Raw genomic sequence first — 72,089 nt, forward strand, 5'->3', positions numbered from 1 at the left:
AAATAAATATAGGTGTTGCATGGAGTGCGTCTCCTCTTATTGAACCAGTTATCTAACACGCCTCTTCCATCCCTACTCCCACTCACATGCATTTTCAAACTCTCTACCCGCCTCCTGTATCTTTGTGCAACTTTAAAATAAAGACTAGAATGTACAAGATTCAAAATGTACCTGCTTGGATGTAAGAGAAACAATTTTGAGAGGTGTGTACTCTGCATATTTAAAAAGAAACTGGGGTTTGGAAAGCAGAGGGGAGATGGAAGAAGTTTTTAAAAAATGTTTATTTGTCACAAGTAGGCTCACATTAACACTGCAATGAAGTTACTGTGAAAATCCCCTCGTCACCACAATCCGACGCCTGTTAGGGTACACTGAGGGAGAATTTAGCATGGCCAATGCACCTAACCAGCACGTCTTTCGGATTGTGTGAGGAAACCCATGCAGTCATGGTGAGAACGTGCAGACTTCGCACAGACAATGACTCAAGCCGGGATTGAACCCAAGTCCCTGGTGCTGTGAGGCAGCAGTGCTAACCAATGTCCCACCGTGCCGCCCCACAGGAAGGAGCGGTGTGGTGTCAGAATCAAGCCTTGGAGAAACTTTTACTTATTCACCAACAGTGGATTTGGTACTGGCTCACACATGAATGATAGAAGTCAAAGTCTTCATTAGAAATCAGGGTCCTGGTTAGCAAGCCATGGAGACTGAACAGCACCGAAGTCGGGCAGGAATAGGCAGAGGCTCAAACCTGGAGATGAACAAATTGGTGAATCTGTGTTTTAGCACATTCTTCCCCCGGAGTCAAACAGTCTGTTTACACTCACTGTTAACGTGTACATCAAAAGCCACTTGGGAGAGAGAGGTAGCTGAAGGTACCCTTCAAAATGAGCAATGAGTAATTTTGAAGCAGAATGTTAGCAATAATTCTTTTACTCCCAGATTCTAGTGTACCAGGAGACAAAAAGCTGGCTGAACATTTCTAAAATGGGAATTTGATAAATTTGACAAAGGTGAGAATTATAGTTGATACTTTCAATTTTGTTGGATAAAAGGCAATTACACAACTGGCTGTAGAAAATCAAATCATCTTTTAGCATGTGAATCGAGAAGATCTGACTTGCAATAATACCTGTCCAATGCTGTTCAGCCACCAGCTGTACAAGGAGGAAATTGCAGCCTTAAGAGGATTTAGCATGTTCTTCACATTCACTAAAGCAGTGGGTCTGATGGGAACGGAGTCATGCTGGGAGGAGGTGCTAACAGACACTGGTGTTTCCTTCTTCCTGGATGTCAGACAAAAAGAAATGTAAGCAAATTTGAATCCTCCAAATGATCTATGAAGCAGGAACAAACATTTAATGTTAAATAATTTTTTTGTATTTAATAGCAGGCTAGTCTTGTGAAATGCTGCATACTGTCAGACAAAATTCAGTGACATTAGGACAGAATGAACCCAAAACAAATGATGTACATTGTCACTGTTGTAATATAGGAAATGCAGTAGCCAATTGGCGCACAGAAGGAGGCAAGAAAGAGTAACAAGGTGAATGATCAGAATTTATTTTTAGTGATGTTCATCGAGGGACAGATGATAGCCAGAATACTGGGAGAATTTCCCTGCTGTTCTTTAAATTGTGCCATGGGATCATCTTTAACATCCAATCGAGGGTCAAATGGGAATTGGATTGGTGCCTCATCCAACAGTGCAGTCATTGACAAAAAGGAATGAAACCAGATGGATCACCCGGCATCTACCTAGGCACTGGAAACGGCAACAGCAAACCCAACCCTGTCAACCCTGCAAAGTCCTTCTTACTAACGTCTGGGGGCTTGTGCCAAAATTGGAAGAGTTGTCCCACTGGCGAAGCAACAGCCTGACAGTCATACTCAGGGAATCATACCTTACAATGTTTCGGATACCACCATTACTGGATATGTCCTGCCCCACCAACAGGTCAGACACACCAGAGGTGGTGGCACGGTGGTATACAGTTGGGAGAGAGGTGGCCTGGGAGCCCTCAAAATTGACGCTGGACCCCATAAAGTCTTAGGGCACCAGGTCAAATATGGGCAAGGAAACCTCCTGCTGGTTACCATCTACCAGGCATACTTATAAATAAGGTATCAACCTGGTGAAGCTACAATACAGGATTACTTGCATGCTTAAGAGCAAAAGCAGCAAGCCAAAGGTGGAGTTAAGCAATCCCACAATCAATGGATCTCATCCAAGGTCATGTCCTGCTACAACCATTCATGACAATTAAACAACAGACATCTCCATCCTCAACGACAGGGGAGCCCAGTACATCACTGCAAACAAAAGGCTGAAGCATTTGCAACCATTTACAGCCTGAACTGCCGGGTGGAAGATCCATCTCGGCCTCCTCCAGAGGTTCCCAGCATCACAGATATCAGTCAGCAGCCAATTCGATTCACTCCACATGATAGCAAGAAACTGAAGGCACTGGATACTGCAAAGGCTATGGGCCCTGACAACATTCCAGCAATAATACTGAAGACTTGTGGTCCACAACCAGCTGCAGTACATCTCTGAAGAGCCAAGCTGTTTCAGTGTAGCCACAACACCAGCATCTACCCAGCATGGTGGAGAACTGCCCAGATATGTTTCATTCACAGAAAGCAGGACAAATCCAACCTGGTCAATTGCTGCTCCATCAGTCTACTCTCAATCATCAGCAAAATGATTGAATGCGTCATTGACAATACTATCAGGCAGCATTTGCTTAGCAATAATCTGCTCAGTGACACTCAGTGGTTTTTCAAACCAATTCAATTCTTCACATTTCTTTTGGGGTAGGGGAGTGGGCAGGAAAAAGATTAATCTCCTTTACTTATAGTATGATGTTTAAATTATCCACACCACCTTCACAATCAAGACTTGCTCATTAAGACCAGTCACAGAACTGCTCACCCTGCTGTTTCAGCAATAATTGGCTTTGCCTTGCACACATTCCTTTTGCTTTTTGCCAGCGTGCGTCGCTTCCTATTGTTCCACTCCCTTTCCATTGCTTGCCGTTTTTTCATGATCTTCCATTTCCTGCGACGTTGACTCAACATGGGCATAGCTGCTGGAGAGAAGTTATAGGATGCTTTGATTTATTGTCGCGTGTATTGGGATAGTGAAAAGTATTGTTTCTTGTGCGCTGTGCAGACAAAGCATACTGTTCATAGAGAACAAAGGGGAGAAGGAAAGGAGAGGGTGCAGAATGCAGTGTTATCGTCATTTTTAAAAATTCATTCGTGGGACATGGGTGTCACTGGCTAGCCAGTATTTATTGCCCATCCCTAGTTGCTCTTGAAGGGCAGTTGAGCGTCAACCACATCCCTGTAGCTCTGGAGTCACATGTAGGCCAGACCAGGTAAGGATGGCAGATTTCCTTCCCTAAAGGACATTAGTGAACCAGATGGGTTTTCCCCAACAATCAACAATGGTTTCATGGTCATCAGGAGATTCTTAATTCCAGATTTTTAAAATTGAATTCAAGTCCCACCTTCTGTGGTGGCGGGATTCAAACTCAGGTCCCCAGAACATTTAGATCAGTGGGGTTCTGGATTAGTGGTCTAGCGATAATACCACAAGGCCATTGCCTTCCCTAGCTAAGGTGTAGAGAAAGATCAGCTTAATATAGAGTAGGCCTATTCAAAAGTCTGATGGCAGCAGGGAAGAAGCTGTTCTTGAGTGCTAACTGGCACTGTAAATGTTAAATGATTTACACAGAAAAAAAAGAATCAAACATCCCAAAACTGAATGTTGTTTCACAGCACTGATCAGTGCTGGTTGATGAACAATGTGGTGCTGGGATGTTCAATTTACTGGAAAGATTCTAGCAGGATTTGTAATTCTATCACAATACTGCACTACTCTATTTGGGATTGAAATATCTTTCCTCTTCACAACATCTACAACCACTGTCATGGTGTGTTGAAACAGGCCATCAGGAACTGCACAGGAGTGACAGGCCACGTCAGTGGGATTATGTTGTTCTATCCCCAAATTATTTTAAAAAGTGTCGTGACTAATACTCAACTCACACTTAAAACATGATGTGGAGATGCTGGCATTGGACTGGGGTGGACTAGAGAGAGCGAGAGGCAGAGGGATTTGGGAAGGAATTCCAGAGTTCAGGGCCGAGTGTCAGAAAGCTTTATTTTTAAAAAGGCTGCAGAGGCTTTTTAATAAAATTTGCCCAACATTAAAACCATTGGGAGATGCAAAATGAAAATGCAGCATTTATAAACCTAATACTGGTCTCTGGTAGAATGTATAATTTGCACATGCATATATTGAATTTAGGTATCAAAAGAAAAAAACAAAATAAAAGTAGACCTAACTTTGAATTGTAACATGTTTTGACTTTTTAAAACTATGAATTTGTCAATAAAATAACCTTATAAACAAGCTTAAAAGAATTAAGAATGTTATTAGCTATTGATTGTGGTGACAGAAAATTACCTACCAATAGTATATTCTAAATAATTTGTCTCAGTAAGCTCACACAACTAGCAATATGCTAATGACTAATTAATCAGATATTAATTGAAGGATGCTAGGTCAGTGGTAACATCCCTATCTCTGGGGCAGAGGCTACAGGTTCAGTGAAAGGCGTGTTCATTGCCAAGGAGATGGATTCTCAGCCCATAAACCCTCCCAATACATGAATGGCAAGTAAGTAGTAGGAATGGGAGAGTTTCCTGGTCAGCCATACTGCAGAAGGCAACAGCAAACAGGGGCGGCACAGTGCTTAACACTACTGCCTCACAGCACCAGGGACCCTGGTTGAATTCCTGGCTTAGGTCACTGTCTGTGAGGAGTCTGCATGTTCTCCCCATGTCTGCATGGGTTTCCTCCAGGTGCTCCGGTTTCCGCCAACAGTCCAGAAGACACGCTGGTGAGGTCTATCAGCTATGCTAAATTCTCACTGTGTACCCGAACAGGTGCCAGAGTGTGGTAACTTCACTGTAGTGTTAGTATAAGCCTACAAGTGACAAATTACCACAACATTTGGTCAAGCTTAAATGATGGACCAATCCAATGGATGTCCATGGCTGCCAACGCCCTCTTGGGCACGGCACCCAAAAGAGTAGTTGAGGGATAAATACTGTCCGGGGCCCTGGAGTTGAACTCCCATGTTAGTCTTCAAAATAATGCCAGGGGATGCAGCATATATACCTGAAAAGAACTTGGTTTAACTCCTTATATGGTAGGGAGCACCTCTGACCACGCTGCACACCCTCAGTGCTGTACTGGGACATCAACCTAGATTGATTATGTGTTCAATTCTCTAGACTTGAATTCGCAACCCTATAACATGAAAGGCAAGATAAAGAGAGTGCTAAGCCCCATTTAGCTGACAGACGGGTGCAGCCAAAGATGTCCTTATGGTGCAGCAGATGAAGATGGTCAGGAGCAAACTGACAGCAACTTGGGATGGTTAGCAATCTGTTGCTCAAAAGATATTGATGCTAAAGCATTTTCTTTGCAAAGAAGCGACTGGATGCTGGACATTAATGAACCTACCTCAGCTGCTGCGGCCTGACTGAGTGATGGCGCTCTAACGGCGGCGAGATTTAAATTTAAAAAGCTCGCTCGCGCTGCTCAATTGGCGCGCTGGGCTGGCACTCTCCACCAATCGTGTTGGGCCTCCTGACGTCAGGTCCGTTGGAACCAATCAGGGGCCGCACTCAACTCGCTGGCAGCCAATCACGGGCCACATTCTGCCCGCTGACAGCCAATCACTGGCCGTACTTTGCCCGCTGCGCTAACAGCCAATCACTGAGCCTGCTGCGCTAAGAGCCAATCACGGGCCGCACTCTGCCCGCTGGCAGCCAACCCCTGGCTTCATTGAGCCCGCTGTGCTGACAGCCAATCCGAGGCCGCGCCTCCGCCCTGTTTAGTCCAATGGGACGTCGCCCGTATTCCTACTGTCCAATCAAACGGCGGCCGTGCGTGCCGCTGCCGTCCAATCGGATGCTCCCTGACAAACAGCCGCGAAGGGCGGACGGTTGATCCAATCAGAGGGAGACCCGCCACCCGTTCCAATGGGAACGCCGATCCCATGCGGCGAGCGTCCAATCAGCGCCGCTGTCTCATCCTAGGGCAGGGGCCTTTATCGGTTTGCCTTCGGAATGTAAACTATTCAATATGGAGGCCGCGGTCAACAAGCTGGAAGCGATGGTAAGAGGTTTTTTAAAAAAAATAAAAAAAATTATTTGACGGCGGGGACGGGTTTGCAGGGGGAGAAACCTATCGCATTGGGTAGAGTAAAACCTGGTGGTCGCGGGAAAAAAGTTTAAAAAATGCCGCGCGCGCGCGATCGGCGGTTTTTTTCGGTTAAAACTTTAATTTGTTTGAAAGCCCCGTCCTGATTTGCATCCGGGTAACTGGCTGCGAAAATGGCGGGAGCGGGGATTTTTTCTTCTCCCTCCCCAGCACCGCCGGAGAGCGGCAGCTTCGAGCTTCCCTGTCTCCTTTATCGAGCGGAATACTCTCTCTGTCTGAGGTGGGGAGGGGGGAGTTTGATTGCGGGTTCGGGTGCGATTCTGAGGTGAATGGTGCGGGTGGGGGGAGGGGGCGGCTGGGGCGTTCCCGGCGCTGATCGATGCTCGCGCCCGTCTCTTTCGCTCGCCGCCGCCTCCGTCGCGCGGGGGCGCGCACGCACCTGGCCGTGAGGGGGAAGCAGCTGCTTGTGGGCGCCGGGAGGGTGGGGCCACGTCGCGCCGTGCGCGCCCCCGGCCCATCCCCAGCGCGCGCTCCCCCGCTAACCGCCAATCGCCTCCAGTTGACAGCTTTCGCCTCACAATCCCAGATTCTCCAGCATTTTCTGTCACAATCCCCGCCGCCTGCATTTAAAATGTCCACCACATTAATCATTTCCTCAGCTTGCCTCTTTTCCCCCCTTTTTTTGGGGGGGGGTTTGCTACACTTTTTATTTTTCATTTTTTTTTGTTCACCAAACTGATTAAAGAAAGAGTGACCAAAATAGGAAAATGCTGGAAAAAAATCTCAACAAGTCTGGCAGCGTCTTTTTAAAAAATGTTTTAAAATCAGTGTCACAAGTAGGCTTACATTCACACTGCAATGAGGTCACTGTGAAAATCCCCTAGTCGCCACACTCTGACGCCTGTTCGGGTACACTGAGAGAGAATTTAGCACGGTCAATGCACCCTAACCAGCACGTCTTTCGGACTGTGGGAGGAAACCGGAGCACCCGGAGGGAACCCACAGAGACATGGGGAGAATGTGTAAATTCCGCACAGACAGTGACCCAAGCGGGGAATTGAACCCAGGTCCCTGGCGCAGTGCTAACCGCTGCGTGGAGAAAGAACAGAGCCAATGTTTCAAGTCTTGGCTCTAGTGAAGGGTCATCCCGACTCGAAACGTTGGCTCTATTCTCTCTCCACAGATGCTGTCAGACCTGCTGAGATTTTCCAGCATTTTCTGTTTCAGATTCCAGCGTCCGCAGTATTTTGCTTTTATATTAACAAAAGAGTGTGTGTCTTATTGGTCCGACAGCAATTCTCCTCCTTCACCCCCTCCCCATAGTGTGTGTGCACCCCCCTGAGGCCAGATTGTAGTGCTTGTGTGATTTAAACGGCATTTCACTGTCTGCAACTTTTTTTTCCCCCTTCCATTGAATCAATTGTACCCATCCCTCTGAACTGCACCAACGATTCGCCATTTTCTTCACCCAGTTACCCATCCCTCCGGAACTGCCCCAATAACTGAACATTTTTTTCAGCCAGTTACCCATCCCCCTGCACTGCACCAACAATTCAGCCATTTTCTTCACCCAGTTACATGAGGCGTGAAGCATTTGAACTTCAGGAGTTTGAATGGAGCCATCAGTTTTGGACAAATGCAATGTTGGCTCGTCTTGTCCTCTTCGGCTTCACAATTCACAAAACAACACCAGCAGGAGTTTGGGGACAAGGGTTGAAGCGGGAGGGGGTATACCTGACTTGTAAGGTAAGGCAGATGCTGACATTTAGACCCACTGCCAACATTGCCCGAACTATACAGCATGTCCTATCCAGGTATCCACACCAAGTGTGATCGTGTTCCTTGTCAAACATTTTTCAGTTGTGCAGTACTCAGACCGGTGATTCCGTTTGGTTCTACACTCAAGTCTGTTGGGTCTCATATATATAAATATATGCCATGTTCAACAGCTGTCTTGGGCAGAGCTGAAACTGGGACATCTTGGACATTAATTTTGCAATTGAGGATGAAGTTATGAGGTCTGTGGTTCTTTATTCGCTTTTTTTATCAGTACTGTTGAACTCAAATTGTGCGTTCGGCGGGGGAAGAGGAAAGGGTACAAGTAAGAGCCACTGTCCGTTGTACGGGGTGGGGGGGGAGGTGCGGGTTTGGACGCATGTTGCTACCATTTAAGTTATTTGTTGAGGAAAACTTGCATGTTTTGCAAAAATTAATATTAACACAACTGTAGTTTCAAGGTTAAAAATGGCTGTACATAAATGCATGATGCTTTTGCAGGTTGACAATATCTAGCTAGGGTGATATGCTTGTTTTGAAGAAGTGCTACTTGTAGAAATGGATGAGCATGCACTTTGACTCCTCCCTTTCTAGATTATCACAACAGCTTGTGCCTTTAGTGTAATGTTCTACGATGCCTCACGGGAGCATTATAAGTCAGAATTTGACACTGAACCATGTACGGCAGTTTTAGAGTAAAGGACCAAAAGCTTGATCAACGAGGTACGTTTTAAAGAGAGTCTTAAAGGAGGGAGAGACAGGTGGAGAGGTATAGCGAAGAGATTCTGGGGCTTGGGGCCTAGGCAGCTGAAGGCATTGATACAAATTAGAAATAAAATCAGGGATGTCCAAGATTAGACGAGTGCAGTTATGCATCTTTTCGGCGAGATATTAAATCAAGGTGTGGAGGTGTTGGACTGGGATGAACAAGATCAGAGGTCACACAACACCAGGTTATAGTCCAACAGGTTTATTTGAAATCACAAGTTTTTGGAGCGCTGCTCCTTCGTCAGGTTCATTAGGTCCTTCGCTCTCCTTCACCTGACAAAGGAGCAGCGCTCCGAAAGCTTGTGATTTCAAATAAACCTGTTGGACTATAACCTGGTGTCGTGTGACACCTCATCTTGAAAAAGAGTGGGGACTTATTCCTGATTTTGTGATCAATATTTATTTCTCAATCAACGTTAGCAAAACATCTTAACTGGTCATCACCGCATTGCTGTTTGTGGGACCTTGCTGTGCAAAAATGCTATTTGGCTGTAAATATGCTTTTGAGGCATCTGGTCGGTGTGAACTATGCTATATAAGAACAAGGCGTTCTTGAGGTGATTACAGATAGGAAATGCGGAGGTCATGTAGGATTTTGAAAATAAGGATGAACATTTTAAAATTGAAATATGGCTTAAACGAGAACCAATGTGAATCAGCACACAGTGGGTTTGTTGGGTGAATGGGACTTAGTGTGATCAGGACCAGAAGTTTGCGTAACCTTGAGTTTGAGGGTAGAATGTGGTAGGCCAACCAGGAGTGTGCTGGAATAGTCCATTCTCAAGGTTAATAAAAGGCACCGAAGATGATTTCAATAGTTGGTGAGCTAAGGCGGGTTAGTCAGGAGGCTCAGGTAAAAATGGGCAGTCCGAATGCTGACACTAGAACAAAGGGTACAGTCTGGTTCGCCCTCCAAGTTGTCAGGAAGGGGTCATAGTTTGTGGCAGGGACCAAAAACAATGGCTTCAATCTTTCCGATAATTAAGTGGTGGAAATATCTAGTCATCCAATACTGGATGTTCTATAAACAATCTGATATTTGGAGACAGTGGAGAAGTCGAGAATAGTGGTGGTGATGTAGAACATCGTCAGCGTGCTTGTGAAAGCTGATGTTGGGCTTTTGGATGCCATCACTGAGGTTTGCAGCATGTAGATGAGAAATAGGGGGGGGGGACCAAGAATCAATCCTGGAACACAGGTAACCGTGCTGGAGAGGAAAATAAGCCAATGCACAGCTCCTGATATCCATTCCTTGCCTTCATGGGGCAATTACCTACAGACTTCTGTCTTTTTAATTAATACCAATAAAGCACTTGCAGAACTGGTGTGTTTTTGAAAATGCATTTGTATAAGTCTGAAATGTTGTTTCATTAAATTTTGGAAGCATGGATTTGCAATATTGTAGTGTTGTATTAAGTTTTTTTTGGAGCATGCATTTCAACAGGGAAACTCTTGATTATTTTAACTGAAACGGAATTTCTATTTTAGTTATTCATTGACAAAATATTGCAAGTGCTTTAAGTTGTTAGGACATTGTTTTATTAAAAACTGCCCTGTAAAGTGCTTTAATGAATTTAATAAATGAAAACTGTAATGAGAAATGGCTATAAAATTTAATTGTTGCTTCAGCAGCTTTGTCGAACATTTCTTGATTTTGAGGAAAATCTTATTTAAAAATACACACCCATTGCAATAGATGTCAGGACCCAGGAGCAAAATGCCCTCTAACACTGCAACCAATCATTTCCATTTGAAACTGTTCACTCTCTAGATAGGAAAAGTCCATTGCTTGATTTGTATGTAGGAAGAGCAGTAGGATCTTTGGATGCGCAGCATGGGTGAGAATGATAATTTGTAACCTGAACCTCAACTGTAGTTACGTGAGGTGAGATTAAAAGGAAAAATTAAAAAAACATGCAGATCAGTGTGAGACCAAGATTCTTGCTCTTAAAGCAACAGCCTAAGATCAATTTAAAAATAAGATGACCTTTTCCTTTTGTTAATCCTGTTGAATCTATTTGAAATGGTACAATCCTCCCCTTAATGCTAATGTCTTGAGAGACAATTGTATTTCCATTCTAATATTGCTTTGTAAAGAACAAGCTTTCCAATGACTTTTGGGTTGAAAGACAGAGTGAGACCTTTCATGTTTTCAGTGTAAACACAACTTTGGCTAAAGGCCACTGAATTCTTTAGAATTCTGAAAACAGTAAATAATGCCAAGATTTTGATTATTGATACTTTCATCAGAAATTGATACATCCAGTGTTGACTTGCTAATTGTTTGGCTGTGGCCTTGTTGCCTTGTGGCAAAAGCTCCCAGGGAACTATTCAGTGAGCGGGAGAGTTCTACCCACGTACTGGCCTATATCCCTAGATCAATGTGTTTTTTTAAACAGGCTTTTTATAAAGAAATGTATCGCTGAGTCATGATCAGTGAAGCATTAATAGACCACCTGTTTTGGATCACTGGGTCGAAGTTAATGATGAATTCTGCTGCCATTGTTAAAATATACATTGGACCGTATGCTGTGTGGAAAGGGTAAATGGTTTTCCATGGCCTTTTTTAAATCGTGTGCTATACTTGCGGTTTTCCCTCTACATTCTAATACAAGATTGTAGGTGTATTATGTAACATTACTTAATGGATTTAATTCATTGAGAGTATAATACGCACAAAAAAAGTACAAATGCTGTAAGATTTGTGATTATAACGAAGGAACAATGTAATGCCTCAATATATTTGTCAAGATGTCCAAAATATTTATCTCCATTAATGATTTGGCTAGTCTGTCCAAACAAGGAGCTGAGCCAGGCATGGAGTCTTCCTGGTGTGTTTGTGCTGAGTTACCTTGTTACAGCTGAGATAGCTATGGAGGTTGCTGCAGAAGATTCAGAGACTCTAGACCAGGACCAGGCCATGTGGGAGGGTGGAACGGTGCTCCCTCTAGTCATGTAGCCTGCTGATGGTTGCTGTCAAACAAGTAATAGGCAATATGAATGAGAGGCATGCCTATGAAACTGAGCACCTTTAAGAAGTTAAAGATAAAGTTTAAGATACAGTCAGAAGAGCATTTTATTAAATTTGCATGTGCTAACTTCATGTATAGTGTTTTTTTTGGTATGCCTAGTTTTTTTTTGGTCTTCTGTCTTGGTTTGTGTGTGTGCTTTTCAAAATTGAAAATAAGTTCTTCCAACACAAGTAGGGGATGCATATAGAGTACTGTGAAGGGGGCTGCAATTGTGGTTCTGTTCTATAGTGCTTCGCTGACACTTGAAGATAGCTCAAAAGGTTTTGCTCCCCCATCCCGGATGGCTGAAGGTTTTACCAGGTTAAAGTCGATTTATTTTCCAGCTTTGATGTTTGTGATGTCCAGTGGAAATTCTCCCCCGTCGAACCTGATGCCCTTTGTCCGTTCGTCCAGTGCCCTTTTTATGTTGTACTACTAGTGATAACAGAAAAAAAGCAGTGCAATATTAAAAGGGCATTGGCTGGCGACCAGTTCAATGTTGCAGATAGGGGGGCTACAGTTTGGTGCATCTTTCCCGCCCCACCCAAAAGGACTTGCTTGCGGAAGAGCAGGTGATTCACCACTGGAAATGTTTTTGGTGGGTAAGTTGGAACTAATGAATATTGGTACCATTTTCATGGTGAAATAGTTTTAGGAAAAAATTCTGGTGCTAGAAATCAATTATTAATCTACGTTTTTATAACTTCACCGATTTAGTTTTTATTTTTAAAAAAATGTTTGAATGTGTGATGCTATGGATTATTGAGAATGAAAACCCTTGCAAGAAATCAAGGCATTGCTCTGAGGGCGGTACGGTGGTGCAGTGGTTAGCACTGCTGTCGCTTGGTGCCAGGGACCCGGGTTCAATTTTGGCCTTGGATGTCTGTGTGGAGTTTGTACGTTCTCCCTGTGTCTGTGTGACTTTCCTCCGGGTGCTCCGGTTTCCTCCCACAGTCCAAAGATGTACAGGTTAGGTGGATTGGCCATGCTAAATTGCCCCTTAATGTGGTTAGGGGGTTAGCGAAGTTGGGTTATGGGGATAGGGTCGGATGGGATGATCTGTCGGCGGGATGGCGCAGACCTGATGGGCTGAATGGCCTGCTTCTGCACTATAGGGGTTCTGTTTTTTAATTCATACATGGGACATGGGCGTCATTGGCTGATCAGCATTTATTGCCCATCCCTAGTTGGCAGTCAACCACTTCCCAGACCTGGTAAGGATGGCAGTTTTCCTTCCTTAAAGGACATTAGTGAACCAGATAGATTTTTCCGATAATTGACAATGGTTTCATGGTCATCAGTGGATTCTTAGTTCCAGATTTTTTTATTGAATCCAAATTCCACCACCTGCCGTGGTGGGATTCGAACCCAGGTCCCCAGAACATTAGCTGAGTTTCTGGATTAATAGTCTAGTGATAATACTGGTCATCGCTTCCCCTTGTTTAGGAAGATTAACTGCAATTCAGCACAACAAAAATTACACCACAACAGTATCCTTTTTTCTAAGCGGTTTCCCAGTGTATTGAAGTTTTGTGTTATAAAACTGAACTTGGGCCCAGTCCGGCAAATGTGAATCCCCGGATTTATAGTATGTCATAATTCTAGACAGTATGTTCAATTTGGGCCACAAGTCCCTTTTTGTGGCGTACTGAAACATCAGCTATCCACTGATGGGTTGGATTTGTGTTCAGAGCATTGTCCAGCTGATTTTGCACAGGGGGTTACAAGCCGGGAGCAGGATGTTCTTGGTTTGGATCTGCCTAAAAGTCTAGTGGAAGTAGCTTCAATCAAGGCTTTCAGAAGGACATTTTACTGACAAGGAAGAATGTGCAGGATTACTGGGATAAGCTGGGCAAATGGCACTAGGTAAGTAGCTCATTCAGAGAGCCAGGTGAAGGTGTTGGGGCTGAAAGGCAGTCTCCTGGGCTGTAACAATTGTGATTCTGAAAACATCTTCACTCGTGAAAGATATTTGCAGTTTAGTTTGAAATGCAAAAGTATGGTGTAAAGTTTCATCCAGTTTAATGGAACAAAACACAAAGTAAAAAGCTGGTATGAAACATTTTCCTACTTTTAAGTAGTAAAACTTGACTGTTGGGTGTATAGCATAGAAAAGGAATTGGGATGACTCGGATCAGAACACCAGTGGGAGCTGATGTGGAAGCCCTCAGCTATACATTTTGCTACTGGAACAATATATAAGTCAGTCATTTTGTGCATTTAGCTGGCAACTGAGGTTATACTGTTCTTAATCTTGTTCAGCAGCTGAGGAGAAATTCGTTATGTGAGACAGAAGGTAATGGCCCTTAGTTACTTCATGTTGATGGTAATCTAATTCATAAATTTAAATTTCTGTTTTTGTCAAGTGGTACATGAACAGCTAAAGTATATAATTAGTCTTGGATTAATTTGCAACAGCAAAAAGCTTTCCTTTCTCGACTTGAATGTCTAATTAGATCCTTTCTAGAAATCTTAACTATCTGATGTCCACCTCCCAACACATAGGATGTTCGAGATATTCTAGCAATGAGCAGTAATTTTGAGATTTGAATTATGCTTCGCAGTGAAGATTATTTTAAAGTACACAACGCTACTTTTAAACTAGATACTTAAAACTTAACTCCAGGAAGAATGATCAGAACTGAGTGATTATCATGTTTTAAATGTCAAAGAAATCATATCTAAAAATAATACTTTTTGTCAATGAAGGTACTTGAGGTCGTTATTATATGTGAAATGATTTAGCATTTTAAGGTTGTTTGCTTTGCAGGTCAATTCATTGGGGTAGGGAAAGTTCTGCAGACATTTTCAGGCTTGCTACTGATGGATGCTCTGACTTTATTGCACTACTGTGTTTCACAGCTAGCAGTGCAATAGTATTGTCAAAGCATCTGAAGGTAGTTCAGATCACCCACTGGCCGAGGATTTGAAGTCGTCAACTGGTCATGAGCAGCACCATGGATAATTTACTAGTCGAGGTTTTGTGTTTTTATGAAAATTATGTAATCTGGGACCAAGTGTTGTCACTCATTTTGCTAAAGGTAGGAATGTGGAAAAACAACAGGAGTGCTATTTTTGATTTTGTTTCTGTCTTTCAAATACTGGGAAGAGCACTTGGAATTCTGCATGGTTAGGTGCAGAAATGGAACAGTGTGAACTTTATTAAAAATGCTATGCAAAAAGTAGATCTCTGTTAAAACTTAATGGCTATTGAGTGCCTTTTCTTCCAGAGTGCAGTGATATGAATACCATAAGGAAACATGCACCTGTGATAAGTGTGTAAAATAAGTCATTGGCCAAATTGTACTGTATGTTGCACTGGTAAATAATGGTGGGGTGGTAATCTTTTTGATTCTTTAAGTTTTTTTAAATCATTTTATAATAACATTGAGATGGGTTTCTTCTTTGTGGGGGAGAGAATCAGTTTTTAAAATTTGTACACTTTGTATGTGCTAAATGGTAAAGTTACCTACCTGGTGCTTTGACTGCAGCTGAAGTGTACAGGAAAGTTTTGGGTGCCTTTCCATCTGTAATTGTAGTGAAGCCGTAACATTTGTGTAGCAGCGAGTCTTTCTGATGTAACTAAATCTGTGATTTCCAACAATTTAATTGGATTTAATGGGTATTTGCAGTTCTGAGCAGAAATGGGTTCAATACCTTTTAAGTGATCAGTGAAAAATAATTTCATAACAGGTGGGATTCCTGACCAGAAGTTGAGCTGTTGCTTTTGCAAATGTTTTTCTACCTGTTTTAATACCCGAGATCTGGATTTCCATCTGATGTATTTCTTTGATCACAGAAACACTGGGTGGGGTTCTTTGGTCTCATCCGTGGCGTGACCCATTGTGAGAATAAATGGACAATTTGGTGTTCCAGCCAAAACTCCATTCACTCTCGGCGGCATTGGAACATTCTAGCCGCAAGGGGGGGCGGAAGATTTCGGCACTGTTTGGCTGTTCAAGACTTGCTCAAACCAGAGATATGTTCCTCAGTAATTAATTAGTGCATGAAAGGGTCGAACATACTGATTGGCTGGCTGGTGAATGAAAATTTAATTGTATCATTCAAAAAGAGAATTTTGATTTTAAAAGTGTGAAGGGGTGAAATTTACTGGGCTAAGGAAAGAACAGCAGAGTGGGATTCATTAACCAAAGGCATGATGGGCTGATTGGCCTCGTGCACTGTTCATTCTATGATTCTCTAGAATTAGTTACATGTTTGTATTTGTCACTTTGAGACTGCTATTCTCTTCACAGGATTCAGCAACTGAAGATAATCCAATGGTTAGTCTCACCTGCATCACTTTTTTAAAAAAATAAATAAAACTTGCTCATGATCTTATTGCTATTTGTGGAATTTTCTGTCCGTAAATTGACTGATGCCCTTCCTATTTACAACTGTGACTGCACTTCAAAAATTGGCTGAAAGATGTTTTGAGATGTCCTGAAATGTGCTGTAGAAATGCCTTGGCAGGTTTGAGTATAGCACAGCCAGCTACAGTTCCCTCCTCTCTGCCAACATTGTGCTCTGTCTCTTCAGAAGAACGTGCTTATAAATCTAACTTCCTATATCAGCCTTATGCTCACTTTCAGAGCAAAATTATTCTGAATTATCAGCAGTTGCTCAAACCTAGCTTTCTGCCCTTTAATGAAGAATGGGGGGTTGATAAAGAGAAATGTTGCAATCTTTTAATGTGTTTACTGAGATAGTTGCTACATAACTATAGGGTACACATGTACTGAAAAGGTCCAAATTTTATGAAATAGCATTTCCTTGCCTATAAAGGCCTGTACAAATATTTAAAGAAAGTTTAAACATTGTGGCATATAAACTCCAGGATGCTGTTTTCAACCATAGATGAAATTGCTGTTTTGTTTGTAATTGGATAGCAGTATTCTATATCCATTATTGTTTAAAGGGACACTGGAACAATATTTTCAGCAAGTTTTTTATTTATTTTTTTATTGTCCAAAAGGTTGGTTTCTAATGTCACTTTTGGTAAAACATTCCATATCCTAATAACCATTTTGTGAAAAATATTTCTATCCTTCTTAATCTGCGTGATCAGTCCTAAGTTTAATGCACCCATGACGTATTCACTAAACACAAGTATCAAACCTGTGCGTAATGTTTCTATTTGGTTCCCCCGCCTAACCTTGTTTATTGCAATAAATAAACTTATGTGTTTTTACCCTTTTCTTGGTGGTGAAATCATATCTGTTTCCACAAAAGCTTGTTCTGTGTTTCAGATTCCTTTTTTAATAGATATGTTTTGTGGCATTTTGCAGTCTGTTTATTTGAGCGAATGCTGATTGATGTAAAGGTTGCACTCTGCACCTTTTCTCTCTGAGACTAGTTAGGCTTATCAGCTGACCTATTTCATACATTTCTTTGGGTCAAAAAATATTTGTCTGTATCCATTGACCCAATCTCCTGTGTGTCCCATTTAATTTAATAAAAATTCTCTTCTCTCCGGATATCACTGTATAACTGGTTAAAATCAGAAACTCAAAAGATTTCTGACTGGATTCTTCAAATTTAACACCGTGGCTACCCATGCTATTGCAGTTATCCTGTAACACACCTATTTCCATAAGGCAGTTTGAGCTGATGCACTAAATGTCATGCATGCTTCCTGTACACAATAGCTCACTGCGCCATCATTTTGGTGTTCATTGTTGCAACCTAGATCACCAAATACAGCTACAATCTGATAGCTTTGTTCTTCATTTGGATTTTTGAGGGAATCTTTGACACTGGTTTAGTTCAGTGTTTTCCTTTTTACGAAGGGGCAGTGATTTTTATTCAGATCTGTAATGTGTACTTTAGTGAAGTGACCTGCACGTAAAGGACATGTAATGGCTAAATCTGTGTAATGTCTTTTTTTTCTGGCTCTTTTCTCTCCGGTTAGCTAGACTGTCACTCTAGAGATAAAAACATAATACTGCTGTTCTTGAAACAAAAGTGTTTAATGCTTTTGGTATCTTCTCATCAATATAGCTTGCAGCCTTTATATAATTTTAAGACTACCATACGGTAACAGATTGCTCTGCTTAAATATAAGCAACAGAGCAAGATTGAGCAATGGGTAATCTTTGCAGCGGCAAATTTGCTAGTCTGTCTGCTAGTAAGAGTGGACAATCTGTACTGGACCATGAACTATACTCTTTTGTGTCATTATAGCAACTAGTTCAGAGGATTTTGAGAATGATGTCAAAGACCTATACTTTGTGCCTCTACCGTGTTGACCAGAATAAGAACAGTCTGCTCTGCCTATGATTAAGATGGCGGTTGATCGGATTGTGGCCTTAACTCCACTTTTCTGCCTGTCCCCATTACCCTTAGCCCCTACTGATGAAAAATCGGTCTAGCTCAGCCTTGAATATATTCAATGTTCCATCCTCCACTGCTCTCTGGAATAGAGAATTTCAAAGACTCATGACACTCTGAAGAAATTCCTCCTCCACTGTTTCCATGGGGAGTTTTTTTTAAAGCAAGTTCTAGATTTCCCTTGTGAGAGGAAACATCCTCCAATCTACCCTGTCGAACCCCCTCAATTTTGTATGTTTCAATAATTCTTGTAATATAGGCCCAATCTGTTCAACCTTTCCTTATAAGAAAAGCTGTTTGTCTTGAGAATCAACCTAGTGAAGCTTCTCTGAACTGCTTCCAATGCAAGTATATCCCTCAAGGATATCAAACTGTACACAGTACTCTGGGTGTGTGGCCTCAACAATGCCCTGTACAGCTGTAGCAAGACTTCAATACTTTTATACTTCACCCCTTGCAAAGAGGCCAATATTTCATTTGCCTCCTAATTACTTGTGATGTGGAGATGCCGGCGTTGGACTGGGGTAAACACAGTAAGAAGTTTAACAACACCAGGTTAAAGTCCAACAGGTTTATTTGGTAGCAAAAGCCACACAAGCTTTCGGAGCTCTAAGCCCCTTCTTCAGGTGAGTGGGAATTCTGTTCACAAACAGAGCTTATAAAGACACAGACTCAATTTACATGAATAATGGTTGGAATGCGAATACTTACAACTAATCAAGTCTTTAAGAAACAAAACAATGTGAGTGGAGAGAGCATCAAGACAGGCTAAAAAGATGTGTATTGTCTCCAGACAAGACAGCCAGTGAAACTCTGCAGGTCCACGCAACTGTGGGAGTTACAAATAGTGTGACATGAACCCAATATCCCGGTTGAGGCCGTCCTCGTGTGTGCGGAACTTGGCTATCAGTTTCTGCTCAGCGACTCTGCGCTGTCGTGTGTCGCGAAGGCCGCCTTGGAGAACGCTTACCCGAATATCAGAGGCCGAATGCCCGTGACCGCTGAAGTGCTCCCCAACAGGAAGAGAACAGTCTTGCCTGGTGATTGTCGAGCGGTGTTCATTCATCCGTTGTCGCAGCGTCTGCATAGTTTCCCCAATGTACCATGCCTCGGGACATCCTTTCTTGCAGCGTATCAGGTAGACAACGTTGGCCGAATTGCAAGAGTATGTACCGTGTACCTGGTGGATGGTGTTCTCACGTGAGATGAGATGCCATCATCTCATCTCACAGATGCCATCATCTCACGTGAGAACACCATCCACCAGGTACACGGTACATACTCTTGCAATTCGGCCAACGTTGTCTACCTGATACGCTGCAAGAAAGGATGTCCCGAGGCATGGTACATTGGGGAAACTATGCAGACGCTGCGACAACGGATGAATGAACACCGCTCGACAATCACCAGGCAAAACTGTTCTCTTCCTGTTGGGGAGCACTTCAGCGGTCACGGGCATTCGGCCTCTGATATTCGGGTAAGCGTTCTCCAAGGTGGCCTTCGTGACACACGACAGCGCAGAGTCGCTGAGCAGAAACTGATAGCCAAGTTCCGCACACACGAGGACGGCCTCAACCGGGATATTGGGTTCATGTCACACTATTTGTAACTCCCACAGTTGCGTGGACCTGCAGAGTTTCACTGGCTGTCTTGTCTGGAGACAATACACATCTTTTTAGCCTGTCTTAATGCTCTCTCCACTCTCATTGTTTTGTTTCTTAAAGACTTGATTAGTTGTAAGTATTCGCATTCCAACCATTATTCATGTAAATTGAGTCTGTGTCTTTATAAGCTCTGTTTGTGAACAGAATTCCCACTCACCTGAAGAAGGGGCTTAGAGCTCCGAACGCTTGTGTGGCTTTTGCTACCAAATAAACCTGTTGGACTTTAACCTGGTGTTGTTAAACTTCTTCCTAATTACTTGCCATACATACATGCTAACTTGTGATTCATTTGCAAAGTCACAGAGATTCCTTTACTGCAGTGTCTTGATTTAAATAATATTCTGATTTTTTTATTCTTCCAGCCAAAGTGGACAAGTTCACATTTTCCCACATTGTACTCAATTTACAAATTTTTTTGCTCACTCACTTGTCTACATCACTTTGTAGACTCTTTGTATCCTCCTGCTACCTGTTATTGGCAAATGTTACTGCACTACAGTCTTCCCTCCATCCCAGTGATTAATATAGATCATAGTTAAGCACCAAACCCTGAGGCATCACACTGGTTACAGTTTACTCACTTGAAAATGACCCATTTATCTTTCCTCTTTGTTAGTCAATCCTTTATCCGTGCTCATATATCACCCCTTGTGCAATAATCTTGTATGTGGCACCTTATTAAATGCCTTTTGGGAACTCAAATGCACTACAGAACTGGTTCCTCGTTATGCATCCATCTTTAAACAACTCTAGTACATTTTTCAAACATTATTTCCCTTTTCACACCACCATGTTGACTCTTTCTGATTATATCATAAGTTTTAAAAATGTCCTAATACTTATCTCCTCAGTTGTGGATTCTATGATTTTCCCAATGACAGATGTTAAGCTAACTGGCCTCTTGATTCCAGCTTTGTTCCCCCGCCCTTCTTGATTATAGGTGTTATATTTGCAGTTTTCCAGTTTGTTGGGACCTTTCCAGAATCGAGGGAATTTTCGAAGATTGCAACTAATGTATCCACTATCTCTGCAGCCTCTTATTCCTTTTTACACGCTAGGATGCAGGCTGTATGGTCCAGGGGACTTGTCAGCCTTTAGTCACATGAAGTTTTTCAAGTTTATTTATTAGTGTGACAAGTAGGCTTACATTAACACTGCAATGAAGTTACTGTGAATATCCCCTAGTTGCCACACTCCAGCGCCTGTTCGGGTACACTGAGGGAGAATTTAGTATGGCCAGTGCACCTAACCAGCACGTCTTTTGGACTGTGGGAGGAAACTGGAGCACCCGGAGGAAACCCGGGCAGAACGTGCAGACTCCAGACGGACAGTGACCTGAGCTGGGAATCGACCCCGGGTCCCTGGCACAGTGAGGCAGCAGTGCTAACGACTGTGCCACCATGCCGCCCAAATTTTCCTAGTACAGTAAATCTTTGTTATTCGTGTGCTCGGGAAACTGATAGTTTTATTACTCTGGCAGCTGGGTATTTAAGGGCATCACAAAACCACCATAACTTAAGACCAAGCTTCACACTGACTTTTTTTTTCAAACCAAAAATTCAGCTGTTGGTTTTACTGACAGTTGCATCCAGTAGAATATCTTTGATCAGGTACAATAACCAAAACTGACCCAATCATTTAGAATTGCAATGTATTTTTTTTTTAAAGAATGCATTATCTGAATACACGGTGGGGACTTTTCAAAAAATAATATTCCCCAGTCTCTAATGGGACCAATGTTGACTTTAACATCTTTATATTTCTTACTCGCATTCTCTCATATTTCAGTTTCTCCCTCTTTTTTAAGTCATCCTTTGCTGGTTTCTATACATTTTCCCAATCCTCTAGGCTGTCATTAATCTCAGCATCGTACATCTTTTCTTTCAATTTGATAACATTCTGAACTTAGTCACAATGGTACATCCTTTCCATAGCATCGTTCTTTCTCAATGGAATGAGTGTTATGATATATCTCCATAAATGGCTGCCACTGCTCCTATACCACCTTGCCTTTTCACCTATTTTCTGAGCCCACTTTAGCCGAGCCTGGCTTCGTATCCTTATTGAAGTGTTTAAAACACTAGTTTCAGACCCAAATATTTCACCCTCAAACTGGATGTGAAATTCATCATGTTATGATCACTCTTGCCTAGGTGATTCTTTACAGTGAGGTAATTAATCCTGTCTCATTGCACATTTTCATATCTCAAATAACCTGTTGTCTGGTTGGTTTCAGAATATATTGTTCTTAGAAACTGCCCCAGGTGAACTTATCCTCCAGTCAGTATTGACTACAAAGTTGGATTAAAATCTCCCATGATTTTTGTGGTATCTTGCATACAAGTCTCCATTATTTCTCAATTTATACTCAGTCCTACTGTCAGGGGCCTATAAACAACTCTCAGCAGTGAATTGTTTTCCTTTTAATTTCTTCTCTCATTTGATTTATAAATTTGTCTTTTTTTGAGACAGTCAGCAGCAAAAATACTGGGAATTTTCCATTTACCACCAGGCGGCTGTAGTGTTCAGTTTGCAATGTGTGCTGAGATAACCGATTACGGTGGTGCTTGTGGGGGGAGAAAATGCATTTACAGGTCTTCAGGAAGAAGGCAGGATCACAGAGAACAGAGCACTTGTGCAGCTGTCAGATTTAAAAAAAAAGACTGCACTCCCCATCCTTGTCAGCAAGTTCTAAATTAATAATACTTGGAATAAAAGTGGAAAATTGAATGCTGCATTCCTTGGGCTCGGGTGATGCCAGGAGCCTGTGTTTGTCAAGGAGACTATACTGCACTGAGCTACCTCAAATGTTCAGTTGTAATTCTGCTATTGGAGCAGTGTTGTCGGTTTGCTCTCCAACACCTGCTCATTCCATATCAGTTCCTTGCAGTTTATCACCGTACTGAGACTCCACCTGTTCCTGTGTTGTGAAGGATGGGTCTAACCAAATTACTGTGGAACACTTTGTTCAGTTGGACCATGCTGAACCACCAGAAAGCTTATGCAGAAAAGCACAATTGATCAAAGGTCCATCAGGCAATGGTCCGTGTGTAATGTCCTTACGGCCCTGTGGGAAATGGAGATTGGATGGTTCACTAAGCAGACTCAGTCATTTGGCAGAGTGCCTCGGTTGCTTTCAAACCTGCATCAGGCTTGACTGGTGAGAAAGGGCCCTTTGATATATCTTTCCTGCACACCTGGAGTCTCCGCACCTCAACATGCTGCCCTCCAGGCAGAGGAAGGCACCATCATCCATCTCCTGTGCCTTTTCAAAGGAGGTCTGGCAAGAGATGCAGTGGTTTTGATGCAGTCATGCAGGGTTCTGCTCTAAAGTTGTTCCCAGGCATGCACACTGATTAACATCAACTGCTGCTGGTGGATTGTCAGCCCAGTGAAAGATGCTCTTTGGTCGAGTCTAAACATGCTGGTCTTCCAATGCAGAGGGTTGTCTATCAGACTGGTCCAGGGCCATGTGATGAGGGCACTAAAGTTTGGTGCAGCCTCTGCAAAGACACACAGGACATTCTGGATTGATGCCCTTCAACCATAGTACGCCCGAGGGGCATTTTCAGGATGGCAGCCTGTAACTAGTGGAGTGCCACAGGGATCAGTGCTGGGGGCCACAATTATTTATATATATATATACACACACACACATAAGTTTAAGTTTTTATTAGTGTCACAAGTAGGCTTACATTAACACTGCAATAAAGTCAGTGTGAAAATCCATATTAGTGACGAGGATGTACTATTGCCAAGTTTGCAGATGATGCAAAAATAGGTGGGAAGGCAAATGATGAGGATGACAGTCTACAGTGAAGTTACTGTGAAATTCCCCTAGTCGCCACACTCCGGCACCTGTTCGGGTACACTGAGGGAGAATTTAGCATGGCCAACGCACCCTAACCAGCACACCTTTCTGACCATGGGAGGAAACCAGAGCACCCGGAGGGAAACCCACGCAGACACAGTGAGAATGTGCAAACTCCACACAGACAGTGACCCAAGCCGGGAATTGAACCGGGGCCCTGGTGCTGTGAGGCAGCATTGCTAACCACTGTGCCATTATTTAACTTATGATTTTGTTATTGTTATTTAACTTCTGATTTTGGAAATTTGTTGCACCCCTGAAGCTGTTGAACTGTGATGTGGCAAATGTAAACTGTAACTTTACACCCCCAATCCCTTCAGTGAGGCTGAATACGGGTAGAGTTTGGTGCTGTAATTAAAAATCAGCAGTAACACATCCATTTTTTTTGGGTTGAACTTGGCAGCAGTTTTGTGTTTAATTTCTGACGCCCATCGTACACGTGCTGGTTTGGTGGGAACAGGCACCATGTTAATTTGGAGTTAGTTTTAGTGGTACGAAATGGCAGATGCTATTCCAATTCCAGCACTGGGCATTATCTTACTGTTTAGAATATTAAAGAAAAGAGACAATCCACCAAATCAAAATGTTTTGAAGTCACTTGACTTCTGACATTACTATGACTATTACTATTTCAGAATACTTAATTAATTGTAAAGTGCTTTGAACATCCCGAGTTTATGAAAGGTGCTATTTAAATACAAAACAAATTTGGGTTTTCGGAATTTTTTTCTGGCCACCAGTGGTATTGTGTAGCCTCAACTTTAGTAAATTCCAGGATAATTTCCAGATTATCTTGCTGTAACTTGATATTCTGTCATTTCTCTCCCTCCAGAAAGATGCATTCTTTTAAAAAAGTTTATTCTCCTCCTGCATGAGAACCGTAAACCCTCCCTGAGCGCTGACTGTCCTTGTGCTTTATTATTTTGTGTGTTCATCCAGGTGAGGATGATTGATGTTGGCCAGCCGTTGTCCATGTTGAGCATTTCAAAGTTCAATTATAACTTGAGGCTTAGGATAAAGCTTCACCTTGTCTAATTTCCGACAGTTTCCAATTATCCGTCAGTGCCTTTTTTTTGCCATTATCCTTTGCCCACTTGAGACTTGCCCTTTCCCGTTTTAAATAATGCACAGTCTCTAGTCTTTTAGTACTTCTACACAGCTGACCTTTGCAGCAGTTTTTAAAGCTATTAACATATTTCCAGTATTCTGTAGTGTAATAAGTATAGAAATCTGATTCGGCAGTGCATGATTTAGTTAAGGGTGGGGAGATATTCTGAGATTTACGAATGTCTGAGCTTGAATATTTCTGCCAAGGAAGATGTGTTATTGAAGCTTTTCATCTTGCATTCATCGGGACAGACACGGTGCCAAATTTCAAAGGAAGCAACAGTTTATACTGGATGAGAAAGGGGTGCTGACTAGTCGCCTCTGAGCAGGTCCAGGCATTGCCCCACTTAAACCAAAGCATAGTACATGATGCTCCCTGTTGTATTCTCGATGATAACACCTCGACCAGTCGGAGCTAATTGACCACCCAAAACTTTCCTGGTGGCTGACTACACTTTAAAAATGGTTGGATTGGATTAATAATATTCCATGTGGTATCAATAATCTATAGTTCACCAAATTTACTCCCTTTGTCATCTATGGGAACTTGCAAGAAAACTCGTCCAATTCTTCTAAATAGGAATGGGTCATTCACATTGTACAACATGTCATGTTGTCATCCTGACAGTGAAGGAACATCATCTTAAAGTACGTTTGTTTTTCCTTTTTAGACTTGTCCCTGTCTGCACTCACCTTTTTAAAAGCACATCGTGACTTTAACATTTGCTTAAGAAATGAGAGGTTATTTTTGATGCTCAGGTACTGGGACCCTATCGATATTGCCTCTGCTTTGTAGATAGCTGTGAGTAGTGCAATATTGCTTATAGGGTTTCAGTGTTTGGGAATTACAGCGGCCTGGCTTACAGCCCATCACTTGAGTGGAGAGCTTCAGTTTTCACATTAACAAAATTGTGCAAAATGCTGATGAAAATATGTACATGTTTATTTTTCTGGGGATGGAACGAGAATGAGGGAAGACGTGCAACGCTAACTAAACTGGTCATTTTTATTGTCACGTTGTTAAATTAAAGTTGCCAGTAGCTCCAACCCTACCAAAAATTTGAGTAAATATACCCTGTAGGTCGTTAGCTTTGATCCCGGATCTCTCTCTGATTTATGTAGGTGTTGCAATGGGAGGGTTTATACTCCTGTTTTAAAAAATTCTTTTGTGGAATGTGGGCATTGCTGGCAAGGCCCAACATTTATTGGCCATCCCTAATTGTCCTTGAAGGTGGTGGTGAGCTGAAACCTTAAACCGTTGCAGTCCATCTGGTGCAAGTACACCACAGTACTGTTAAGAAGGGAACTACAGGATTTTGACCCAGTGATAATGCAGGAACGGCGATTATAGTTTCAAATCAGTATGGTGTGGGCCTTGCAGGTGATGGTGTTCCCATACATCTGCTGCCCTTGTCCTTCTAGGTGGTAGAGATCATGGGTTTGGAAGATGTTGTCAAAAGCAGCCTTGGAGAGTTGCTGCAGTGCTCCCTGTATATGGTGCACAGTGGCAGCAGTGTGTATTGGTAGTAGAGGAGTGTGACTGTTGAAGGTGGATGGGGTGCCAATTAAGTGAGCTGTGTTGTCCTGGATGATGTTCCAGCTTCTTGACTGTTGGAGCTGCGCTTCGTGGAGAGTATTCCATCACACTCCTGACTTGTGCCTTGTAGATGTTGGACAAACTTTGGAGAGTCATTAGGTGAGTTACTGCAGAATTCCCAGCCTCTGACCTCTTGTAGTCTGTGCCAAGATTATGTGTGAGGAAGATTGAGTAAAGATAGGAGCTGGCTTATCTGTACAGTTCGTAAGCTGCACTTAAAGCCCTGCCAGCTATCTTCTATAACTTCACCAAATTCATTGTGTGAGCCTGGAAAGGTTTTATTTGAAGGGAACTTGTCCATGAGGAAAGTCACACCTGAGTCCAGTTCTGTTTTTTTAATCTGACAGTTGTTCAAATACTGTCGTGTGAGCCTCCCTTCCTCTTAAGGACCTGCACTGCCTTTTTACAAGAACTGCTGTAATTAGTTATCTTAGCTCACATTGCAAATTGAGCCCTGGGGCATCTCTGCAGAGAACAGAAAATTCCCAGCTTCTTTGCTGTTCCCTGTCACTAACTGGGCATAAATTTAGAAAGGTAGAGAGCCTTTCAAAAGCTCAAGATATCTCAGTGCTTTAAACCAAATGAAGTACTTTTGAAGTGTTGTTCGGGTTCTAATCTAGGAAATGTGAGCAACCAATTTGCTCATTGCAAGCTCCCACAAACAGCAATGAGATAATGATCCGATAATGTTGTAGTGACGTTGGTTGAGGTATAAATATTGGCCAGGACACGGGACAAACTCTTTCATAAAGGGCATGGGATCTGTTATGCGCATGAGAGGGTAAACAGCAGAACCTTTGGTCAACATCTTATTTGAAAAACTGCCTTTCAAACACCATAGCTCTTAGTCCTGTCCCAAAGACTGCCCCTCCAAATGATCATCTGGCTTAGTGGAGAGAGTATGCTACCATGGAGCAGAGATCTTTGGTATGAATGTTGTAAGACATTTGTCACCCTGGAGGTGGGTGTAGGCATTAAGTCCTGAATTTCTGTTTTGAATTATTCAGCAGAAGTGTAGGAGTGTCACCAAATATTGCACAACACTGTGCACGCTCTTCAACCTGGGAACGTGAGTCCTGCAATTGTGCATGTTGAGTAGACCTCCTCTAACAGGCCCAGTGAAGTGTAGAAGCACCGTGTCATGTTAGATTTCTGTAATTTATTAACCAAGAAAAGTACACAGTCCAGGAGCTGATACTAAGTTGCCCCAGTATGTGACTTGTATTAGGTCCAGTGTGTGCTTAGGTAATTAACCGCTTGTGTATATATTTGGCATAAAACTTGTTCAGTTGGTTCATTGGAGGCAGTAATATTGGAAGGAATGGGTATTTGAAACTAACATTTGCATTTTTTGGTAGTGCTCTTGGATATCTGGAAGTAAACCGCATTACAGTAATGTAAACAAAAATAATAAATTGTTTGAGAAATAGTTAAAACCTTGTCAGGACAATGGCTTCCCAATCCCATCAGTCACTCTGACCCCATGCCACCCTAATGCTATGAATATATGTGGGCAAACCAAACTCGTTTTCTATTATCTCCCCTGTATTGTTGCAAGCGATAGTTTTCAGTTACAAACTATAATTGGATCAACCCAAAGTAAGGAAGCATTTGCTTTTCTAAAAGCACTGGCTGCATTCTTTTTGAATAATTGAACGCCACTGAATAATTTATACTGTGCATTGTGCGGATCCCAAGAAGAGCTACACAAATGGCTTTGATTGAAGAATGGTGTCGTTTGCTGTTCTTGCAGGAGGTGGTATAGGGAGATGTACATTTCAGATGCTGGAACCAGAGTCTACAGAAATTTATTACTAATCAGGACCATAAGAGTCAATGCTCTAATTCCTCAAACTTCTAGGATAAGGTTTCTCTCGTCTCCTGCGATTGATTATTTTAAAATAGAGGCTTTGTGGTTTCGGATGACCAGTTCACAAGGTTGGTCAAAGTGGCTGTTCCTTTTCGATCAGGACCTGGGAACAGTAGCTTCATCCGCTAGCAGGTCGACAAACCAGCTGAAACCTTTGCAAGTGTATTCTAAGCGGTCGCTTTATTCCCTGGATCTGGGAGTGTAGTTCGGTGCCCCAGGTGTTACAGCCACGGCTCTCCTATTGCTGACCTTTGGCTAACAGTCCAATATGTTACTTTTTTCAGCCCTTTTTAGCTTTATCCATAATATAGAGCCTTTCATGTCCTTGGGATATCTGGAAACATTTCACAGCCAATTATTTTTTTTCTAAATTTACATAGAACAGTACAGCACAGAACAGGCCCTTCGGCCCACGATGTTGTGCCGAGCTTTATCTGAAACCAAGATCAAGCTATCCCACTCCCTATCATCCTGGTGTGCTCCATGTGCCTATCCAATAACCGCTTAAATGTTCCTAAAGTGTCTGACTCCACTATCACTGCCGGCAGTCCATTCCACACCCCAACCACTCTCTGCGTAAAGAACCTACCTATTTAAAGTTTCTTTAGTTAAAAGCTCTTTCTAGCATTGGTCTGCACTTCCACCCTGACTCATGCTCATATGGAAGAAATGTTCTTTGTATTAAGAAAACAGAGTTTCACCTCAGTCGGTAGAGGGCAACTAAGGATGGGCAATAAATGCTGGCCAGCCAGCGACGCCCATGTCACACGAATAAATTTTTAAAAAGCTTCCTTTCCTCAGTTAGAAGTTTGTGTTCATGACCTACTGCAGGATCCAAAAACATAATCTGGGTTAACTGTACAGTCACTGTTTGAGGGGAAACATGGGCACCAGTCTGTATACAAGGTTCCACAATGAGATAAATGGACAGATAATTTGTTTTAGGTGAATTTCCTTGAGGCATGAATTTTGACTTCTACATTGAGAGAACTCCCAACCTCCCCTGCAAATAATGCCATTGGATCTTACTGTCTACCCTCGTAGGTAGAAATATCTCCAGTTAATCTGCCATCCAAAAGATACTAAAATGTCTGAAAAGTTTGTGTCCTGAAGTAAACATGACTTGAAGCAGATGATTGAGAGAGCCAAGACACTTGTGTACTGAGTTTAAGGTATGATATTTTCTGAAATGTTGTGTAAATGTGTGGGTCTACTTGAAGAACATGCCACTTTTTGACTGTGATGATCTTTGGCAATTCTTTTCAATTGAAAGCCCAGCACCCTGGGGCATTAGAAAGGTCAATGTGCCTGGATAGATAGAGTGCACACTGCTGCCATTTTTGGGTGGAAGAGGTGAATTTAATGGGTTGCCTGCTGTTGTGTTGCTGACATCCAATCTCGCTGGAACCTGGATCAGTGATTTCCACGCACAGTCTAACATCATCAAGAGCAAAGGTTACTGCTGTGAACATCCAAAACTCTGCCTGAAATAACCTATATTACCCCATGACCCACGTGTTGCTGGTAGATGGTTTGCAAATGTATTTTCCTTTTTCTGTCTGGAAGAGGGAGAAATCTCAGCTCTTAAAGAGAGAATGGTTTTAATTTCATCCTTGATTCCTTCATTGGAATGCCCCAAGTATTTGCATAACAGGCTGGAGTTTTAATTTTGAGCTACTCTGCGTTGCCTCTTTTTCCACAGCTGGCTTTTTGTTCAGAAATTCAAATTATAGAAGAGAATTTCTGGTAATATCTGACACAGTGCAATTTCCGTTGGCGATGTGATGTGAACACTGCAATGTCTCATTGCCTTCCGAATCGAGTTCTTCCATCAAACATTTAATATTAACACAATGTCTTAAAATGGGAAATGTTCCTTTCTCAGTGAGGTCGGTCCCTTTTGAACAATTTCTTCATGTCAAGTATAAAGAGAAACTCCATATTCCTTAAAATAAATCATCTATCAGTGCAAGGTAATGGTGCAGGCAAGAAAGAAAGCAGGAGAAAATGCTAATAAAATATTATACCCCTGTGGTTTTATCAAGTAGCAAATCAATTTTGGCAAGTGGGTGTTCAAGCTCTCTTCTCTCTCCTCCCCCCCCTCCCCCCCCCCGCCCTAATGAATGTTCATAAGATAAAGGAGCAGAATTAGGCCATTCAGCCCATCAAGTCTGCTCTGCCATTCAATCGTGGCTGATAAGTTTCTGAACCCCATTCTCCCGCCTTCTCCCTGTACCCTTTGATCCCCTTACCAATCAAGAACCTAATCTATCTCTGTCTTAAATGCACTCAATGACCTGGCCTCCGCCGCCTTCTGTGGCAATGAATTCCATAGATTCACCACCCTCTGGCTGAAGAAATTCCTCCTCCTCTAAATCCAAACATAGCAGTGTGAAATTTGGAATTCCAGTTGAAATATCTGGAATTACAAAGCTAGTGTCAATAAACCTGATTGTGGCTGTTGTGCATTGTCTTAAAAACCCAACTGGTCCATTAATGTGCTTTAGAGGAGGCAATCGGCAATTCTTACATGACTGCAGTATCCTCACCAGTGATTTGATTTGATTTATTATTGTCACAACTATTAGCATACAGTGAAAAGTATTGTTTCTTGCGCACTATACAGACAAAGCATACCGTTCATAGAGAAGGAAAGGAGAGAGTGCAGAATATAGTGTTAGTCATAGCTAGGGTATAGAGAAAGATCAACTTAATGCGAGGTAGGTCCATTCAAAAGTCTGACAGCACCAGGGAAGAAGCTGTTTCTGAGTTGGTTGGTACGTGACCCCAGACTGTTATATCTTTTTGTGATTGACTCCTCTCAGTTCTAAGAAATTGCTCCTCATCTCGGATCCTAGTCTCTGCAGCTAATGATGGCAGGAGGTAGTGGAGACATTGTAACTTCCCCACCAACTTGGCTTTCAGGTAGACTAACTACAGAATTGGAGAGCACGTACGTGCACACACATATCCTTTCTCTGAAGGTGTGACATTTGCCATCTTGTCTCTTTCCCCCAGCTGATGTACAGGTTTGGCCAATGTGGGCAAGCTGTTGACCATGTGAATCTAATCCTAGTGATAGCTGTGGTCTGATTGGTTGCACTCCTGTCTTAGTCAGAAGGCTGTGGACTCAAGACATTCCAGAGCACAAATTTAGAGAGATTCCTTTACAATACCAAGGAAGTGCTACATTGTCACTGTGCTGTCTTTGAAACCTTGTCTGCCTCAGTTGGGTGATATAAAAGATCCCATGGTGTTATTTCAAAGATACGCTTGGAAGTGATCCCTGCTACTCTGCCAATAATTATCCATCAATCCGCATCACTTTGATTCTAGCCCCGGTCACATTGTTCGGTGGGTTTTGCTGTGTGCAGATTGGCTCATTCTCCCAACATTATGACAGTGGTGCACTCTGTGTAGTCCTGTGGTGAGCTGTTTTAAAAATAGAAGTAGTTTCTCTACCTGCAGCAGTGGAGGAGCAGGGCCCCTTATCCTGACTAAATAGTGCTTGAGCCCCCACCCATGAAGAGAGGGAAGGAGTGTTCCAGAATTCCAGTATGGTTCTTGTGTTGAGGCAACAAATTTTATACAGTGAAAATGGAATGTACTTGTTATTGCCATGCTCGAGAGAGTGTACAATTCACAGCTCAACTTAGAATTACACACCTGGGAATGGGGCGCTGAGCGGTTTTAAGCCCAAAACCAGGTGTTCAGCCTACAGTGAGTTTTGAGAGTTTTCCTAAGGGCTTCTCAGCCTGTCTCTTGTGTAACAGCTGGCAGATTAACCAAATATCTGCGCTTCTGCGAATCCCCTCCAGGCAATTTGGCTTTTGAGACTTTTACGCAGTAGAAATATGTGGCTGGCAGGCACCAACATGTTTTACCACTAACTCCTGATTAAACTGCGCCTTGGCTAATGATCTCAGCAGATTCTGCAACTTTTCAGTTTAACTTGTTATTAATTGAAGTTTTTTACTGCTGAAGTAATACATTTTTAACACTTTTTCATTTTGATTTGATAATGTGAATACGATAACCTCATGCCACCCAGCCCTGCCCCCACACCACTGCACCTCTACCATCCCAGCACCCACCCCACCATCTGACACAGGAATTCAACATCTGATTTCACTAATCACTCCTCCCCGGAGCAGTGGGGTCCATAGATTTCTGGGGGTCTGTAAAGATCTGCTGGTGTGCATAAGAGTCAATGAGTGGTCATCACGTGTGCAGTGCAGAGTTGTCTGGCTGCGTCACCTCGAGGGGAGCACACATGGAGGAGCGCTGAGAGCAGCAAGAAGGCCAGGTACATGGTGGTGCTCACGTGAGTTTAGCCCTGTTCAGAAAATAGTTTCTAAATTTTTAAACTGATGCCTCCATCTTGTTGCTATGAACAAATCTGTTTATTTAAAAAGGTATTAAAATGCTTTGCATGCACTTTTACATTTACAGTATATAATGTACAGTGTTAAATGAGGCGGGTGGAGCTCAGGTGATTTACTAGTTCATTTGAGAGAGGGTTATTCAAAACAGTTTGGGAACCACTGCTCTAGCGAGGACGACAATTTTTTACTGCTGCACATGGAAAGGGAGCCAGAGATGGGATAGAGATGCTGGAGGGACTGTAGGGTAGAGAGTAGAGCAAGGGTAGGTGAGTGCAGATTGGGCTACAGAACAGCAATGGCTGTTGGCTAAGCTATGTCTGAGCTGCACCGGGATGGGTCCAGTTTAAAAGACTCACTCCATCGCCACTGCTCCACAGCCTCATTCCTGTTTCAGATGTTTTGTGCTTCTTTGTAATTCCAGACATTCTAGAATTTGATGGATTTATTCTGGCCTTGTCATTCAGGTTTGCTTTATAAGCAAGCTGGACTGGATCGATTGAAGAAATAAGCAGTTGTGTGATTGAGCTGATGCCCACTCACTAAACTTGTGTATAGTCAGCTTCAGGGGCATAATGTAACATGATTTGAAAACTTGTGCTTTAACATCCCCTCTCTGTAATTCTGCTGATAATAGTCACAGGCCTGGAGTTCAAGGATTGGCACTGGTGGGTGTGAACTCTTGCTGGCCCAGTGTTAGAATTCCTGGAGGGAGTGATGGTGGAGTTAAGGAGCAGTGATGTGATCTTTTGACAGAGAAAAAATAGTCTGCTTAACCCTTTACTTCCTTCAATTTAGTTCCAGAAGGCAGAATCTGACCTGGATTATATCGAGCACAAACTAGAGTTTGAAATAGTGAAAAACCTTCCTCAGAACACACCGACACAGGTACACATGTTTTATCAGAACACTGATTGCGGGGAAATCTTTCATTTGTTTAACTCATGCCTCCATCTTGTTGCTCTGATTAACTTGTATTTCTGCAGGGTATTATCAGGACTGGCTTGTCATTGGAATGATAAATTGGTTATGTGCATGTTACCATTCCTTAAACAGGAATGTCAGTTACTTCATTTACATTTTTTAATGAATTGCAAAGTTTTACATGGAAGACTTAGTTAAAAACCTACTTTCGGAATACTAATGTACGTTGTGACAAGAAGCTAATTCTAAAATGTCCTTGAGTAGTCGCTGTAGTTATGCAATTTATACATTTTCAAAACCGATTTAACTAGCCTGTTTGTTGACTTGTCAGCAAATGACATGGGCAAATCACTTTTTTTTTTGCTGCTTTTCAACCATGTAATATCCAGTGAGAATTTTCTCGAGTGAGGAATGGCAATGATGAGACTCACAGTTGGGACAAATGTTGCTGCATAACTGACTGGGTTTTGCTGAAGCAGGAGCTACTCCAGAGCATGAATCCTTCGTGGTTACCTGATCTTATCAGTTTGCATCACCTTGGATATTTTTCTCCCTGTTGTTTTGTACACTGAATCATGCCTAACCCACCAGCAGAGGGGGTGGCACTGCTGCCTCAATTCTCGGCTTGGATCACTATCTGTGTGGAGTTTGTACATTCTCCCCGTGTCTGCGTTGATTTCCTCCGGGTGCTCTGGTTTCCTCCCAAGGTCCGAAAAATGTGCTGGTTAGGGTGCATTGGCCATGCTAAATTCTCCCTCAGTGTACTCGAACAGGCGCCGGAATGTGGCGCCTAGGGGATTTTCATTGCGGTGTCATTGTAAGCCTACTTGTGACACTAATAAATAAACTTAAACTTTAAGGTCTATGTGTGTGTGTGTATATATATATATATATTATATATATATGGGATTGGTTAATTCAACACCACTTTGGCTTGCAGTTTCTGTACATTACAGCTCTCCATTTCCTGCCTGTGCTTTAGGATAATCCAATAAAACTGCTGGAGCAGCTGAGAGTAATAAAGTCCCGTTATCGTGAGTTATCGGTGGAAGCAGATCAGATTGCCAGTGAACAAAAAGAAGCTGTGGATTTCATCCATTCACAACTTGCTACCACGTTGCAGTTGGTCCAGAAACTGCAGGAGCAGAGCGATCTCGAGGTAAATCTTTGCAATCACCATCTTGTGAGGCAAGCTTAACCCTTACAGGACAAGTTTATAAAATGGCTTTGCTCCTTTTATTAAACATTGCTATGTTGTCACTGAGAGAGGAGCATATTATTGAATGATGCCGTGGTTATTTTTTTTGTATGTGGTGTTTTTAATTGGCTTAGTGTCTATTCTATGAAGCGAATAAGGAACTGGCTTGGACCAAGTTCCAGTCTTTGCTGAGTTAGTTGCTGTAATCAGTTCAGGTGGTATCCTTTTAATTGGTATCTTTGTCCTGAGCCAGGAAGTGGAAAATTGGACTGTTCTCTTTGGCTGGCTCCCACTCCTTCCTTCCCTTACTTTCCACATAAATTTCTTCAGTTGTCCACACCACCTTTTTAGAAGGTATGCAGAGATCGGCTTGGGTTGTCTGTGAAGGAAATTCATTTTATAATTCTGCACACGATTGGATCTCTATCCAACCACGTTGCAGTTTGCTTTAGCTGTGCCAGTAAATTTCTGAGGGACATGGGTGAACTGAGCGCTTTCAAAATCTTGTCTGAAGCTCAAAACTCCAAATGTTACTGAGGGTTTAGCACTGTCTGAATTCCTGGTTAGGATTATTCCTGAGTGCAAAGTGGGGGGGAAATGTTTCATTTGCTTTTGGTGAGTTTGAGAACAATGGATGCAAAAAATTATAAATGACAGAAAGCTGCAATCTTAAAGAAATGCTGGGATAGTTTAGTTGATTGGTCAGTGTCAGAAGCCCATAATGTTTTTGAGAGGTCTCTTAACATCAGTTCTGAAAGGGCCACTTAAGATATTTCTCTTCAAAATCAAACAAAAGGGCCACTTAAGATATTTCTCTTCAAAATCTGACATACGATGAACGTCTGAGGATCGTGGGATTGTATTCATTGGAGTTTAGGAGGTTGAGGGGAGATCTAATAGAAACTTACAAGATAATGAACGGCTTAGATAGGATGGACGTAGGGAAGTTGTTTCCATTAGCAGGGGAGACTAGGACGCGGGGGCACAGCCTTAGAATAAAAGGGAGTCACTTTAGAACAGAGATGAGGAGAAATTTCTTCAGCCAGAGAGTGGTAGGTCTGTGGAATTCATTGCCACAGAGGGCTGTGGAGGCCGAGACGTTAAGCGTCTTCAAGACAGAAATTGATAAATTCTTGATTTCTCGAGGAATTAAGGGCTATGGGGAGAGAGCGGGTAAATGGAGTTGAAATCAACCATGATTGAATGGTGGAGTGGACTCGATGGGCCGAATGGCCTTACTTCCGCTCCTATGTCTTATGGTCTTATGTTGGAAATGCGCATGTTAGTCAGCACTTTGAAGTGTTAGCTTGAGGAAGACAAACTGAAAGCAAGGCCCAGGTTCGTGAGTTTTTGCTGTGAGTGCTGATGTGTTTGTCTTGCTCTGTGCTGCACGTTTGCCCTGGAGTGAAACTAGGAACAACTCTCGTGCACTGGATGATTCTACTTCATTAATCATTTTAATTGTTTTCTCCAGTCTTCTCCACTCACTGAGGATGAGCAATGGGCTATGCAGAAGATTCTGAAATCTGAAACTTTGACTGAAGCAGGACCCAGTAAGGTAAATTGTGTTTTACTGTAAGGCCATTCTTAATTGCATTCACTTCTCTCACTTAGAGTCAAGTGATGTTTTGTATCAATAGAATTGATGATGGATTTGACATAAGTATGTTTAAAATTAACCTTTAAATAAGACCATTCAAATGATACTGTTCTGGCAAGTCTTTTGATTGCTGTTCACTTCAACATATTTTTCCCAGCTTATCACCTTGTTCTCTGCTCCCAATATGGTGTGGCTGAGATTGGGCACTTGGTAATTAACACTCTACCTGTAACCGGCTCAGACTGACATTGGATATTGGTGCTCTTAACATTCAGAACCACTGATCAGTTCCTGTCATATGAGTATTCCTGAGTGAGGCTGTATGCCTCTTCTCTCATTCTTCCATTCCTTCAAAGGAGAGATGGAGAGAACCATTGACTTGCATCCAATGTTTGCTGATATCACAGTAATGCTTAACTGAGAAACAATTGAAAATGGGGCAATGGGGAAAGCAGTTAGCTAAATAAAATATTTCTCCACTAAATACCAGCACTAAAATGCAATATGCTAACTTTAAAAAGGAAAAATGAATGGCTGAGTGGGTGCAAGTTCTCTCGGGGCACTGTCACTCAACTAACTTATGGAAAGTTGCCTGTGGTATGTCCACCATTCTGAAAGCTCTGACTCCAGTAGGTGCGTTTTGATTAGTCGATTGATCCTTTCACTTTTTTGTTTTTTGATAGGAGCCTTGTGCAGAGCCTCCAATACCACAGCAGGAGGAAGGTAGGTGCACAGACAGGTTATGAAGGAAAGCTATATGCCAGTTGAACAGTTTCCGATCTGTGCATTTGTGAGAAGCTCACAACTGAGCCCGTTATTTTCCCCTAACTTCCAATAGTGGCCAGTGAGCGGCAATTAGGGAGCCAGAGTGCTGAGGTGGTTTTCTCCGCTCTGTGTCCCCGTCACCAACCTCGAGATGCTTGGACTTCTCCTGAGATCCACAAATTCAGCAGCAACTGGAGATCAAACCAGATCAGTGTGGCTCAGTCGTTCCCAGAATCCGGGGAGCCAAACCTTGATTTATCTCCTCCAGTTATGCAGTTAATGAGTACTACACAGAATGGAATGTGACTAGCCTGAGTGCCAAGGGAGAGTGTTGGCTAAGGGTATCAGACATTCTTGGCACCTCTCCATGCAAAAAATAACTTGGAGCAAAAGCCATGAATAAAAAAATCAAGATGGTGAAAGAAGAATTTTGTTGGTCATCTTTCTATTTTTATTTCCATCGCCTTAACGCTGGAATTCAGAATAAGTTGGCGCCTGATGTTCCTTAATAAATGTATCAAAATTCACAATTGCTCAGATGTGAAATAGTAAATCAAACAATTTAGTTCACCGAAGCTTGGCACTATTGGAATATCTTTGTGGATTTTGTAAAAGAAAACTTCAGTTTATGCAGTGCCCATCATACTTCATTTGAGTCATTCCAAACACTTTATGTAACCACACTTAGTGGCTGGTTTTCATATCATAGAATCCCTACAGTGCAGAAGGAGGCCATTCAGCCCATCGAGTCTATACCGACCACAATCCCACCCAGGTCCTATCCCCATAGCCCCACAGACTTACCCCGCTAATCCCTCTAATCTACACATCCCGGGACACTAAGGGGCAATTTAGCATGGCCAATCCACCTAACCCGCACATCTTTGGCTGTGGGAGGAAACCGCAGCAGTTGGAGGAAACCCATGCAGACATGGGGACAACGTGCAAACTCCACACAGATAGTTACCTAAGCTGGGAATCGAATCCAGGTCCCGTGGAGCTGTGAGGCAGCAATGTTAACCACTGTGCCACCGTGTCGCCCTATAGTAAATTCTCCCTCACAGCAACTGAATGACCTGTTATTATTGACTAAAGGGTGGATGTTGGGCAGGATAGTTGGAGAGCTCCCTGCTTCTCTTTTGAATAGTGCCATGGACAGCAGGACAGACAGGTTTGCACCCCCTCCCACCCCCCAATAAACATCTGAAAGACTTATTACACTAATGCAGCACTCTCACTGTCACACTGCAGAAACTTGTGTGCTCAAGTCAAACCTTCCGGTTCTCAGAGTGTTCCCAACCCACGTTGATGCTTCTGGATTAAGCTATTTGCATTGTGAAATGTATTCTTTGCTCCACATAGAACAAGTCTCCCTTCCTTTTCTCCAGTGTCCTCAGTTATACTTGGTTGAGTTGAAATGAAATTCTCTTCCTCAGTTACCTGCCTGGCTTGGCTGAGATCAGAGCATGGCCAGGTACAGACTTGTGGACTTTGTTTGAAATCTGAGTGGCATTATGTAACTCAGTTGCTCCATGTGACTTTGTGTTCTGACTCGCTTTGCAACCAGCCTTTTAATGCTTTACTTTCTGATTAACCTGTCACTGTAAATTTGAAGTAGAGTTAAATGCTGATTTTTGACATTCTGCCCCAGTATTCAACTCTTGCTGCTCCATATTAGAGAGGCTTTGGAATTATAAAACACTGTGTATTTCTCCCTGTCCTGTTCACATTTCTCCATTCTTGGTGACAGTTTGGGAATGTGATCTGATGTCTCTCTCCCCTCACCTGCCCCCTTGCAGGGAAACACCTGGCTTAAAATTTTCAAAAGTCTACAAATTAGTGAGTAAAAGCTTATACCTTGTGTTTGTTTGAAAGGCTGTATTATTCAACAGATCATGGAATATTCGACAATGCATCAAACATTTGTACAGTATACCACTGACAATTTGACCTCAATCTCAGTGGCTATAAATTCATCTGGTGCTTCAGGAATGTCCGATCGGCTGCTGTGTTTAATAAAATGTGAACCAGGTCACTTGTGTTTCAGCTGAGTTTGAACCAATTACTGAGAAGATGTTCCTGTCAGTACCAAAAAGCGTGAGGTTGACTGTGAAACTTGCCGACTTGAACACATTTTATCAGCAACTCTTTGACCACTTCATAAAGAACAAAAATAGGTGAGGATGCATCAAATGAACTTGGCTGAATTTTGTAATCTCTTGGTTAGAACTTTAGGAATAGTGCACTGGAAGGATTGTGCCCTTGAAGTATGTTCCTCTGAGGGATGCGGATGTTCCGAGTTGAATACACTTGCAGCTGGATTAGACAGGTGTTCAGGTGTCTCTGAATTAAGAGATATAGGAGCTGCTAAGGCAATAAAATTAGCAATCTGTAATGTTGGTATTTTTAATAGGTTGCTTCTAATTACTCTATCTCCATCTGACATTGGCTATTGCTGATTTTTATCCCAGTGGTTGAGATTGTATTTCTCCCGATGTCAGTCTCTCCCGATGTCTGTACCATAACTTATTGAGAGTTTTAGTCAGCTTATGACTGGTGCTTGGTTGGACTAGTTGCTTTCTTAAGATAAAAGTTTGTAATAGCTGCCTGTTTAAATTTTTGATTTTGCTCTAATCAAACCTGTTAAACTGACAGTAATGAATTAATTCTTGAATCTTTTTAATGAACAAGTACAGTTTACAGCGCCAATTTGATTAGTGGTCTAGGGAAAAACAAACATCTAAACTTTACTCTTAATTCAGTCACTTAATATGATTTGTCATCTTGTGTTATCCTCCAGTCAGGGTACACTAATCTGAAAGTGTCCTCAGCTATTACCCTGTTGGTGCCAGGGTGTATTTGACTAGTAGCCAGGTTTCTGCTGCGCTGCTTCATTCCTTCCAACAGAGCATTCTCAGCAGAGAGCTTGGTAACTTGGATTGGGGGCTGGGGGTTGCAGTTTTATATTCATTCGTAAAAGTACTATCAGTTTATAGGTATTTCCACTGTTAGTCTTGTGCATCTTTGATACCTCCAACCTGCCAAGTGGAGTGAGGAATGGAGTTTACCACTGAGTTCACACATTGATGCCTTTTGTTACCTTTAGTAGACTCTTGATCTGTACAAGAATTTGATAGCAAGAATAAAATCCAGAACTAGAGGTTTTTTCCAAACTTGTACTGTCACTGACTTTAATCTGATATCCTTGGGAGGAAATAGCCTATGTTGTGCAGATAAAAATTGTTATTCCTCTTTAACCAAAAGCATTTGATGGCTCAAGGATATCAATCTAGTTCATGACTTCTATATATAACATTCCTGTGGTTAAATTGGGAGTATTTACCTTCTGCCTGAGTTACAATAATCAGGTATGCATGCAGCTTCTTGTCTGTCTTTTTTGTTATTTAATGCCTTCAAACATTTAAAGGAAAAACGATGAAGTCAAAACTTTAATTGACTACTTGCCTGTGCTGTTATAAATTTCTTTTTGTTTCCTTCAGTTCTGCACTGAGTGTGATGCAGATGAACAAGCTCAACATGAAAGCAACCGAATCCAAGCTGAAAACGTTGAAAGCTCTTGAAATCCTTCAACTGGACAAAAAGGGCCGAGTTCGGCTCTCTGCAACATCCTAACTCTAGTGTGCATCTTCTAGCAGAGAAAACTCTCCCACTTGGACCCTGTGTAAATTCAAGAGGGGAGTAACTCCCTTTTCTGTAATTCTGTCTGGTTTGGAAGTCTTTCCATGCTTTAAGGTGCGACTTCAAGAATCTTTGGACCAGTAAATTAAAAATAGGGAGGAAGCGATCCAGAAACTGCAGCTGTGAGATGTTTTACTGTCAGAAGTCAAGCATCAAGATATAGAATGCTGTTTACAGTTGAGTGACCTCCCTACTGGGCCTAAGGAGCTGGTCTTCCTAGTGTGCGGGGCTCAACTGTTGAGACTGGATCCTAAGACATAATTCAGCAGCAGAATCATGTGCCGGGCTTTTCAATGCTGTTGAACCCTGGAATCTGAATTGTTGGGAGTGTAAACAGTGGATGGAGATGGGTGATGTTGCTCTCCGTCAAATGAGTTGCAGTGCAAAGTGGTGGGATGTGGGTTTGTCCACTCTACCCAAACTCAGACATGTTGAATCTGGACCATGATGCAGGAAGTGCTTCTACACAGGCCATGGAAACTGTTTCCCTTTGAGCAGCTCTCAGCTTCAGAGCGCTTACAAAACCCTTTCAGAAAGTTGTCTACCATTGCCATTGGGAGTAACTTTCTTCAGATGTTAAAATCCCATTAGTAGATGCAACAATTGTCCTCGTCATCCATCGCCTTTTGGTTTGGGAATTTTGGTGTGTGGGGAGATTGTATTTTGGATTTCTCACTTCCTAATTCATAGATTCCTATTCCCATGCACAATCTAATTTATGCTTCCATTGTTTTTTGCCTGGTCTGGACTGAGCTGAAGAAATTGAAGTTAGGCAAATGTGGAACCTGAACTGAAGCTTCTTAAATTGTATATCTAATTTTCCTGAAATCCACAGAGGAAATGAGCACAAGATTTACTAAATTGTTATTTTTCTGCTTCTGTGGTGAGCATATTCTTTGGACTGTACTGATTCTGGGATAATTGCATGGACAAATGAATAAGGTAACAAGCATTTTGAAGAAAGGGTATTTTGTGGTGAGTTAGACTTATCAATTTTTGATGTTGAATAAAGTGAAATGAGGTTGTAATGGGTTTTCTCCCTTGGTTAGGGATGGCTGCACTGGGGAATTAAACGTGTTTGGCTGTCCCAGGTTGAATGAATTACAGATCAGTGGTAATGGAAAAGCTCTTCCTGTATTGTTGACCCAATTTTCGACCATGTTTATTTTTAGCTTCTAGTGAAGTGGGGGAAGAGTAGCGGTGAGGGATATAGTGATACAGCCACAATTCAGTTAGAGATCATACCCCATCTTGTACCTGACAAACAGGTGGGATGGTGTTATGTAGAGTTCAGCATTTCCTTGATGGAATCAGTTGCCAGATTCCAGTGAAATCCATATTTCACTTTATCCTTTTATTTTTCTCATCATTATTTAATTGTCTATTAAACTTTTGCATCCTTGTGTTCTCTCCATTCTTCTGTCCACTCTCATCAATAGCTTCTTGAGTGGCTTCTGCAGGCTGCGACTTCATTTTGTGTATTGTTCAGAGAGACATCCAGGATACTACCACTAATGGAAGGAATGTGGGTTCATTCCAGGGTATGATTGGGCGGTGGGTGAGGAAAGGAAAGAGCACTTCCCATTTTCACTCCTAACTTTACTCTCTATGAGAGGGAAGTTTTCTTTTCTGTATCTATCTGATCTAATCCGTTTCTCAAAGACTCCTGTTACATCAGCCTTCACTTACAAATTGATGAAGCCACATTACACATGACATAGTTATCTACATTCCACATTGAATGTGCTGATTTCTGATCAAGTTTAACAAACCTTTGCCATTCATAATCTGGACCAAGCAAGCAGCATGTTTAAATGCAATCATATTACATTTATTATATTTGGTAATAATTGAAAAACGTTTTGTAGAAGGATTTGGGCAATATAGAATCCTTGGCTATATATTTTCTTCAGCTGCAATTCCTTTGCTTGTAGAATTTAACATCAATTGCTGGTTTATTCCAAGATGATGACTCTGACAAAAGAAATCACAAGTGGAATATTGCATTAAACTAAATCCTGGTGATCTAGTGCTTGGTACTTGCTCCCCTTATGGAATCACTGTGGAACTGGTGTGTTTGACAATGTCCAGATTTAATGCACCCTTATGTTAACTCTTTTCCCTTGCTCCACCTGCCCATTTGTACTTTTATTTAATTTCCAGTGTACTAATAATTGTTTATCATAATACTTTGCGGTAGATGTTTTCCTTAATAAAATTAAAAAGGCTACAAGATATGACTATTTTGTTTTGTGTTGCTGTAGATATGACTGCAATTCTATTATGATTTACACATGGTAACTTTCTCTGTCTCCAATGCCATGTTTGGTAATAACTGCAGATCGTTTAAACCTACAAAGTAAGAGCAGTTACGCTCTGGGTATAAGAACTCTTTTCTGTGATGGAAAGTTTTGCAATAAGTGAGTTGAAGTTGTTCAACTGGGTGACAAATTTGCATTTTGACATGTGTAGACACTTCACCTGCTAATGGAAGCCAAGAAGATAAAGAATGAAGATAGAAACATCACACCCCATTCCATGAAACAACTTGTTGCTTTTTGGCAGCAAGCCATACCTGTGAGGCTGGTTCCAGTTTGCTCTCTGGATCTGGTTTCTGTTGGAACTCTCCTCATTAAGGCTACCTGAAGATACAGGGAAATAAATAGCAGTTGACAAATTAAGCTTCGGGCTTGTGCATAGTTCAAATTGCACATGGCTGCTGTTGCGATGACCTCAACTGAATTTTATCAATGACCCACCTTCACACTGAGCAGGATAAGTTCATCGAGCATTCAATTCCACACAATGTAGTCTCGAAGATTATAAAAGTGTAATATTCTGCAAGTGAGGTTATTAAATGCTAGTTTAGCACTCAAACCTTTTTACTTAGGAAGAGTGAGAATTAGGTCACTTATTAATAGTGATAAATTCTGCACTTTTAAAATCATTCTCTAGACATAAGGCCAGCATTTGTTATCTTTAACTGAGTGGCTTGCTAGGCCTTTTCAGAGGGCAGAGTCCACATTGCTGTGGGTCTGTAAGTCACATGTAGGTCAGACCGGAGGGTGAGATGGTAGATTTCCTTCCCTAAAGGAATTTGGCGATCAAATGGGTTTTCTAGGTCACCATTACTGATACTAGCTTTTTTTAAAAAACTGACTTTTGTAGGATTTGAACTTGCCTTCAGCTAATTAGTCCAGGTCTCTGGATTACTAGTCCAGTAACATGGCCACAATGTGCTGGCATTCCAAGTATTTATCATGCTTGATTTGTACTAGTGGCTGATTAACTACCAACAATGAACTTTTAAAAATGCTTTAACTATCCTGCCATGAAATGGTTTGATATTCTTGTTCTATTGTCATTATGGCTACCTCTATCTTCACTTGCCAATATTTTCTTTAAAATATTTTAAAAAGCTGATCTTTCTTCAGTTGCTTAATTCTTGAAAGATAATTGTGGTCACGACTGAGAGTCTCCCAATTCTTCTATTGAATTCTTACTTGCAGGAGCAACTGAAGCACCGGTTCCTGACGTTCCGCTGTCTGAGGCTTCCATCGATTTTTCCTGTACAATCGGAATATTGGTTTGTTTCCCATTGCATTCTTCTTTCTGTGAAACACTGTCAGTCACACGATCTCATAAACATCCACTGTCAGTCACACGATCTTATAAACATCCAATGTACAGGGTACCATGAGACATGGAATGAAACTGAAAAATCCAAATGCTAATATATACATAATTAATCCAGATCTTCAAGTTAGAAACAGGTTTAAGAATTGCTGTCACTAAGTAGTTTTGCAGCTATTTCATCCATGTTACCTCTTAAATCTCTACATTCTATCTGCAATCTTTTCCATTGCTACGTTCTGTCATGCACACTGCTCTTTTGACTACAGTCTAATGCCCATCCATCCCACCACCTATCAGTAGCACAGCTTTCAGTCATCAGGCCTTTCAACCCAAGGGTGCTCAAGCTTGATACACAATGCAATTGTATTGTTAACTGTTGCAATATTACTGTACCAAAAGGACCTTCTAGACCTGAAAGAAAGTATGATTGTGAACTTCCAGTGAAACCACTCCTGCTCTTCCAGAGGTTAGAACGGTTGGTTGGATTTTAGCCTTGTGTAGAATCAGCCTGAGTGTGATCCTCTGTCCCTGGGACAATAAAGGCTAGAGTCCAGGTGTGTCCTGGTTTGTACTTTTCTCCATTTAAAAAATAGGCATGCAAATTAGGCTGTCAATTCACTAACACTCAAGATGACAATTATTGTAACCTCACTGATATGGTTCATACCGAATGAGAACCAACCCCCCCCCCCCCCCCCCCCGACAATACCCTTGGAAATGGTGGGGGGTGTAATTAGCAATTTGCATGTCTCATTAATGAATGAAGCTGCTCTAACCTTAATGCCTCTCCTCCATCTGCATTATTTCCACTTGTCCACATCTTGGTTATTTTTTCCTTCGGCTGACCTTGCAATTCCAACAGCTCCTCTAGAACACTGTCCAGTGTCGAATGAGCTCTTAAAGGAAAGCACAGTTTTTATTTAACACTGAAAGTTAATAGCTATGAACAATCTTGATTGGGACAGTCCTATTAAAATTAATTGTGTAATTGTAATTAAATTCAGCCACATTGATGGGTTGAAAACTGCCAAGTATGATGAGCTTTAAGTGGAATGGTTTTAGGCAAACCACTCTTTTTGAGTGGTTTGCCAAACCACTCAGTTTGACAAAGTGTGGACTTGTCAGAGATACCACACAGATGGTTGACGTGGAAAGTGGAAGATACACACTTGTACAATGTTGGGCACTCGGGTTAATGCAGATTGCTGGGACAGAACAGATGGGAGATTTTACTCTGCTCCGACCCATAGAATTGGCAATGAAGAACGCTGATACTGTACAGTACTGGGTGCAAGATGTCCTGTTTCCTACATTTCACATCTCACCTTCAGCACAAAAGGATCCAGCCTCCAACTAAATTAACTACAGAAAATAGTTTTTAATATAAAAGAGAATAGTGAATCTTGGGAATCAAACAGGCCTTTGGTACGGTGATGTGCAAGGTGGGGGGAGAGCTACAACAGGGATAATGAGAACAGGTAGCAAAATTACTTGTACATTGGCAAGGTTAATTGCTTCTCAATCATGCCAAAGTTGCAAAGAAGCTGAATTCCAGGTTGTGGGTGGCTGAATTTCCCAAGCCAGATTAGGCTACATGAGATTATGTACTGAGCAGTATTGCATATCAATATTGAATCACTGAGGTTCAGGAGTGACTTGCAGATAGAACCATGGGCCACCATCTGTTAGTGACATTCTATCCGCACTGCCAGGATTTCTAATGTCACTGTTAACAGTCAAATGGTAAGAACTTTTAAAAGAAAATTATTGTTCTATTAATGGAATTGTTAGTTAGCTATGATGCTAACCATAGGGTGTTAGTTTGTTTTATCTCTCTACCTCTCAGTCTCTTCCATGGATTTTTGCATGCTGCACCTTTCCCAGTCATTGGGATGTTCTGACATTCCTTGGTTTACTTCCTGTTCCCTCTTTGGTACAATCTTGTCGTCTCTCTGACCCCCTGCAGTCTCCTGAGCAATGTCCCCTGACGTTATTCCCTCTGGCATCTGATTCACTTTTTCTGCTGAAAACAAGCCTGGTCTTAGAGCCTTGCGTGTTCCGATGAATGGACAGTTACTCACATATTAAAAACAAGGACTTGTTTTTAACTCTTAAAAATCATCTTCCATTTACAAGTTATCAAGGAAATGATTTAAAACTTACAGATGTTAGAAACTGAAGATTAAACAGCTATGGAAATATACCATCAGCATTGGCAAGGAGCACAATTCGCATTTCTAGTTTGATTTATTATTGTTACCTGTATTGGGATACAGTGAAAAGTATTGTTTCTGACACACTGTACAGGCAAAGCATACCCTTCATAGAGCACATAGGGCAGAAGGAAAGGAGAGGATGCAGGATATAGTGTTGCAGTTACAGGTAGGGTGTGGAGAAAGATGTGCAAGATAGGTCCATTCAAAAGTCATGATAGCAGGGAAGAAGCTGTTCTTGGGACGTGTCTTTGGACTTTTGTGTCTTGCCTGACGGAAGGAGGTGGAAGAGAGAATGTCCAGGGTCCGTGGGGTCCTTGATTATGCTGGCTGCATTCCCGCAGCAGCAGGAAGTGTTGACGGAGTCAATGGATGGGAGGCTGGTTTGCGTGATGGACTGGGCTATGTTCACAACCCTTTGTCGTTTCTTGCGGTCTTGGTCAGAACAGGAGCCGTACCAAGCTGTGATACATCTGGAAAGGATGCTTTCTATGGTGCATCTGTAAAAATTGTTAAGGGTCATGTAGTGAACAAGCCAAATTTCCTTAGCCTCCTGAGGCGTTGGTGGGCTTTCTAACCATAGCATTGCTGTGGAGGGACCAGGACAGGTTGTTGCTGATGTGGATGCCTAAAAACTTGAAGCTCTCCACCCTCTCTAGTTTACTATCCTCAAGAGTTTCATGGGTGTAGTTGTTACGGGGGGGAGGTGGTTGATAACTGGAAATGCGGTGGAAGAAATGGGTTTTTTGTTTGCTTTATAAAGGAGACAATTATGAAGGCAAAAAGATTTAAGAAAGATCTTCAGATTGTAAGCATGACGGTACTGGAACTTGTATCAGAAGATGCAGCACAGCAGAGAATGGGCTCCAGGGATGGAGAACTGAAGAGGATCTGTGGCCATTGACTGGTCTGTAAATGAGGACGAAGATTATGATTCTCGTCCACGCTTTAGTTACTTCCAAACTCGAGTACACAAAGCTTTCCTGGCTGGCCTCCCAGCTTCCACCTTCCATAAGATTCAGATCATCTAAAATGCTAACTTGCCTCATCATGTCCACCCTTCCCCTCTGTCCTCACTAACGGTGGCTGCCTCCTGCTTTAGCAAAGCCTGAGTTTTAAAATGTTCAACATTTGCTTTTGAATCTTTACAAGGCTCTGCTGCTCCCTGTGTCTACAACTTCCTCCAGCCCTGTAATCCGTGGTAATCTCTGCATTCCTATAACTCTAGCCTCTTATGCATTCCCCTACCTCCTTCACCCCATCATTGGGGGATGTAAGATCTCGAGTTTCATCCCTGAGCCTCTTTGCCTCGCTACCTTTTCTTCTCCTTGAAACCAACACTTTGAACAGGTTTTAGTTGCACCTAATAATCTTCTTGGTATCTATTTTTGAATGTGTGCCTATTTGAAGGACCTTTCTCTACATTAAATGCTCCTTATAAATGATGTTGAGGGTGAGGGGTGGACAGGAGTTCTATCCCATTGCACTGCCACAGGACTGGTGCAGTGAAATATCTGACTATCTTTACCATCCCTCCACAGTGTGCCACTGATGACGAGAACTTTTATCAGCATTATGGCTGAATTGGACCAAAATAAATATTTTTTTATTTGTTCATGGAATGTGGGCGTCGCTGGCTGGGCCAGCATTCATTGCCCATCCCTGGGAGGATTAAGAGTCAACCACATTGAGTCACATGTAAGCAAGACCAGGTAAGGACAGCAGATTTCTCTCCCGAGCGGACATTAGGTGGGTTTTTATGACAATTGACAATGGTTTCATGGTCATTAGACTTTTAATTCCAGATTTTTTTTATTGAGTTCAAATGTCACCATCTGCTATGGTGAACCTGGGTCCCAGTGGGTCTGACCCTGGGTCTCTGGATTACTAGTCCAGCAACAATACCACTATGCCACCATCTCCTTAGCTGACAGCTAAAGAAGCTCTGCCACCGACATGGGACCTCCGTGCACTTGTCTGAAATCCTAGAATGTCAACAGGAACACACTCCACCTCCTATTAACAGGCAACAGCCCTGCCTCTCAATAACACATCTCCTGCTCGCTGGCGAACATTAGCAACTGCAACCTGATAACTGACCCAAATGGTGAAGTAGTGGGATGCAACTTTCCATGGAAAATCCAGACAGCCCTCCACTGCTTGAGGATGGGCTCAGGACGATGCGGCAGCCTGCTGCACAGGTGGAACATGAGTTACACTTCACTGTGACTGTGGCCACCCAGGTCAGTCCATCGCCCACTTACTGAACTGCTGCCCTGAGAGATCCAGTCCCGGTGGCATCACTACCATTCACACTGTCTCTGCTAAAGCCATTGATTGGATTATTTGGTGGCACGGTGGTACAGTGGTTAGCACTGCTGCTTCACAGCATCAGGGACCCGGGTTCAATTCCTGGCTTGGGTCACCGTTTGTGTGGAGTTTGCACGTTCTCCCTGTGTCTGCGTGGGTTCCCTCTGGGTGCTCCAGTTTCTTCCTACACTCCAAAGATGTACGGTTAGGTGCATTGGCCAGGCTAAATTGCCCCTTAGTGTCAGGGGGACTAGCTGGGGTAAATATATGGGGTTATGGAATAGGGCCTGGGCGGGATTGTTGTAGGTACAGACTTGATGGGTCAAATGACCTCCTTCTGCACTGTAGAGATTCTATGATTAATCTCAACATCGAAATAGAACTGTTTCTCTGTGGCAACCACCATGATATATGTCTGCCATAACTGTGTGGAGTCTGCACATTCTCCCTGTGTCTGCGTGGGTTTCCTCCAGGTGCTCTGGTTTCCTCCCACAATCAATAGATGTGCAGATTAGGTTGATTGTCCATGCTAAGTTGCCTATAAGGTTAGCGGAGTTACAGGGTAAGCCTGGGTAATAGTTGGTGCAGACCCGATGGGCCGAATAGCCTCCTTCTGCATTGTAGGGATTCTATGATTCTAACGAATAAAAAACTGAGAGATTTGTAAATTGTGCAGGTTGCTAAATCCTGTAGTACCCCTGCATGCCTTGTGGTGGCAGTCTTGGTCTTTCATTCTGCTGCAAGTTCTCTAATGTGACCTTGGGACCAGATTAGCAGCAATGAAGAGCAGGGGGTTCTGAGGCAGTGGGAGGGGGGTTTATACTGTCAAGACCAGGAAAGAATTAGTTTTTACAGACCCATCAACCTGGAAAAAGGTCTCAAATTTCAGAGTAGGAAATGGATTTTTAAAAACTCACTTTTATAATCCCCCAAACTGCTTTGCATTAATTTATACCCACCCGTTGAAAAATGGTAGTTATTAATGGAGATAAAATGTGCACAATGTGCATTTCCAGCCCATTGAACCATCACTTGCACCTACTGCAGGTACAAAGGCAGCCAGTTTGTCCTGGTTTATGGTAGGAATGTGTTTCAGTTCAGGGAAAATCTGATGGAGGTGTTCAAGTTGAACAAACTGGGACAAGCTATTCCCACTGGTCAGTCAGCTGGTGAGGGGTTTAAATTTAAAACTCTCCACTAAAGAACAAAGAGGTGAGAATTTCCATTGATGGACGGGTTGTTAGAAGGTGGAATTCAACCAGAAACAGCAGTGAAGGCAGAATCCACTATCGCTTTTAAAAGGGAAAAAGTAAGATTTATTTGTTAGTCACAAGTAGGCTTACATTAACACTGCAATGAAGTTACTGTGAAATTCCCCGAGTCGCCACAATCCGGCACCTGTTTGGGTCAATGCACCTAACCAGCACATCTTTCGGACTGTGGGAGGAAACCGGAGCACCCGGAGGAAACCCACGCAGACACGGGGAGAACGTGCAAACTCCACACAGACAGTGACCCAAGCCGGGAATTGAACCTGGGTCCCTGGCGCTGTGAGGCAGCAGTGCTAACCACTGCGCTACCGTGCCGCCCACAAGTGGATAAATGTGTGAAAATGAAAAAATTAAATGGATATGGGGAAAAGCAAGGGAATGTGACTAAGTGGGATAGCTTGCTCACCTGTGTTGTAAAATTCAAATAATTTTTGTGGCTACTTTTTAATTTTACATCCACCACTGCCTGTGCTCGGTTCAGGAATTTTGAGGGTATGGATGGGATTCCGATCCTAGCCTGCCCCTTGGGAAACTTCCTTTACACTGATGTTGGGAACTTGGGATCTGCAGAAGCAAAATTCTGGGAGCTAAGGTTTGAGGACCCCCCCCCCCCCCCCCCCAACTTCTCCACAGATCCCTGTCACCCTCCTGTACCTCAGTTACTCACCATTCTTCCTGTGTGAGCCTAGACAGTGAATGTCACAGGGCTATTTGAATGCAGAAAGGCATCAGCAGCTAAGCCAATCCAACCTGCGTTCAATGTCCATTGTTAATGGATAGCAATCAGGATTGGGAATCCTAGTGTAGTGACTGGTTAAGGGGAGGTGGCAGCGCAATGGCATTGTAGCTGGGCTAGTAATCCAGAGACCCAGGGTAATGCTCCAGGGACCCGGGTTCAAATCCCAGCACAGCAGATGGTGGGATTTGAATTCAATAAAAAAATCTGGAATTAAAGGTCTGATGATGGCCATGAACCCATTGTCGATTGTCGTAAAAACCCATCTGCTTCACTAATGTCCTTTAGGGAAGGAAATCTGCCGTCCTTACCTGGTCTGGCCGACATGTGACTCCAGAGCCACAGCGATGTGGTTGACTCTTAATGCTCCCAGGGATGGGCAATAAATGCTGCGCAGCCAGTGACGCCCACATCCCAGGACTGAATTTTAAAAAGTACTGCTACTAATTCCCTGGCTGAGATGAGCTAACTCAGAATATACTTATGATCAAACCTGTGACCCGCCTGAACTGTGCAACTCAGAACCACAACACCATTTATTTTATTCATTCTCAGGATGTGGGATTAAGATGGGAGTCCCAGGATTTTGAGGACGAAGAAGTGGTAAATCAGGATGGTGTGCGATTCAGACGTGGGGTTGTTCCCATGAACCTGCTGCCTTTGTCTTTCTAAGTGATGGAAGCTGAGAGTTTGGAAGGATGATGAGGAGATGTCGGTGTTGGACTGGGGTGGGCACAGTAAGAAGTCACACAACAGCAGGTTAAAGTCCAACAGGTTTATTTGGCGGCATGAGCTTTCGGAGCGCTGCCCCTTCATCAGGCAAGTGAAGAGTTGGGTTCACAAACAGCGCATATATCGGCACAAACTTCTTGCCATGGCAAGTTGCTGCAGTGCGCTATAGACAGTACACACTGCTGCCACGGTGTTAGTGGGGAGTAGATATTTAAGTCAGAAGAGGGGTTCTGATCAGACAGGCTGTTCTGTGTTCACTTACTGATTGAGCCATGATGGATGTGTTTTAGCTGAAGCAAGCTTTCACAGCAGTTAGTTACCTTGATTTTGCTTGTTCTGGTCCCACATTCCAGGCATTCCAATTGCCTCTTCACCAGCTTTGCTGACCAATGTGGAGCACCGGCTGTCACAGCTGGCACTGCCACCCACTGCCACAGCAGTAACCTGCCCCTCGGGCACTGTGCCACTGGGGGTCCTGGCTTCTGACTTCACCACTTCCTCACCCTGGCCTGTGACAGCGTCTGTGAAAAGAAAAATGATTCAGGGACATTCACAGCTCTTTTTTTCAGAGGAGGAGGAGAGGTGAAAGGGGACTCAGCTTACAGGGTAACTGTGGACATTCTGGGCAAAAGCCCCAGCTGTATCTGGCTGCAATCTTGCTGCTTATTGAACACAATGTCAGGGGGTGGGGGAGTGAAATTTAACTTTGGGAGGGGTGAACGACAGGGCATGGATCACCCATTAAACATCTGCTTCACCTTCCCATTCTTCCACATTGCTGAAGGAGGATGTGTGACAGGATGTTTAGTTGACGGCTGATTCACTGCTGGCCATCCGGTTTGTGTTCTCCCCAGAGTTAAACCAAATGGCCTTTGATAGAATAGACTGTGAGTGTCTAACAGCTGCGCTCTTTTGCATCATTTAAATTCACACTCCAATACAAATACAGAGCTTTTCTTGCTAACGTCTGAACAAGTTAAATAATGCTTATACTGTTATAGACCGTATTGATATAAATATCTCCCAAGTATTACCGCAACTTAAGATTTCAATTCAAAAGGAAGGAAAGTCTCTGAGGAAGCACATCTGTTCAGAATATTCCACTTCCCTGCCCTGAACTATATATATATATTATATATATATATGTGTGTGTGTGTTAACTGCCCAGAAGTATTGTTATTGCAGCATCCTCACAGATCCCCTTCCCCCTCGTCCGCAGAGCCACTTTCCACTCTAATGATGGATGTTACCAGATGGGGCATGTTGTGTTCTTCAGCAAGCCCACTCACTGCACAGGAAGACAGTATTTCACACTGGCCTGAGCACAGATCTGAAGCCTGGTGATCGCAGGAAGACTTGGATACTACAGCATATTCCCAGGGTAAAGAAGACTGTTACCACATCACCAAACGGCACACAGCAAGGTCCAACAAACACCAGGGAAGTAACCAACCAGTTCATCTGCTCTCAGTTTCCAAAAACAATCTTTCACCAAGTTGGTATTCCAGTGAAAAGAGCTGTCGACAACTGACACTTTCCAAGGTCCAGGACTCTGTGCTGAGGGACGCTATCAAGCTTGGGACACCACCACGAGAGATCAAGGGGGAAAGGCCACCTGTGTATGGCCCTCGCCCTAATATACTGAAGGGCTGGGACCCCTGTAAAACCTTGTGGGCTGTGTATTTCACCTGAAATGTTGTAAATACACATTGTAATTGTAGTGAGGAGCCTCAGGGTTAAAAGAAGTTGCATTTCATGTCATAATTACAGTGTTATGTACTTTTACAAATGTTATGAATGAAGTTTATTTTTTGAAAAAAAAATCTGCTTTCACTTGAACATCACAGGCTGACAGGTGACCCGATAGAAGTTTACAAAATTATGAGAGGTATGGATAGAATGGATAGTTGGAGTTTTTTCCCAGGGTAGAAATGTTAATTACCAGGGGACACAGGTTTAAAGTAAAAGGGGGAAAGTTTAAAGGAGACGTGAGAGGCAAGTTTTTTACACAGAGGGAGGTAAGTGCCTGGAATGAGCTGCCAGAGGAGATGGTAGAAGCAGATACAATAGCAACGTTTAAGAGGCATCTTGACAGATACATGAATAGGCAGGGAATAGAGGGATACGAACTCCGTAGAGGTAAAAGGCCATTAGCTTAGAAAGACATCATGTGTCAGCACAGGCTTGGTGGATCCGAAGGGCCTGTTCCTGCGCTGTACTGTTCTTTGTTCTCTTTGTGGTATGGGGTTGAATGGACAGTGGTCTGGACAACGAGAATTTCCCTGGTCTTCTCTGAATGGTGCGGCACGGTAGCACAGTGGTTAGCACTGCTGCTTCACAGTAGGGGCGGCACGGTAGCACAGTGGTTAGCACAGTGGTTAGCACTGCTGCTTCACAGCTCCAGGAACCTGGGTTCGATTCCAGACTCGGGTCACTGTCTGTGTGGAGTTTGCACATTCTCCTCGTGTCTGCGTGGGTTTCCTCCGGGTGCTCCGGTTTCCTCCCACAGTCCAAAGATGTGCGGGTTAGGTTGATTGGCCATGATAAAAAAATTGCCCTTAGTTTCCTGAGATGCGTAGGTTAGAGGGATTAGTGAATAAAATATGTAGGGATATGGGGGTAGGGCCTGGGTGGGATTGTGGTCGGTGCAGACTCGATAGGCCTCTTTCTGCACTGTAGGGTTCTATAGTTCTATGGTGCCATGGAGTTTTTAATATTCAGCTGGAGCAGGCAAGCAAGGGCATTGTTCTGAGAAAAGATCAACATGAAATGGTCACTATTTCTCTCCACAGGTGCTCCCTGACATGCTGAGCAGTTTCTGTTTGTAACCACACTTTAATATTTCCTCAGCAACTCACTGCGAAACTGCCTCCAGGACAGTAGATTCTGATAGTTGCTCACTGATAGGCAGAGGAAAAGGAAGTTAACCAGCAAATGGTTTGAGTGCAGAAAGAGGCCATTCAGCCCACAGTGTGTGCACTGGCCCCCTGAATGACAGAGTGCCATTCACAAACTTTCTCCCTGTAACACTGCACATTCTCCCTTTTCAGTTAACAGTCTAATTCCCTATTGACTGCCTCGACTGAACCGGCCTCCGCCAGACTCTCTGGCAGACCCCAACCACTTGCATGTGAAACAAGTTTTTCCAAATGTTGCTTTTGCTTCTTTAGCTAATTACTTTAAATCTGTGCTCTCTCATCCTTAATCAGAGTGAGGGATTTCCAAACCCAGCCCTAGTGTTGAAATCTCTTTCACTTCTGCTGTTGTTCCAACAGCAAAATACTTCCAATTGTTCTGATCCTATTAGGGACTGTCAGTGTTTTAAGAAATCTGAACACCCAGTGATTAAGCGACAAACACTACGCCACAGAATTCACACTTTTAAACCAAAAAACAAACTTTATAGTATCTAAATAAGGCAAGCACCACAACCTTAATATTACTGCTTCTCAAGACTTTTGTTATAAACTCAGTTTTACTTTTTACTTCCCCTGGGAATTTCTTTCTTTTACCCAATCTTGAAAGTTTATTCATCCTTTCTGGAGCAACCCAAAGCCACAATCCTCTAGAATATGTGAAGAGTCGAGAGTTTTTAGGTGTCCAGATCACCAATAACCTGTCCTGGTCCCCCATGCCGACACTATAGCCCTGTTAAGGAACCCTCTTGTTTACAACCTGGTTTTTCGCTTCTTTTGATCTGAGAACCATATCTATAATTTAATTATTTTATTGAAGTTAAGTGTAGACCTTCTGGCTTCATTTCATGACCAGAAATAGGTCATTAATTGTTCAAGTTTTATACTTCTACCTCTGATCTTGTAAGATAACCACAGGTTAGTTTTTAACTGTATTTAATGCCAAGCTTGTTTAAAATGCATTCACTTGAGATGCTTACCAACCTCTTAACAAGATCCTGCCATTTATCTACAGCTAAAATTTTAATTCTTAAAACTAATACTTGTTGTCTAAAATATATGAATTACGATTACGATATTTGCAACAAAATATTAATCAAGCAATATTCCAAAATGCTACTCACCAGGTGGAAGCTGCACAGATGGACAATGATGGTTCTATCTGCTCCAGGCCATGATTGCACTGTGCTCCATGATGTTCATTCCTTGCTGCAATGCAATCCCTGGTGAAAAGGTTTCACTGCAGCTCTAAACAGAAAGTATTCCCCCTAGACTTTCCTCTGTTTAATTGTTGAGACTAAACTGAACTACTGAAGAGAGATTTTACCTGTCAGCGGGGCAGGGACACTGGGAGGAACTGCGCACGGCTGTTCACTGATCGGTACTGATGGGGCATTAATGACAACAAATGTTGACAGGGCCATCTGAAATCAGAAGAACATCTGTTGGAAAGGTTATACCATGAACACAGCAACAGACAGTGTTATACCTGAAGGCTGTTACTATATAATGATAAAAGCTAAAAGCAAAATACTGCGGCTGCTGGAATCTGAAACAAAAACAGAAAATGCTCAGCAGGTCTGACAGCCTCTGTGGAGAGAGAATAGAGCCAAAGTTTCGAGATTGGATCTCTGATGAAGGGTCATCCAGACTCGAAACATTGGCTCTATTCTCTCTCCACAGAGGCTGTCAGACCTGCTGAGACTTTCCAGCATTTTCTACTTTTGTTCTATATAATGAATCCTGCCAGTAACAAACAATTTTCATTTCCATAATGCCACTCACATGGGAAAACATCCCAAGCCACAGCAGTATAGTATAAGAAAAATTAACACTGAACCAAAGGGGACATTAGAACAAAGAGACAAGTTTAAGGGACAACTGCAATAGTTGTTATGAGGACATATCAGTTTCTAAATCAGCTGAGATCTCAAATACAGACTGGGACTAGAATTAGATTTCGATATGTTCTGAGGATCAATGATATCAAATAATGTTCCAGATGTATAGTATCTTCGAAAATATATATTTAAGTACGTACACCAATATGAATAAAAGCTTCATTAAAATTCTTGAGAACACAATAAAGCAAATTAATTGTGTCTTCCTGGGACAATGACCCTTTAGTTAAGTTCCTCAGTTACAAAAAAAAAGGAAGCTCAGATTTACTGTCATTTACTTGATTAATAAAATTCACTGTATGTACCACTGTATTATCCACTCATCACAGTGTCACTGCACTGTGTCTTAACAGCTATATTATTTATACATGACCAAGAATCTTTTTAAAAGAAAAGGGACAGGAGAGGGTTTGCTTTCCCTGGCCTGTTATCTTCAGTGCAGTGGTTAATGATTTACATTTAAAGTAGCTGCCTATGTTATTGCAAGGGAGCAAACACCCTGTGTGAAAAAGTACAGTTGTAAAAAAGCGTAGGTTGGAATTTAATATGAGACGGTCTGAAGAAGAAGCTAAGCTTAAACTTTGTACCAAGATTCAAGTTTCCAACTACCTTGGATTCAGGGCACCAGACTTATTCCCACTGATCTGTAACTAATCACTGGAAGTCACGTACTAGACTACATTGGTTTGATACTTGATCCCAACTCCCTGCTACTGAATGTTGCTGAGGCCAATTGTAAAGATACTTAAATCCTGTAAGAGCTGAACCTGGAACAGTGAATTTCCTTTTCGAAGCTTCAATCACACATTGTCATGTTTGGTTCTGATTATTTGATGATACAAAACAGACCTGTCCTTTCCAATTCTCTCTTGGTTTCACTGAAAACGATGACCCATGCTGAGCTATGGATCAATGGGTTCTGGATCTCTGCCACCTCACTTTATAGAACCATACAGCACAGAAGGAGGCCATTTGGTCCATTGTGCTTTTCCCAGCTCTTTGAAAGAGTTATCCAATTAGCTCCACTCCCCTGCTCTTTCTCCAATGCATGGCTTTTCCTTTTTAAGTATTTAACCAATTTCCCTTTTAAAGTTACTAATGAACCATCTTCTGCCACCTTTTCACACAGTGCTTTCCAATTCATAATAACTCGTCGGGCAAAACATTTCTCTTCACTCCCCCTTGGTCCTTTTATCAGTTATATTAAATCAGTGTCCCCTGGTTATCGATCGTTCTGCCAATGGAAACAGTTTCTCCTTATTCATGCTATCACAATCCTCCATAATTTTGAAAAACTATTAAACCTCCCCTTAACCTTTTCTGACCCAAGGAGAATAATCCCGGTTTCTCTAATCGATATGCACCACCGCTGCCCCAATTAACATTAGATAACAGCACAGAGTAGAAATCAAACCTGACTTGGACACATGCAATGGATTTAATCACTGAGCCATCATTTTTTAAGTTTCCTTATGATTATTAATTGACAGGCATTGCTGTGAGATTAAAACATTATGTAGGACAAAGTACAGTAATCTAATGGCCTGGCACATTAAATTTTAGGTCCTAATCTGCTATAAGGTTATTTGAGCAGATTCGAAATGTTTCAGAATATACAACCTCATTTTGAAAATCTTTTTCTATAATATGTATATCTAAGTGGAAAGTCATAGGCTCATTGCCGGTTTCACTGAGTTCCTCATCCCACAAAGGCACAGGAAGCCAAACATTTTCTCATTGTGGAGAGTGGGGTATGTAGGAGGAAACATCAGGGGCCATGTTGCAGGTTAGATTAAGAATCATAGAATCCCTACAGTGCAGAAGGAGTCTGCACCGACACTCCGACAGAGCATCTTTACCAGGCCCATCCTCCAGCCCTATCCCTGTAACCCCACATATTTGCCCTGCAAATCCTCCTAACCTATACATTTTGAGACACTAAGGGGCCAATCCACCTAACCTGCGCATCTTTGGACAGTGGGAGGAAACCGGAGCACCCGGAGGAAACGCACACAGACGGGGAGAACATTCAAACTCCACACAGACAGTGACCCAATACTGGAATTGAACCCGGGTCCTTGGTGCTGTGAGGCAGCAGTGCTAACCACTGTGCCACCCATGATTTGCTGGGGGTTTGCAAGCAGCTTGCCTGGGTGAAGGGAAAGAAAGGGCAGGAGATAGGCAATCTAGCTTAATATGTAAAGGAAGAGAAAAAAAAGAAACATAGAGATTATTGGTGAAGAAGCAAAAGGTACTCACAGATCCAACTGTTGTTGTGGACTGACATTCAGGTACAGTGATTGGGGTTTGCACTTTGTGGGTCTCATCGCAAGCTGTCGCAAATATCCCAGGGGATATTGCACTTGAATCGGGGCTGGGCCATAGAGAAGTCTCTAAAATCTTAGTCTGTAGTACCATTGGTTCATATCCAGTGTGATGCTGCCTTTGGCCTGAGGAAACACTCTTCCCTGGATTAGAGTACATTAATTTAAATATTTTATACAATTAAAATAAATACTTCAATAATTATCCAATTGCCCCTTTCGCATTTGTACAAATCATTTCAAGATCTAGTCATGCATCTAAAAGTAAAAAATGCATGTTTCAAAACCTCACAACCCTTTACAGCAATAATGTACCTTTAAAGTGTAGTCACTGGTAAATGTAGGAAAATGCAGCAATTAATTTGCTCATTGTAAGGTTCAAAAACAGCAGTGATAAAATAACCAGATCATTTATCTGAGGAACAAGTGACACCAGGGAGAACCCCCATGTTCATCTTCAAATAATGCCAGTGACATGTCCCCAGTTTAACATCTCATCTGAGAGATTGTATCTGTGACAGTGCGGAGCTCCCTCAGTACTGCAATAAAGTGTTATATCTTTTCGCAATGTATATGCTAATAAACCTCCTACGCCGTTCCAAAAAATTGCAATTCTTTTTATATAGAAAATTTCAAACTCCATTTTTTAGTCATTGAAGAATGTTCCTGACGAGGGTGCAAGTGTGTACATGTAAATGTGTACAGTGGGCTCCAGAGGTAGGAGTATTTACTTTGTTCAACACTCTAATGATAGCATACAACAGGATCATGTTCTTCCTGATTTATAGCCATATGTAAGGTCATTAAACAGAAAACATTTATATTGTGCCATGTCTTACCAGGCTCTCTTCATCACTTTTAGTGATGTGAATGTTAAACATGATTATAATATTCGCACTCTTCCATACTGGGTGTAAAATACATAGCGTAACAAATGTACACTTCATGCACATCAATGCACTTTGCATTTTTCATACAGAGCACTTCCTTGAGCATAATATATCGCCACCGTTCCCTAATGTGAAGGACCCATCAACCAAAGGAGGAAGGTTCTTGTGCCCTTCTTGCTAATCTATTAGGTGACACATGCACATATGTCTGTGTATTATTATCAGATGGATATTCTAGATACTTATAGAGTGGGTAAATGATGAACATGGTTGCACCACACCTGTATTGTAAAATTCCAGAAATCTTCATCACAAATAAATTTTTGTCCTTTTAATATATTTTTCTTTCTAATACATAACACTGTGCTCAACTCCACCAGCACCCCTCCCATGTAGGCAGGTGTGTCGATATTGCTTCCTGCTACCCTTCTGCATGGTGTGATGATATATGTTAGGCTCCCGTAATACCAAGTTTGTTTGCTATAAATGTAAAAGAACTGCCGCAAGTAATTGCTTTTTACAGCTCCTTACGCATGCCTCATACCTGTGCTGAGCGAATGTGGAGTACTGTTATCGATAGGAGCGAGTGTTGATACAGGTGTTTTTGATAGCAGAAGCTGGTTAGTGAAATGTCCAACACATGGAATGCAGGAAATATCCTGGATATCAGAAAACGACCTAGGGAATGAGGGAGGGAATGAGAGATGTAAAAGAGGGTTATTCTAAGAGTACAAAAAATACATTTTAGTGTCGGGATGTTACTCACAGTGAAGATGGTGTTGACATTTTCACTGATACTTTGCTGGTGGGTTTATGTCCCATGAAATGGAGTTCCTATTTCAATGAGTAGGAAATGCAGTAAATGTGGCCAGGCACAGTTACAACGATGGCATTTTCCTAACTTTAATTATTGTCGGTTGTGTGGCTCAGTGGACAGCACTCTTGCCTCTAAGTCAGGATGTTGTGGGTTTAAGCTGCACTCCAGAGATCTCAGCATATAATCTCCTCAGAAATGCTGCCACTCAGTTGAGTTGTTAAAGCATGGTGGACCCCTTAGGAGAATGTAAAAAATCCCACAATACCTTATGAAGATAAACAAATGAGTTCTCCGAAAGTCCTTGAAAACATTTACCCCTTGATTAAAGTTTTAAAGTTTATTTATTAGTGTCACAAGTAGGCTTACATTAACACTGCAATGAAGTTACTGCGAAAATCCCCTAGTCACCACACTCCGGCGCCTGTTCATAGAATCCCACAGTGCAGAAGGAGGCCATTCAGCCCATCGAGTCTGCACCAACCACAATCCCACAGGCCCTATCCCTGTAACCTCACATATTTACCCTGCTAATCCCTCTGACACTAGGATCAATTTAGCACGGCCAGTCAACCTAACCCGCACATCTTTGGAGTGTGGGAGGAAACTGGAGCACCCGGAGAAACTCACGCAGACATGGGGAGAATGTGCAAACTCCACACAGACAGTGACCCAAGCCGGGAATCGAACCCGGGTCTCTGGCGCTGTGAGGCAGCAGTGCTAACCACTGTGCCACCAAGCCATCCAGGTACACTTAAGGAGAATGTAGCATGGCCAATGCACCTAACCAGCACTCACCAAGAGAAACTACCTGGTCATTTATCTCATTGCTGTTTGTGCTACCTCAAATCTCTGTACCTCCGCCTAGCCCACACCCTATGTGATATCTGCGGTCGTCTAATTCTGGCCTCTTGAGCATCCTGATTTTAATCAATCCAACATTGGCAACTTTGCCTTCAGCTGCCTAGGCCCTAAGCTTTGGAATTTCCCGTCACTACCTCTCTATACTTTAAGATATTCCTCATGTCCTACTTCTTTGACCAAGTATTGGGTTATCTGCCTGGTATCTCATGTGGCTTGGTGTCATATTCTATTTCATAATACCAGCGTGAGCACCTTGGGGTGGTTCACTACATTAAAGGTGCCACAAAGATGCAAGTTGCTGTTGTAGAAGCTTGCTGTTCACAAAGCAGCTGCTGCATTTCTACATCACAACAGTGGCTGCAATTCATAAGTACTTCACTGGCTGTGACATCCTGAGATCATGAGAGGTGCTATTTAAATCAAGTTGCTTCCTTTCAGCAGTGGACCTATCTATTGATCTGAAAACGCATCTTTTCTCGAACCTAGTGTGATGTTCTGAAGGATTAACAACATCCCTGTTTGATTGAATGCAGCCTTGCATTACATTACGGAAACCCAGTCTCAAAGGGTATGTTATCACACAGAGCTGGGGTTTACAGTAATTACATACTTCATCATTCTCATTTTTGTATCAATAGCAATGAAGATGCTTCTGCTGTGCTAACATAAAACTAGCCTTTGAAACATGGTGACTTACATTCTACATGGCTATCTGTTACCATGGAGCCTCTGATTAGCCTTGCAGCTCTGATGGCTTCCGGCTGATTGGTTAGTTGACACAAAGCGGCTCACGATATAGCTTCAAGCTGCTTTGAAGATTTCCAGAATGAAAAGCAATTACATTTCTCTATTTCTCCAAAGGACATGAGATGGTCAGCCTTTAAAGCTCGCTAAATACATCGGGCATTGGCTTGTCCCGGGAATTTCTAACTAAGCACACACGACTTCAGAAAATTAACACCAGGGAAAGTGTTCTGGATAGAGTAGAGATACAGGCTTTGTACTTACAGATATTAGCTTATGAAAGCAATTTTTATTCCACCAGAGCAAACTACAAACACATTTAAATGCCTACAGCTTATTGACTGTTACATGTACCGCCTGCAGTTTGACGAATTAGTTAATGTTATCTAATCTTAATATTTGTGTGTACTGTGACCAGCAAAAAGGAATCCAGTGAATAATCAGTTGAAGACAAATTCATAGAATCATAGAATCTCTACAGTGCAGAAGGAGGCCCATCGAGTCTGCACCAACAACAATCGCACCCTATCTTTGTAACCACACATATTTACCCTGTTAATCCCCGTGACACAAAAGGGCAATTTATCGTGGCCAATCAACCTAACCTGCACATCTTTGGACTGTGGGAGAAAACTGGAGCACCCGGAGGAAACCCACGCAGACACGGGGAACTCGTTTTCTCCCCAACAAAATAAACGAACTCAGATTAACTTAGGGACAAATTAAAAAGGGGCAGCTCCCCAAAAGGACTGCAGACATCCAGTGAAGTAAGAAAAATCACTGGTAAATGCTGCAGCCTTTCAAAAAAAGAATTAAGAAGATAAAAATGGCGTTACACCAAAGCTGATGACAAAGGGGTGCCAAATAACAACAGCAACCATCGAGGAAATCGGAATTTAAACAAAGATTTCGAAAGAAAACAGCATCAAAAAGTGCTGCCATGTGTTCTGCTCGGAATATTCTGGAACAGTGCTCTCTCTACTGTGAGTAGCAAGAAATGCAACAATTAATTGAGAGCTAGGGAAAGGGACAAGCGAGCTCAGGGTTACCTTATTTGAAAGAAAAATAAAGTGAGACAGTGTTAAAAACATCATGACACCTTAGTGCTTACGCAAAGCTTCCCGAAGTAAAAATGGCAGGAGTTTTTGACACCATGGGACTCTGTGATGAAAGCACCAACCGCTGGAGCTCACACACTGAAAGATTCAAATAATTTGTCCAGGTGAACAAAAGTTTGGTGGATATAGTGGTCCTGACCTTCCTGAGCTCAATGAGAGGGAAAACCTTTAACCTCCTACGGAGACTGGTGCAACCAGAAAATGATGTGGAGATGCCAGCGTTGGACTGAGGTAAACACAGTAAGGAGTCTAACAACACCAGGTTAAAATCCAACAGGTTTATTTGATAGCAAACGCCACTAGCTTTCGGAGCGCTGCTCCTTCGTCAGGTGAGTGGGAGATCTGCTCATAAACAGCAAACAGGGCATATAAAGACATATAAGGACAACCAGAAAAAACAGGCTCGAAAACTTATGGTGAGATTGTGACGATACTGCAGGGTCACTTCTCTCCTAAACCCTTGGTCATCGCCGAGAGGTTAAAGTTCAATATGCATAACCAGCAAGAAGATGAATCAATCACACAATTCGTAGCAACTTTAAAGAAATTAGCTGAATTCTGTGAATTTGGAGATGTCTTGAACGGCACGATTAGAGACAGATTTGTGTGTGGGTTAAAAAGTGAAGCTATCCAGAAAAGGCTGCTGACAGAAAGCAACTTAGACCTAAAGAAAGCTATAAAAGGTGTGATCTCAGAGGAATGAGCAGCTAAGAATGCCCAGCAATTAGTCTCGAGCATTGAAGTGCATAAGATATCAGCTGAAACTCGAACACAGACACAGGTTCGAATTTGCCACCAATGTGCAAAAACTGGTCAAACAGCAGCAGATTGCTGGAATAAAGATGCAAAATACAGGCATTGTGATAAAAAGGGGTGTATTGAATGGGCATGTTAGAGAAAGAAACAAGTTTCAAACAAGAACTATAAAAATGCATGATCTAAGTGAATCAAGTGGAAAAGTCTCCACATTAAACAAAAAGGGACCAGAATCTCAGTCAGATTACGAATTATCATTGCGCGTATTGGCAATTGCTGGTGCAACCAATCGTTACTGGGTCACACCCTTACTGCACTGACAACTGGTCAAAATGGTGGTGGATACCAGAGCTGCTGTGTCAATGGTACCGGAAACTCTGCACCAAGAGAAACTACAACACATCGCCTTGAAATCCTCAAAGATAAGACTACAAACCTTTACCAGAGAAGTGGTTCAGCTGAGGGGCCATACCAATGTAAATGTGTGGCTAAACAAACAGACTGAAGACTTGTCCCTGCCCGTCATTAAAGGTAACTATCCAGCCTTAATGGGGAGAACCTGGCTAGAGAGGATCAAGGCAAACTGGGCCGAGGTGACCTCATGTCGGAAAAAACAGGCCCAACCAAAAGCCTAAAGCAACAAAAAGCAGTGGTGGCCGAGACTCGATGGTAAAATCAGAAGAAGGTGGGATGTGTTTGTCGTCTATAAAAGTTCAAAACTTGCCGCCCCCTAGCATCATTATATCCATTGGAATGGCCAGAAAGGCCATGGCAAAGAGTCCACCTTGATTATGCTGGACTGTTCAAATGGCTTATGTTCCTCATTGTGGCAGACAAAATGGTCTGAAATTTTCACAATAACTTCACTGCAGTGGTAATGTAAGCCTACTTGTGACATTAATAAATAAACTAAAAAATTATGAAGATTATGTCCTCGGAGAGAACGATAGACTGGGTGAGATTTTTGCAAGATTTGGGCATCTTGAACAACTTGTTAGTGACAATGGGCCACAGTTTGTTTCACAGGAATTCACAGATTATCTAAAGGACAGAATCCAACACATCTGATCCGCTCCTTAACATTCTGCTGCAAATGAGCAGGCTGAAAAGTTTGTCCAGACAATGAAGCATTCATTGAAAGTGACTCGTGAGCAAGGTTCACTGTCAAAACGACTGAGCCAATTCTTGATGACATACAGGAATACGACACGTTCGACAACCCAAAGTCCTCCAGCATTACTCATGGTAAAATGTCAATTACACACAGCATTTGTTTGCTCAAACAAGGGAAATTGTTGAGAGGTGGGGCAACACTGCTGCCTCACAGCTCCAGAGACCCAGGTTCAATTATGGTCTTGGGGGACTGTCTGTGTGGAGTTTGCACGTTCACCCCGGGTCTACGTGGGTTTCCTCCGGGTGCTCCGCTTTCCTCCCACAGTCTAAAGATGTGCAGGGTAAGTGGATTGGCCGTGCTAAATTGCCCCTTAGTGTCCAAAGATGTGTGGGTTAGTTGGATTAGCCGTGGTAAATGTGCAGGGTTTTGGGTGTTGGGGGCTGGACCTGGGTAAGATGCTCTTTCAGAGAGTCGGTGCCACTCGATGGGCCGAATGGCCTCCTTCTGCACCAAAGAGATTCTATGATTCTATTCTTCTATGAGTTGAGGACATTTCTACACTGAGTCAACCTGCAACTCCTATATCGACTCTGATAGAGACAACGGCCAGAATTTTACCAGCCGGCCTGCCACAGAAATCAGAGTGGGTGAGGGGCGGACCATGGAAAGATCCATTGACCTCGGGTGGGATTTTACGGTTTTGGGTCAAGCGAGGCCGTAAAACCCTGCCCAGCATCGGACAATGTCCAGATTTAATTAAAAACACCAGAGGTTGCAGTCAACATAAAAAGCAGATCATAGCAGCATAGAATCCTTACAGTACAGAAGGAAGCCATTTGGCCCATCAACTCTGCACCGACCACAATTCCACTCAGGCCCTATCCCCATAACACCATGCATTTATTCTAGCTAGTTCCCCTGACACTATGGTGCAATTTAGCATGGCCAATCCACCTAACCCGCACATCTTTGGAATGTGGGAGGAAACCGGAGCACTTGGAGGAAACCCACGCAGACACTGGGAGAATGTGCAAACTCCGCACAGACACCCAAGGTCAGAATTGAACCCAGGTCCCTGGCACTGTGAGGCAGCAGTGCTAACCACTGTGGCACTGTGCCGTCCATGACATTCGCCGACAACCACACCGAAATCGATGTCCTCCTCACTGTCGAACTTACTGACTGTTGTTGGACTGTTCTGTTTGTAAATATTGTAAATTGTGATTGTTAACTTTTTACTGTGTTTCATTACAGGAACATCTGATGTAAAAGGGGGAGGAAAGTGTTGTGGATTCATGTTTGTCCCTAGTTGGGACATGGTCCCTTTAAAAGTTTGATCACATGATGTACTGATGACGGCAGCAGTCGGGCCGAGCTTACAGTCAGTCTAATCGAAGGTAAGAGCAACATGGTCCTCCACTGTCTCCAATAAAAGCTCTTGTGTGGTCTGCAGCTTCTCTTTTAAAATATCATGGTGGTAGATGGATTGATTAATCCTGTATATATCCATTTAAATTGGAAAACCGCTCTCTCAGAATAAATAACTGCTTACATCTCATCTTTACATCGAGCATCTTTCGATGTTTGGGCTGGCTGACTGAAGTTTAACTCTGCAATTGTTTCAATTTCTGCTGCTTGAACAACACTGTAAAAGAGAGTTAAAACAATCAGTGTTTCGCCCCGGGATAAAATCAAAAGACTGGGTTTCCCCAAAAATGCATAACATTATTCATAACATTTGGAATGGTACATTTCATAGGAATTCAAATTTAACATTGCCTGAAGTTTCTTTCCACACAGCATGTGGCACTCTGAGTTGCCCCTCTGTACATACAGGTTATATTTACAAGCTGGACTTCCTTGGAATGCCAATCAGTTTCTTACCTGAAATCCTGTCTCATCTGACCTTTCAACTCTGTGCGTGTGTGTGAGTGTATGTGTGAGTGAGTGTGTGAATGTGTGTCTGTGTGTGAGTGAGTGTGTGTGAGTGTGAGTCTGTGTGTGTGTGAGAGTGAGTGTATGTGTGAGTGTGAGTGAGTGTGTGAATGTGAGTCTGTGTGTGTGAGTGAGTGTGAGTGTGAGTGTTTGAGTGTGTGCGTGTGAGTGTGAATGAGTGAATGTGAGTGTTTGAGTGTGTGTGTGAGTGAGTGTGTGTGAGTGAGTGTGAGTGTTTGAGTGTGAGTGTGTGTGAGTGTGAATGTGAGTGTTTGAGTGTGTGTGTGTGTGTGTGTGAGTGAGTGTGAGTGTTTGAGTGTGAGTGTGTGTGAGTGAGTGTTTGAGTGTGTGTGCGTGTGAGTGTGAATGAGTGAGTGCGAGTGTTTGAGTGTGTGAGTGTGAATGAGTGAGTGTGAGTGTCGGAGTGGTGCAGCAAGTCCCGGGTTTCAGCATCGAGTGAAGCAATGGCGAAAGGAAGGAAGCCATGTCCCCATTTCAAGGCATTAGCTGCCACAAAGCAGGTAAGTTTAAAGGTCCAGGGAAGCTTAGGTCAGAGAAAGGGTGCATGGATAGGATATGGGGTTTGGAGAAGGGGGTGGATGGCCGGGGGGGGGGGGGGGTTTGGGCATTTTTGAGGAGGTTGGGTGGGGTCGCCGGGTGGGTGGGGGTTTTGGGTATTGGGAGTGTTTTTGGACCTCGGAGGGGGGGGTCAGGTTTGACATGGGGAGAGAGGGATGTCAGGCCACGCTAGGTCAGGCCTCGATGGGGTGATGGAAGTGAGAGTTGGGCCTGACAGCGATGGGGAAGAGTTCCCCTGGGGGATCCAGATGGTGGGGGGAGCGGGTTGGGTAGTTGGTGGGGATGGATGGAGGTCCCTGGTGTATTGGGGTGTGGGGAAATACTGTGGAGGAGGTGGGGGGAGGACACCAAGTGGGGATCGGGGGTGGGAGAATCTCATGGTGGGAGGGAATTGGGGAGGCGGGTTTGGGTGGGGAAAGATCCCAAGAAGGGGTTGGCCGTGTGGATTCTCCTGGGGGGTTTGTGAGTGTGGGAGGACTCTCGTGGTGGGTTGGTGTGGGTCTGTGCAATAGTTACCCAGGAGCTAGAAGTGGTTTTAACTCTTCTAGCATTTTCTGGGTAACTATTGATGTAACCCAATTAGAACCATTGGAAGTTTGTGATTTAAATCACAGTTTCTGGATGGCTCCCCGTGCAGGGCAATTGCCATATGTTCCTTAACAGGAAGCCGCTGAAAGGGATTCTCCTGCGCATCTTTAGCTTACTACCCAGTTGGACACTCTGGCATTCAGAAGTTAAGGCCAAATATACATTTCATGTCAAACCTGAGAGGTTTTACATGGGATACAGCCCTCAGTGTACTATGGCTGAAAAAACCTTAGACAGTGGCCTTTCTCCTATATGGCTGCTACCCCAGGTTTAAATGCATCAGAAGGGAGTCCTGAATCTTGGAATGTGCCAGTCTGCAACACTTGGCTGTTGACAGCTCTTTACACTGGAAGATAAAGTTAAAGTAATTTACTTATTAGTCACAAGTAAGGCTTACGTTAACACTGCAATGAAGTTACTGTGAAATTTCCCTAGTCGCCACAGTCATAAATAAGTAATACATTTTCTGGCTTAATGTCTCTATGATTCACCTTCTTTGAATGACAGAATACTAGTGCCTTTTCGGGTCATTGCATCTAACCAGCACGTCTTTCAGACTGTGGGAGGAAACCGGAGCACCCGGAGGAAACCCACGCAGACATGCAGAGAACATGCAAACTCCACACAGACAGTGACCTAAGCCGGGAATTGTGCTGTGAGGCAGCAATGCTAACCACTGTGCTACCGTGCTGCCTTAATAGTAAGTTAGATAGCAAGTTTCAGACCAGGTAGAGCATCTTCCACTTGATCATGGTCTCTACTCTGCCAGGTAAGCAATCAAAGGGCTGATTTTCCAAATTTGCCCTTTTATTTTACACCCACCAAGGACACATATTGGAAACCCAGACACACTCAGCGCATGACCTTATTCTAAATGGTCAGAAGATCAGATGGATTGCGTGCTCAAGTTTACGAAAAGGAGCGAGAGCTCAGAAAACTAACCCCAAACTTTGCATTATTAAAACAATTGTGCATCTTCAGTGCTGTTCCTTTTGAGCAAGCGAGGATATGAGATAAACAAAGATCTTGCCATGACTGAGGATTAGTTCTAAATTTCCTGAGAGGTTTTCAAAATTGTTATTTGTACAAAACTAATAAAAATGTTGAAATACTGTTCCAGCTATCAGACATTCACAGTCTAATGATCCATTTCTGGCACTCTAAAAGCTGTATTATCACATATAGTTTGGCAAGAACTCCCTCTCTCGTTGCCCAATGTTGCAGCAGCATATCAGGTCCATGGTACTTTAGATACAGTAACAGGCTGAGAGTGTCCGGTGAGGGGCAGAAAAATAATCTTTTAAAGGCTGCAGACATGTAAGGAGTTTAAATGGTTCCGTGTAAAACGCCAAATGAAAAACACAGGAAGAAAAAGGCTGTTCGGCTTTACACAATGGGCAGGTGAAAAATGCTGGCAGTTCAGACTGTCTTGCCGGGCAAGAAAAGTGAACACCAGCTTCAGTCACAATCAGTCCCTCTCCACAGAAAGGAAAGGAAATGTGTTTTTTTTTACATTGGGTGGGATCAAAAAGCAGAATGCAGCCTGGTAAAGATCAGAGGAAGCACCTCTCAGCAATTAGAGGCCAGTGGCTGCTGTCTGTACAGGAAGGTTTGGAGATATATATACAAGATACAGATTTAGGCTCCTGCAAACTTTGATACATTCCTCTGAATAAAACAAGAGTAAACCTTTCTACATGTATCTCTTTACCCAGGTGATGGCGTACAACGGAGTTTGCTGACTCTGCTCTGTTCTCCATCCTTGCTCCTTCGCACCGGTGCTTTTTGCAAGACTTTTTTTCCTTCTACTGACAAGACAGACAAACATAATTTATGTTGTGATTAAGGAGAAAACTTGTTTCACTTTCCATTTTCTGCTTTTCACCCTCCCATTGATTCCTGGAATGTTCCCTTTGAAATCCCACGTGCTGGAAGCTCATGTTGCTTTGCCTCTGCACTTATTTACTTACTAGTCACTTTTCTCTTCAAAGTAATTTGTGGGGTGAAGCACTTTGATGAGCTGAACCTATTTGCTCTTATGGTTCAATAAATGTTTAACTGTGGTTATTCAGAAAGTGGCAGTAACCACAGGATTTCTAAGAAGCATTTTTAACCTTCCCTGGTGACTCAGCCATCTGGATCAGGAAGATCCCAGGTTCCGTCTCCAGCCTGAGCTGGGGGGAGAGGGGGGGGGGGGGGAGACTGGGTCACTGCAATTAGCAGCAGCCCCTCCGAGGGGGGGGGGGGGGGGTAAATCAGTCAATGTTCCTGCACCTGACTGCTAGGCAGTGCATGTGGGCCAACATCAGATGAGAGAGAATCAGACTTAGCTGTGATGCCTCCACCCTATGATAAAATAACTGACACAAGCTCCGTGCTGAGACTCTGACCTGGGTGCGGTGTAGAAGGGCTGTCATTGCTAGTAGGACCACACCCTAGAGTAAACAATAATTCCCTCCAGCTGAGTTAATCTAAAAGGCCAGCATAAAGCATACAAAAACCAAATTAATTAATGTTGCATCAGGAGTGGTTGTGGCATTGTGGTAATGTCACAGGACTAGTAATCCCGTGGCTAATACTCTGGATAAATGGATTCAAATCCCACCATGGCAACTGGTGAAATTAAAATTCACTTAACAAATCTGTCATTAAAAGCTAGTCTCAGTAATGGTGACCATGAAACCATTGTCGATTCAGTCCTGAATGGTGGTGGATAATTACACAACTAACAGAAGAAGGAGGCTCCACAAATATCCCAATCCTTGATGATGGGGGAAGCCAGCACATCAATGCAAAACAAAAGTCTAAAGCATTTGTAACCATCTTCAGCCAGAGATGCGAGTGGATGATCCATCTTGGCCTCTTCCAGAGGTCCCCAGCATCACAGATGCCAGAATTCAGTCAATTCGATTCCCTCCATGTAATATCAAGAAATGGCTGTCTGAACTGGACATTGCAAATGCTACGGGCCTGACTACATTCCAGCAATAGTACTATAAGCTTGTGCTCCAGAACTAACTGTGCCGCTAACCAAACTCTTCCAGTACAGCTACTACACTGGCATTTACCTGACAGTGTGGAAATTTGCCATGTACATCCTGTCCACAAAAAGCAAGACAAATCCAACCCAGCCAATTACCCATCAGTCCACTCTTAATAAGTGATGAAAGGGGTTTCCGACAGCTCTATCAAGTGGCACTAATACAGCAATAAGCTGCTCATTGTCGCTCAGTTTGGGATCTGCCAGGTTCTCTCAGCTCCTGGCCTTATTACAGCCTTGGCCCAGGCATGAAAAAAAGAGCTGGAGGTGGGAGTGACTGCCTCTAACATCAAGGCTGCATTTGACCAAGTCTGACATCAAGGAGCCCCAGCAAAGCTGAGGTCAGTGGGAATCAGGGGGAAACTCTCCACTGGTTGGAAGGTGGTTGTGGTTGTTGGAGGTCAATCAACTCAATCAACTTTGGGGGTGGGGGGGGGGGTGTCAAGGCTGGCCCGGACACGTCCGGGAGACCAGCGATTGGGCAATGAGGGAGTCGGAGAGGCAGCGATGCAGGGGTCGTGGGGCTGGCCAGTGATTGAGCTGGCCAATGATCGGGAGGCCGGCAGCGTGGGGCTATTGTGCATGCGCCAATCTCAGTGCTGACAGATCGGCGTATATGCAGTGGCCCGCTCAGCGCTATGCTGCTGGCCTCACGGGTGGCAATAGGCACTGCCCTCTGATTTTTTGCGTGATTCACACTAGTGCACTCTGCAGTGCTCAGAGTGTGGGAGATTCAGTTTGAAACTCCTGCTGAAAAAACCAGCAAAGTTTACTCCAGCTTATACCCGAATTCGACACTTCGAATT

The 72,089-nt window shown here is 42.8% G+C and overlaps 2 protein-coding genes across 3 annotated transcripts in view; one reads left to right on the forward strand and one right to left on the reverse strand.

Moving 5' to 3' along the window:
• Nucleotides 1-3,084, reverse strand: part of prr11 (proline rich 11) — a 22,919-nt gene extending 19,835 nt beyond the window's left edge. The window contains exons 1-2 of the mRNA XM_078225927.1: nt 2,933-3,084; nt 1,130-1,283 (exon numbers count right to left, since the gene is read on the reverse strand). Of these exons, the coding sequence (XP_078082053.1) occupies nt 1,130-1,283; nt 2,933-3,084 (306 nt within the window). The remainder of the gene's footprint in view (nt 1-1,129; nt 1,284-2,932) is intronic.
• A 3,064-nt stretch (nt 3,085-6,148) lies between these two features.
• On the forward strand, nt 6,149-43,043 carry ska2 (spindle and kinetochore associated complex subunit 2). 2 transcript variants are annotated; one of them, XM_078224656.1, is made up of 9 exons: nt 6,164-6,196; nt 8,191-8,259; nt 16,053-16,079; nt 33,416-33,505; nt 34,524-34,700; nt 36,214-36,297; nt 37,023-37,062; nt 39,152-39,281; nt 40,605-43,043. In XM_078224656.1, the coding sequence occupies exons 3-9, from the start codon at nt 16,077-16,079 to the stop codon at nt 40,735-40,737; spliced, it is 657 nt and encodes a 218-aa protein (XP_078080782.1). In that variant the 5' UTR covers nt 6,164-6,196; nt 8,191-8,259; nt 16,053-16,076; the 3' UTR covers nt 40,738-43,043. The 2 variants fall into 2 exon arrangements, with proteins under 2 accessions (XP_078080781.1, XP_078080782.1); XM_078224655.1 differs by lacking the exons at nt 8,191-8,259; nt 16,053-16,079 and having other exon boundaries at nt 6,149-6,196.
• Nucleotides 43,044-72,089: the final 29,046 nt, after the last annotated feature.

The sequence above is a fragment of the Mustelus asterias genome, chromosome 12 (assembly GCF_964213995.1).
Source record: "Mustelus asterias chromosome 12, sMusAst1.hap1.1, whole genome shotgun sequence".
NCBI lineage: Eukaryota > Metazoa > Chordata > Chondrichthyes > Carcharhiniformes > Triakidae > Mustelus > Mustelus asterias.

What these genes read in the sequence shown, in the direction of transcription:
- ska2 (XM_078224655.1), top strand. Translation starts at nt 6,164, where the DNA reads ATGGAGGCCGCGGTCAACAAGCTGGAAGCGATG. An exon ending in AGGAGCAGAGCGATCTCGAG is followed by an intron (nt 34,701 to 36,213) that starts GTAAATCTTTGC and finishes TGTTTTCTCCAG; the next exon opens with TCTTCTCCACTCACTGAGGA. An exon ending in TTCATAAAGAACAAAAATAG is followed by an intron (nt 39,282 to 40,604) that starts GTGAGGATGCAT and finishes TGTTTCCTTCAG; the next exon opens with TTCTGCACTGAGTGTGATGC.